This window comes from Pinus tabuliformis, chromosome 2_1, assembly GCF_031772625.1.
Source record: "Pinus tabuliformis cultivar Carrire ecotype Pingquan chromosome 2_1, CPIR1, whole genome shotgun sequence".
Classification (NCBI taxonomy): domain Eukaryota; kingdom Viridiplantae; phylum Streptophyta; class Pinopsida; order Pinales; family Pinaceae; genus Pinus; species Pinus tabuliformis.
In genome coordinates, this window is record NC_142299.1 from 474,660,329 (window position 1) to 474,732,417 (window position 72,089).

General features: G+C 40.3%; 2 pseudogenes; both read right to left on the reverse strand.

Moving 5' to 3' along the window:
- Positions 1 to 42,257: 42,257 nt before the first annotated feature.
- On the reverse strand, positions 42,258 to 42,818 carry LOC149200973 (pre-mRNA splicing factor SR-like 1 pseudogene; annotated as a pseudogene).
- A 5,591-nt stretch (positions 42,819 to 48,409) lies between these two features.
- Positions 48,410 to 48,970, reverse strand: LOC149200974 (pre-mRNA splicing factor SR-like 1 pseudogene; annotated as a pseudogene).
- Positions 48,971 to 72,089: the final 23,119 nt, after the last annotated feature.

Here is a 72,089-nt window from a genome sequence, read left to right on the forward strand (position 1 = left end):
ATAGATAATATTTTTGAGTTTTATCTCAAAGTTTCCATTTCATTCAGTTGTTTGGCATGGAATGCCTGTACAGGCTCCTAGATGCATACAGTAATTACAAGATTTGTGTAATCATTATTATTCCAATCCTGTTATGACCAAAATGTGAATGTAATTTTGCTATTGTTTACTTGGGTTACGTTATGTGCTTGTAATTTTGATATTGCAAAGATTACGTGTTCCCTTTTCCTTGATACCATGGAATTTGGAGGTTGGAACTTACAGTTTTTCGTTTATTGACTATATTTTCCACTGTTACTATTTAATTTCCTATGTTATGTTATGGCAGTTATTTGAGTTGGCAATACTACTTTATTTGAAGTTCATCATTTCATTTTTAATTGTTGCCTCGGGTCATAGATTGGGGTTCTTCCCAAACCTCTTCTTGGCCCACGAGGATAAATGCAATAAGTTTAGCCCAATATCATTTAACCCTTACAAATTTAAAGGTTCAAGGGTGGCTATGATCCTCCCATTGGTTTTTTGTGATCCATGGCCCCAATAGCGTTATCCCACATCTTATCCTATTATGTTCCTCAACCTGAGATCACATATGCTTATTTTTCCTCTACTTAGCCTCTGTCTTCTTCCCCTTCTCCTTGTCTCCTTTGCATGATTTTGTTGAAAAGAAGAGCTATGCTCTCTGTCCCTGCATAAAATTTAACAAAGTTCTTCCACTGAGTGGAGGATTGGCAATGGATTCTCCTTGTTAATTCGATAGGGCATAAATCTAACCTCGATAAAGCACAATAAAAGGTGATGCTAGAGATTAAGCATGGAAAACAAGCCTACATTTCTTGGGCCCTTGGATCTAGCAATTCTCTCTCCAGTGGTTACCATGATATTTCTCTCTTTTAATGTAAGAGGGTTAGGGGGTGCTTGCAAAAAACTAACCTTGAACAAGCTCATTATGAGTCACAAACATGATCTAATTTTAATTCAAGAGTCTATGGTTCTGGAGATAAGACTAGGTAGGTGTTCAAGCCTCACATTAAGAATTAACCCCTTTTCCATGTAGATGTGGATGGTATTTTGGTTGGATTGATTATAAGGTGGATCCCTTCCTACAAGGCTATTTGACCTTCTACATATCCTTCTGCAATTTTGTTGAAATTGGAAGGAAAAGATTATGACTCTCCTTTTTCTATGTTGAATGTTTATGGGCCTTATGTTGATTGTATTCCTTTTTGGGAAGATCCAGATTCCATAGGTGCAATGGTGGATCCTTTTATCATTATAGGAGGTGACCTCAAATTTACTTTATCCTTACAAGAAGTTTGGTGTCCCATGCCTCATTGGATCCACAAAGTTCATTCTTCTTAGATTCTATGATCAACCACTGTCTAATTGACATCAATTCGATTAAATTATTTCCTTCTTGGAGGAATGGGCGTTCTAACAAACATGAAGTCTCTAAGTATATAAATCAATTTCTTGTCTTGGAAGATCTTTTGAACTTAGGGTGAATTATAAATTACTATGTGGATGTGGGTGGTCTCTCTCACTGTAGGCCTATTTTACTAAATTTCTCTCATCTTGGAGCTTCAAAATCCATTCCTTTCATATTTAATCCCTCATGGTTGGAAGAAGAGGTTTATTGGGCTTTGGTATGAAATTATTGGAGACCCATGGTACAATCAACCTCCTCCTCTTGTATGAGTCTATTTCCTAACAAATTTATTAGCTTTCAAGAAAGCCTCACAAGTCTGGGCAAAGAATTTATATGCCAAGGCTTTATCTAGTGTATTTGAAGTGGAAAGAAAATAAAAGAATTACATAGGGAACATGACTCTGGAAATGTGTCTTCTGAGTTGTTATCGAAGTTGAAATCCCTCAAGGAGAAGCACCATTCTCTTCTTCTCAAGGAGGAGGATAATTGGAGACTAAAGAGTGTTGGGTTGTGTTATATTCTTTCCATGACTAGCCCCGGCATTATATTTTGTTTTTTTGCACCCTATATTAGGTGGGCGAACCTACCTATGGTTTTATGCATGGATTTCGCACATGGTTTTGGGCGCGATGGTTTTTTGTCCATGGTATTTTGTAGATCTAGTCAAGGGAACTATGGTTATGTTCTAATCTAGGATTAATGGATTGGGGTTTATGGATGCTTCGACATGTATATATATGTATTGTAACATTTAAAGGAATATAATGAAAAATCAATCTGGTAGTCCCAGTTTTGGGATCTAGGGGCAAATCTCTATATACATTTTTTTTATGTGTTATTCTCTCACCATTGTTTATTTTTTGTTTTTAGAATTCGTATGCAGGTAATTTATGTACAGGGTTAAAACCTATATTTGCTATCAGAGTTGTTTTGGCTTCAAGGGGATGTCTTTGCTACTGATGGGTTTTTCTCAGGCTTGTGGTACACCCTGTTCAAGGGGATATCTACAGGATCGATTCCTGTGGTGAAATAAGATGGCGAGCAACGAAAAGATAGAGATCGAGAAATTTAATGGTTAGAGTTTTGAGTTGTGGAAACTCAAGATGGAGGATCTGTTGGTGGATAAAGATTAGTGGATCGCAGTAGATCTGGGTACTAAACCAACAACAATGTCCGATGAAGACTGGAAGAAGTTGGATCGGAAGGAAAAAAGCACAATATGATTGTGTGTCTCAGATTTAGTATTGTTGAATGTATCAGGAGAAGCTACGACGAAGGCTTTGTGGGACAAGTTAGGGACTTTGTACCAATCTAAGTCTCTAGTGAATAAACTATTCCTACGGAAAAATTTGTATAACCCGAGGATGAAAGATGGAGACTCGGTGATAGAGCATCTGAACGCATTTAATACTATGGTAATCCAGTTATTATCTGTTGTTATTAAAATTTTAGATGAAGATAAGTGCATTATTTTTTTGTGTTCTCTACCAGATTCGTGGGATAATCTGGTTGTTACAATAAGTAGCAACTGCCTTGCAGTTTGATGAAATAGTCTCATCCTTGCTGACGGAGGAGATGAGATGGAAAAATATGGAGAGCCATAATTGTGATGCCTTATCTATACAAGGACGGTCCCAAAACAGAAACAAAAATAAGTCCTCAAGTGGGAGATCTAAATCTTTAGGAAAACCTCTAAAGGTGTGTTGGAAATGCAGAAAGGAATGGCACTACAAAAGGGAATGTAAATCTAGAGTTCCTGAGAAAGGAAAGGGATTTGGTGATGGTCCTTCTGCAGAGGAAAAAACCACTTGAGATGAAGGTGGGGATGTGTACTTGGCTTCTTCTTCAAGTACACATGTAGATCATGAGGCATGGTTGATTGACTCAGGTGCATCCTTTCACTTCACTCCCCATAGAGAGTGGTTTTGCGAGTATGAGAAATATGATGGTGGTGATGTCTTCTTAGGGGATGACAGAAGGCTAGAATCATTGGTCGCAGAAAATTCAAATTGAAGTTTCAAGGTGGAAGGATTAGAACACTTCCAGGTGTTCTGCATATTCCTGCATTAGCCAGAAATCTAAATTCTGTAAGCAAGCTGGATGATGCAGGTGTAAAAATAGTGTTAAAGCAAGATACCTGCAAGATGGTTCATGGAGCACTGGTATTGATGTGGAAAGTTCATATTGGAACCCTGTAAAAGTTGCAAGGTAGCACTGTTATTGATGGGTGCAACAATTCTGTCGTTCTTGAAAGTGGAGCAGAAAATCTAGTGGTCTCTGGAGAAAAGACCATGCTATGGAATCAAAGGCTTGGACATATTGGAGAGAAGGGCCTTCAAATACTTCATGGTAAAGGTATGGTAGAAGGTATGTATAATAGCTCTCTGAATTTTGATTTCTATGAAAATTGTGTATATGGGAAGCAGAATCAGGTGAGTTTCCCCTCTAGTGGTAAGAGGGCGAAACATATATTAGAGCTTGTGCATAGTAATGTGTTTGGACTTGTGTTGGTTCCATCACTGAGTAAGTCTGTGTACTATGTATCATTTATAGATGACTTCTCAAGGAATACATGGATATATTTCCTTAAGAAGAAATCTAAAGTATTTGACAGGTTTAAAGAATTTAAGGCTCTGGTGGAAAACCAAACAGAGAAGAAGATAAAGGTGTCGCGGACAGATAATAGTGGAGAGTTTTGCAAGAAGGAATTTGAAGAGTTTTGTAAGAAGTGTGGTATAGCACGACAAAAGACTACTCCATACACACCTGAGAAAAATGGAGTTGCAGAAAGAATGAACAAGAGGTTGATGGAAAGGGCAAGATGCATGCTTAGTGGTGTCAGGTTAGGATAAGGATTCTGGGTAGAGGCGGTGGAGACTGCATGTTACCTGGTCAACAGATCACCTTCATTGGCGTTGGAGGATAAGTCTCCACAAGAGGTATGGACTAGTAAGAAACCTTCTCTTTCACATCTGAGGGTATTTGGATGTGATGCATATGTGCATGTTCCAAAGGAGAAAATAACAAAGCTGGATAGTAAATCTGAAAAGTGCATCTTTATTGGGTATAAGGATGGTGTAAAAGGTTACAAGCTTTGGAACCCAGAAATAAGGAACATTGTGTACAGCCGAGGTGTGGTGTTTAGAGAGGTGAAAGATGTTATTAAACATGAAGTCCTACCAAAGGAACCTGAGAAGATAGAGTTTGAGATAAAGGAGGAAGAATCGAACTCTACAGTAGAAGAGGAATCAGAAGATGAAGAGCCACAAACTCCGGTTGTGAGAAGATCAGTTCAAGAAAGAAGGCAGCCAAAAAGGTATAGTCCATTTGCTTTCTGTTCAAATTTTGCTTTATCTATTACTGATGATGATCCCAAAACTGTGAAGGAAGCAATAGATTCAGAGGATGGCAAATTCTGGAAAGAGGCCATGGTTGATGAAATGGCATCTTTGCACAAAAATGAGGCTTGGGATCTGGTGGAGTTTCCAGTAGGAAGGAAATCCATTGGCAGCAAATGGGTGTTCAAGAAGAAGATGAATGCAGAAGGAAAGGTGGAGAAATACAAAGCTTGGTTGGTAGAAAAAGGTTATTCCCAGGTGTCGGGAATTGATTTTGGTGATATTTTTGTTGAGCTTCATCATTGGGTAACTATATGGACCTTAATACACCTCCTAGCTTATTCAAATCAACTCTTCTCATAATTTCTTACATATTTTTATTATATGTTTCTTAATGAGATGAGTAAAAATGAGATATTATGCCTAGTGGACTAATGTGCATTGAGTGCAGGTTTTTGAGAGAAAATAATGGAAATTTTGGCTAATTAAGGGTTTAAACTCGAATGATACAAGGAGGAGAGATTGTAGGAGATAGATACTCCTCATTTACTCCTCACTCATTCAAATATTCCTCCATCAAATCACACTAGCTTGGAGTTACAAGAAGCCAAGTCATGAAGATCAAAAGGCAGTCGATCCAGTGACAGTTAAAGAGCCAGTTCATCTTGAGTTTGGGAGCCGAGCCTCTCTAGATTTAAGGAAGTGGTTGGAGACTTTAGTTGTATAAATAAGAAGGCCTGGAGCCTCATTAGGATTCGAATACTAGCCATTTTTGAGTTCAAGCCTTGTGGAATACATTGTTATGTAATTTTTGGATTTGATAATGAGAATGAGAATTTCCTTGATCTAGCACTAAGTTGACTCAGAGGGTTGAAGCTCTTGGGTTAGGGCCCAAACCTAGCAGCAAATGCTCCTCTTCTTGTATTTGTGTGCTTAGCTGATTTCATAGATTAATGGTTGAGTTGTCTTCAACATTATTTCATTGCAGGTAGTTGTGGATTCGATTAGTTTGCTTCCATTTGTGCATTGCTTCAAAATTAGCTTAGGAATATAAAGGAATATCAAAAAGTTGTTAGTAGGTGGATTTGGTCTCACTCCTCCCTTTAGGGGTCATGCTTTGAGGAAAGAACTCCTATGTGCCCCCAAAAAGACAAAACTCTGATTTCTCATGGAATTTAGGGTTTTTTGTTACTTAGGCTAGCATTTTACTAGTTTTCAAGGATAGGATTTAATTTCCATTTTTGCTATCTTCAGTCTTACATTAGATCTCATCAAGGTTTCACATTATTCTGCAAGTTTTACCATGCATGAAATAGGTAGCTAGCTCATGAAATTATGTTTTCCTTAGTTAATTGAAAATCTTCTTGTTTACATGGTTTATGGATAAATGTCAATGATTGATGCAGTGCAAGAGTTTCAACAGTACAGAGAGATTTCATGATCAAAAACCCCATCCTAACCTCATCCATCCATGGTTATCACTTTCTTTCACTAAATCCCTCACCAAATTCATCATTCCACAAGAATAATCCTCCAAGCATGTTGAGCAAATCCAACCATCTCACAACTTTGTTTTGAGCTCTAAAGAAGTCCTAGGCACTCCCTTGCCTCATTTCACCCACCATTCACCTTCCCTAAGCCTTACATCACCTTCCAAATCACTCCTCTTGCTCTCAGCTGTATCCTATAGGAATAAAGGGGATCATGTAGGAGCATTAGGACATCCTGTAGGATGCATTAGGACATCCAGTAGGTTGACCTGCAGTGGCCTGGTTTGAGGCTGAATTGTGGAAAAAGCCCTTAGGAAGATAGGAGAAGACCCCTAATTGCCTCCCAAGCCTTTTGACCATTCACCATCATCCCTAATCCACCTTCCACATCACCGAAAGAAGTTAGAATTCACATTTTCACAAAAAAAAGGACAAAAAGGAAAAAGAGTTATTTTGTTCATTTACATGCACAACAGTAGAATGTTTGATGTTTCAATTTGCATGCCTAGGACATTAGGATTGCACATGTGTTAACTTAGCATTCTTTTGAAGAAAAGCCTCTTAGCAGCTAGTTAGATGGATGGTGTGTTTAATCATTTGATTTCAGTCTTTTCCTTAGTACAGTAGGCAAGATTTCCTTTAGTGAAAATTTCCCTTCTCCTCATTGGTAATCAAGCTTCTTCTAAATCAATAGAAGTCTGGTTTGAAAAACCATAGTGGTCTATCGCCAGCTTAGCAGTGACAAAGAGCGGACCCATCACATTTACTCGTGTATACAACACTGTCACCTCCAAGTTTGTACGAACCCCAGGTTGATAAAGTAAAGTTGGTAGCTTTTCATTCAAGTGAGATTTCATTCAAGCAGGTAGTTTTTCATTTAGTTAGTTAGTTTCCATTCATTTTCTGATTTCAATTATGCAATTATTCTCAAAGCTTAAAAAAAAAAAAAAACACTTCTTTCATGCCTCGTAGGAATAGGGATAACTTAGGAAAAATTCTACCAAATACCCCCACTACTTCAAATATCCAACCTTCCCTCTTCTTCTGTGCCTGTGAATTGGAGGACCCCTTAGGTGAACAACCAAAGATATTTGAAGAACCTACAGGGGGAGAAGAAGAAGGAGAACCCATTCCAACTGACCTAATGGCTGAAAATAAAAATGACAGAGGAGATAGAGAAATAATTGAGGGTGCCTTTCCCATCAAAGAAACTAATGGGGATACCAAGATGAAGAACATAAGCCCCTCTGCTCTTCCTCATTTCCATGGCCTGACCTCAGAAGATCTAGACACTTTCTTGTTTGAGTTTAATGTCATATGCAGAACTTATGATTACACCAATGATGAGCAGAAGTTGAAACTATTCCCATCCACTCCCAACGATGTAGCTTTGTGCTGGTTCATGGGTTTACCTAGGGATAGCATCACAACCTAGGCTTAGTTGCAGCAAGCCTTCAACAACAAGTATCGAGACTATTGTAGGTCCAAAGACACTAAAGAGGAAATTTTTAGGATGACCTTAGGGCATGATGAATCCCTAGAGGACTATGAAGAAAGATTCCAGCTTAGCTACAAAAGGGCCAGGTGCACCCTTGATCCTGAGTCACTGAAGCTAGTCTTGCTCAGAGGGGTAAGGGAAGATCTTCTAGATACCCTAAACCTACTAGCAGGAGGGGACATCTACCAGCTACCCTATGAAGATATCAATATTGTCTTTAGGAACCATTCTAGGGAAGCTAGGAAAAAGGGTAGGGGTAGTCAACCAATGGCCAATCCATCCTCTTCTAATACATCCATCAAAGGTGAAATTGGAAATATGCTGGAAGATTTCAAGAGTGAAATGTTGCAAACCCTTTCCCTACATATGGATACTATGCACATCAAGAGAAAGCAGGAGGAAGCAGTGAGGGCCTTAGCCATTTTCTACCCTATATGCACAAGGAGGCACCCTAGGAATGAATTTCCATTGAATCTGATTGAATTTTGCTCAGTCTATGAAGAAAACCACTCCACAAACAAGTGTCCTTCTCTACCTGGACTCAAAGTTGTGTATAAGGGAACTGAAGGGGTGACTGAACAACTTTGCTACATAAATCAAAGGAGACCTCATGGGCCTCAGCCATACCAGCAGAGCATGCAAGGGTCATCCCATGCCTATTACAACCCTAACCAGACCACATCCATTCCCTCTTGGGGGGGCCCTGCTCATCCTTCCTGTTTTACACCTCCTCCTTGGTATTTTGCACTTCAATACCTTTCCCAGCCGACCAACCAGTCATTTCATCCATATGCTCAACCATAGCCTCAGTCGAATGTACCGCCTCAGGGGTGGAGGCCCCCATACAACAATGCTCCAGATTTATCACCTTCACCACCTACTCAACCAAAGCTTTTACACCCTACTCCACCTAAACAACCTCAAATGCTTTCCCAGCCAAATCTGAACCCGAACAACAGATAGGCACAACAAGTGTACAGTGGAGAGACATCCTATCCTACTTATGCTATGGAGATTCAAGAAATCAACCTGAGATCTGGGAGAGTACTCCCAGACAACCAACCTCCACCTCCACCTAGGGAGAGTGAGGAGTAAAGAGAGGAAAGCATGCCTAGAGTAAATCCACCACCCTTTCCTGAGAGATTAACTCATCCAGTCCAGCCTACCCCAGAAGAGAATGAACTTCTGGGTGAATTGAAAAATCTATGTGTCAAAATTCCACTTCTCCAAGCCATCAAGGATGTACCTATTTACAACTAGTTGATTAAAGAGAAGTGCTTCAAACATCCAAGGTGGCAAAAAAGAGACACCCCTACCATTAATGTCATTGGACAACTGTCCGACTTAATGTTGGGGTAGGTAATTTTCCCAAAGTATTTGGACCCTGGAAGCCCTATAATAGATGTGCACATCAATGGCACCATTTTCCCACACACTGTGATTGATCTTGGGGTTGCCATTAATGTAATGACATAGGACACCATGCTCAAGCTCAATCTCCAGGGTTCATTAAGAAAGACCACAACAGTCTTGCAACTTGCAGACTGTTCCACAGTGACCCCTGAGGGGATTATGGAGGATGTGATGGTCTCCATTGACTCTTGGGAGTACCCTGCACACTTCCTAGTTCTCCAGATTAAGGCCAAGCTTACTGGTTATCCTCTCATCCTTGGGAGACCCTGGTTAGCCACTACCGATGCCTACATCAGCTATAGGGCTGGAAATATGACTATAAAAAATGGGCATATGTCCAAGCAATTAGTCTTGTACCCTCTTGCTCAGCCATCTCTAGAACATGACTTACCTTTATGGCTAGAAGAGGAGGAAGAAGATGAAGTCTACTCAACCCAACTCTATACCTTAGAAACAACCATGGGAGGAGGACAACCAAATGAAGATGATTTTATTGAACACATACTCCAAAGTCCAACTCCCAACACCTTGTCCTTAGAGGAAGTAGTAAAAGAAACCCAGAACAACCATCAAATTGATCTATGCTTAGCTGATTCAAACCCTACCCATGTCAAAACCATAGAATTTGACCTTGAGAGAACTTTGAAAATCAACCCATCTCTTTCTGTACACCAAGAAGAAAAGTTGTGCAACATGCTAAAGGAACATCTAGATTCCTTTGCTTGGAGTTACAAGGAAATGAAGGGAGTGCACCCCTCGGTGTGTACTCACCACATTTATATCAAAGAAGGTTGCAAACTAGTCCGAAAACCCCAAAGGAGAATGAATCCAACTCTCAAGGATAGTCAAAGAAGAATTGCAAAAGCTTCTAGATGCAGGATTCATTTACCCTATCTCAGACAGTGAGTGGGTCTCTCCTTTGGTGTTGGTTCCAAAGAAAAATGGGAAGTGGAGGATTTTTGTCGATTATAGAGAGTTAAACAAAGCAACAAAGAAGGACCATTTCCCTCTACCTTTCATTGACCAAGTGTTATATGGCCTGGCAGGGAAAATGTTTTTCTCTTTCCTAGATGGGTTCAGCGGGTACAATCAAACCCAAATCAGCCCAGAAGACCAAGATAAAACCACCTTCACTTTTCCTTGGGGTAATTTCACCTATAGGGTCCTTCCTTTTGGCCTATGTAATGCCCCTGCCACTTTCCAGAGAGCAGTCCTGAGTATCTTTGCCAAGCTAGTCCATGATGCAGTAGAAATTTATATGGATGATTTTACACCCTATGGGTGTGATTTCCAAGAGGCTTTGTCCAACTTAGGTAAGGTGTTGAACAAATGCATTGAAATGAACCTGTCCCTTAGTCCCGAAAAATGTAAGTTCTTGGTGACTGCAGGAACTATTCTAGGTCATTTAATATACCAGAAAGGACTACAGGTGGACCCAAATAAGATAGCCATCATCCAAAGGGTCCCACCTCCGCAAAAACAGAGAGATGTCAGGAGTTTTCTAGGTTTAGATGGATACTATCAGAGATTCATAAAAGAATTCAGCAAGTTAGCTTCTTCTTTACTTGGGTTATTGGCCAAAGACTCTGAATTTTTATGGTCAAAAAGTTGTCAAGAGGCCTTGGACACCCTAAAGGACAAGTTGACCACTGCACCTATTCTCCAAGGCCCAAATTGGGCCCTTCCTTTCCATATACATGTTGATGCCTCTCACAAAGCCATAGGAGCAACTCTAGGCCAGATAGATGACAAATTACCTTATGCCATTTACTTCATCAGTGTCAAAGGTCGAACAGAACTATATAGGAACTGAGAAGGAGCTCCTAGTTGTTGTGCATTCATTGAACAAATTTAGGCATTACATTATAGGTTACCAAACTTTTTTACATATTGACTATGCTGGAATTAAATACTTGATGAATAAACCCAATGTGAATGCCCAGATTATTAGGTTAATTTTAGTACAACAATTTGATCTAACTATTATTGATAAGCCTGGCAAGGAGAATGTTGTTGCAGATTTTATATCCAGATTAACTTTTCCTGCAGGGGAGGAAGGAATGGTTGATGATCAGTTACTGAATGAACACTTATTCACCATTTAAGTTCTCTCTCCATGGTTTGCTGACATAGAAACCTACTTGGTGTCTACAAAGTTTCCACCGAATTTTTCCTCCAAAGAAAAAAGCAATATTGTGAGGAAGAGCACCCCATTCACTTGGATTGGGGGCAACTTGTTCAAACTAAGCCCGGATCAAAGTTTGAGAAGATGTGTCAGGGAGGAGGAAGTATTTGACATCCTTCCAACCTATCATGATGGGCCTTGTGGAGGTCACTTTGCAGCCAAGAGGACAACATTCAAGGCGTTACATGTTGGTTATTATTGACCCACTCTTCACTAGGATGTGAGGAGGTATACTAGTCAGTGTGATCGGTGCCAAAGGATGGGGAAACCTACTCCAAGGGATGAAATGCCTCTGCAACCTCAAGTGACTTTTGATCCATTTGACAAGTGGTTCATGGATTTCATTGGACCCATTGGCCCTCCATCCAAGAAAATCAGTACATCATTGTGTGCATTGACTATTTGACCAAGTGGGCTAAAACCAAGGCCATCAAGGCAGTAACAGAGGAGAAAGTGGCTGAATTCTTAAGGGAAAATGTATTTTATAAGTTTGGGTACCCTAGAGAACTGGTCACTGATCAAGGTAGCCAGTTTACATCTCACATTATTGAAAACTTGTTAAGCCAGCACAAGATCAAGCATAGAACATCCACTCCTTATCACCCACAAGCTAATGGGAAAGTGGAGGTGACCAACAGAGCACTAGAGGGCATTTTGAACAAAGTGATTAGCAGCAGTAGAAAAGATTGGGCAGATAGATTAGTTGAGGCCACTTGGGCCTACAATACCACTTGGAAGACCACCACTGGATTCACTCCCTATGAGTTGGTCTATGGGAAGAAGGCCCTGTTGTCCATTGAATTTGAGTACAATACATTAATAATGGCAGCACAACTAGATCTAGATCTTACCAATGCACAACAAGAGAGATTTCTCCAGCTAAATGGGTTAGATGAGTTTAGAATGCAGGCCCTCCTGCACACAGAGGTGACTCAAGTTCAAAGGAAGATCTGGCATGACAAGAACATAAAGGACAAACAATTTCAAGAAGGTGATTGGGCTTTGTTGTATGATTCCAGATACAAATATTTTAAAGGCAAGTTAAGGACTAGATGGTTAGGGCCTTATGTCATAGAGAAATGTCATGATAATGGTTCAATGCAGATAAGAACCATTGATGCAAAGGCTATTCCTTTACTTGTCAATGGGCATAGATTGAAGGTCTACAAGAAGCCCTTGTCAAAGCAAGAATTCATTGATGGCATTAGCAAGACAGTGATGGTAGTGGAGCAAGTCTCAACTTCCACCCCATCAAGTCACTAAGAAGAAAAAAAAGAAAAAAAAAGAGAAAAAAATAAGGAGATTCGGGTGAAAACCTCCATGAGGCACCTGAGTCCCACTGTTGGGTTGAAAACCTCTTTTGAGGCACCCAGGGCAAGCAGCTAGGATGAAAACCTCTTGGAGGGAGACTAGTTGTTTTCAAAAAAAAAATGGAGAAAAAAGAGAGAAAATAAAACTTTGAAAATGTTGTTTGCAGGTCAGCAGGAGGAGGATCAGAGAAATAAGAGAGGATCCATTCCTCTTGACAGCTTTTTGATCATTCCTCCATTCCATATCCTTCATCATCCCATCATCCCCTCCATTTATGGACTCATCTAGCTCAGTTTGCAAGGGTTCCATGTTTTCTACAGGATTCCCTGTAAACCTATAGGATTCCCTGAAAACCTATAGGATGATACTATAGGAATACAGTGGCTTGGGAATCCAAAAGGAAGTAACCTTGGAGCAAGGGGATGACTTGCTTATGTAAAAAAAAAATACATGTCTACTTCACCATCTCATCACCATTCCTCTCTCCACCATGATTATCCCTGCATTCATCCAATAAAGTCAGTTTCAAGAAATTACATCTTTTAGAAAAAAACAAAGAGAGGATAGAGACCAAGAACAAAGGGGACAACACCTGAAGGCTATACCTCTCATTCACCAATCCGTATACCCCTTATCTATCCATGAAAACCATCCTCATGCTCCAAAAGCGAAGGAATGAATAAAAATTTGGGGAGAGGCAGCTGCAGGACATCCTGTAGGAAATCCTATAGCAGCCTATCCCACAAAACAAAAAATCATAGGTTGCAGACAGCTTCAGCATGGAGATCCAAATGTCAAAGAAGTTCCTCCAGAGCTTAGAAACAACAATAGGATCATCAACATCACCATCCAGTGCCTACACATCAAAGAAAACATCAAAGGAGGACAATAAAAAAAGAAAGATAAAAACACATGCAGAAAATACACAGCAAGGACTTCACTCTCCAACAAGCAACATCAAGGCATCTTACCAGATGTATGTTATCTCGCTTAAACTCTCTCATTAGCATAATATGATCAAACATGTAGATTTGTGAAAGAGTTTGTTTTATAAGCAAAAGGTGGCTAGTTAACTCAGCCACCTTTGGTCGGTCAATGAGGAGAATACAATTAGTTCATTTACACACGTGGCAGCAGTCAAATCAGGAGAAAGAAGAGATGAGGTCGAAAGTGGTTAAGTTACGAATGCCCGAAGTGGTATTTGATTACGAGGTGAGGAGAATGATGAGGTGGTAGTGGGACCAATGGTCCAAAAATGGGTACTCGTACTTTGGTTGCTAGCACACCATCCCACTCAAATCATCCATATGAGGAAATAAAACGTCAATTCCCATGCATAGGAGGCATTCACAAGCTCGAGGCTACATCAAAGAAAAGTTTCTCTCAGCCCCTGAAGCAGTCTATAGGAAAGACAGTCAACAATTTTTCCAGTGCAAGAGCACCTACACGATCCTATAGGATACAGAACAATCATCTACAGGATTGGAAGAGTGCATTTTAGAATGGAAAAACTAAAGGTTGGCTTCATCAAGCAGTGACAAGTAGCTAGGAGCTATACCATCCCACATTTTCCAAGTAAACAAATATAGATAAGCCTTCTATTATGTCAAAGAGATTGCAGTCTAGGGGAGTTGTACACAAAATTTTCATTTGAAATCTCTCACCCATTAGAATTTGGAGCTAGACATATACAACCCTCCAAATCTATCAGAGGAAAATGACAGGGGGATTTAATAAGAGGAAACTCACCAACACAGTGAGAATTCATCAGCACCCTCCAGTAGTAGAGATATTCACAAGGCACAATTGGATGGATTTCTTTGAAAAAATGAGGGGATATGATGATGAAGTGGCCAGAGACTTTGCTCTCTCCCTGACAAAATCGAGAATGATTTTTCAAATATGTTTTCACCTGAGATAGTAAATAGTCTAGAATCACCCATTTCAATATTTCAATATGAATCCAAAAGAAAATTTTGGAATATATTTGTGACCATTTCCATTGACATATTAGTTAAGACAGTGATTTTTGAAAATATTCACATAGGCGCCTCATGCTCAATTGAAGAAATTCGAACATATAATGTCCTATTCCAATAATTTCGCAAAATTTTTGCCTGGTCCTATGAGGAAATTCCAAGAATTTATCCAAGCATTTTAATACATGAAACCAAGACTTACCTGGATGTCAAGCCTGTCAGACAATGATTAAGTCTAGTGTATCCAAGAAAAGCTATTGCAATTAAAGTTGAGGTCAAGAAAATACTCAAATCAGGTTTCATCTACCCAGTTCCCTTAACTGATTGGGTATCCAATATCGTGCATGTTAACAAGAAACAGGGAACCATTATAGTATGTGTCAACTATAGGGATATCAATAAGGCTTGTCCGAAAGACAATTATCCTACTCCCTATACCGATCAAATCATTCATTTTCCCATGAGGGACTTTTGCCTATCGAAAAATCCCACTCGGGCTAAAGAATGCAGGTGCAAATTTTCAATGGGCTATGTCTTATGCTATTCACAATATGAAGCATATTGTGCAACTTGTCACCTCATTCATTGAGTCGGGAAGACCATCCAATGCATTTGAGAGCAATTTTCATCAGATGTCGTTATTACAATATTCACTTGAATCCACATAAGTGTGTTTTCTGTGTGCAATCTATTTGATTGCTAGGGTTTCTTATTTCAAAGAAAGGAATTCATGTTGATCCATTAAAGATTGAGGTTATCTTTAATTTACCTCTTCCTTCCAATCTATGCCCACTCCAAAGTTTGTAAGGGAAAGCAAACTTTCGACGTCGACTGATCCAGAATTATATAGAGTTGACTAACGGTTTTACTCGACTTTTGAAAAAAGGCATCCCATTTTTCAGGGATGAAGTGGCTCAAAAAGCCTTTGATGCACTTAAATATGCGTTGACCCATACACAGTTGTTTCATCCTCCCAATTATCACCAAGATTACTTTTTATACTTAGCAGCGTTCGATGCCACCATTGGTATGGTCTTAGTTCAGGAAGACGAGTTGAACAAAGAGAATGTGATGTATTACTTAATTCATAATTTGACAAAAACTGAACCAAAATATGCACATGTGGAGAAATTGGCCCTGACAGTTGTTCAAGCTGTCCAACGTTTCCGTCACTACATTTTATTGTGCAAAACTATTGTAATTTATTATTGCAACCCCATGATTTAAATTCTTACTAGACAATTGTTGGGGAGAAAGTATTCCAAATGGATAGTCATCCGATAGGAATTCGATTTGGAATTCATTAAATCCAAATCTAAGAAATCATTAGTATTTTTTGAGTTATTGTGTGACTTTCCCCATACTGAAACTAAAAACGTGGCAGAACATTCTCTTCTAGATGAATCTCTCTTTCTAATTAGTATTTATGATCCCTACTATGGAGATATAATCATTTATCTCCAGACCTAGACATTTCAGCTAGAACTGAGTCGAATTGATCATCATCGAATCTAGTACCAATCCCAACAATACAATATTGTTAGCGACACGCTTTATCATGGTGGTGCCAATTATATTTTTTGACGATGTTTAACTCATGCAGAAGTAGAAAAGGCATTGAATGAATTCCATTCTCGAGCTTGTGGTGGTCATATGTCAAGGTTTGTCACTACTCAAAAGATCTTGTGCTTAGGGTATTTCTGGCCTTCTATGTTTAAATATTATATAACCGCAGTCTAGAAATGCCATAATTGTAAATTTATGATCAAAAAATGCATGCAAATCCATCTCCTCTTCACCCAATCGTTGTTGTCATTCCTTTCGCTAAATGGGGCATTGCCTTTCTTACATGTAAAACTCACCCAGCCGCGGTGCGTGGGTATATTATCCTTTCGGTGGATTATTTTACAAAATGGGCCAAGGTGATACCTACATACAAGGATCACATCCATTTTAATGTTTAATCATGTAATTTCTTGGTTCAAAGTACCACAAGCTATCGCCACGGACCACGGTAGCCATTTTCAAAACCATATGATGACCAATCTCATTGTTGGGTAGCGCAAGCCCCTTGGAACGAGTATGGGGTGCGAAGCCTGGAATTTTAGGTAATAATAGGGTAAAAGACTCCATCTAAAGTGCAGAGCGCGAACTATAGTAGGTTGAGTCAAAGGGTAGTCCGCCCAAAAATAATGTAAAGAAATAGTAATAGAGTCGGCCCGCAGAGGGATCGCGGGCCAAGGGAAAGTATAAATAGAGCGGGGCTCTATGAGGGAAAGTAGTTCTTTGGGAAGATGAAATGTAATGGGTCCTTGAAGGCAATAGATTGAAAGCGTCTGTAAGTCCGAGTCGAGGGAGTAGGGTAGAAGGTAGAGGCTTTGCAGCTGTGTTCACAGAGGCTTGAAAAGTCCGCAGCTGTGTGCACGGATCCCTGTAGCTGAGTGCACAGGGTGGATCTGGATGTATTGTGGAAGATTGATAATAAAGATAAGTTTATTCTAAATTCTGGGTTGGTTGTGACTTTATTCTTTTATGATAAATGAATTGTTATGATTTCTGCATTTGCTACGGTTGAATACATGTGAACTGGATTAATCTTGATGCGTGAAGTAACCAAAAGTAATAAATGTTTGCTTAAAGATCGTTTTAACTAGATCAAACCAGTAATAAGTGATTCAATCTGTAATAAACGTGATAAGGGTATTCTGATCTGCGCAGATCTAGCATAGCGCGAGGCTGCAGAATAGCACGCGAGCCCCAAACCACATCCAAGACATCCCCAGGGTGCGGAAACCTAGTTCCAGCACCCTCCCCTGCTACCTCGGGTGAGACCTCAGTCCACGCTTCGCGGGCTGTTGTCGAAAGGGCCGGTAGCTGCGGGATTTGTTTGGCTAAATAATTCTTTCGAACTTGGGTCAAGCCCATATAAGCCAACAAATGGTTCCGTTGCCGAGATCGGGATCTGCCTAAGGGGTGTCTGGTGTGAAAGGCAGGGACGCTAGAGGAAAGAACGATGAAGGATCAGGACGGTAGTAATGGCGAGCGCCATCCAGTTACCAATATTCAAGGGAGCAAGCAGTGAAGATCCGGAAAAGTTTTGTTTTGTACTGAATTCAGTATGGAACGTGCAATAGATCATGAATGATGATATCAAGAAAGCTATCTTAGTCAGCACACTACAGGACCAAGCGCTAACATGGTATATGAAGTATTCGGGCAACAACCCAACGGCGGGGATAGCGGACATCTACACGGAGTTAAAAAGGAGTTCAGTCGGCCAAAATCGGAGTCAAAGTCAGTTGTAGGATTCAAAAAAATCACGATGATGCCTGGTGAGACCCTGTGGGATCTGGATCAGAGGTTAAAAAGCACTATTCGTGAAGCCAACATGACCCTGACAGATGCACAGCATTGTGCTTGGTTCATTGCATCACTAATGCCATATTTGAAAGCGGCTTTGTCACAGCTGAAGATCTCAACCCAAGCAGAGGCATTGGAGGCAGCAATGCAGCTGCACAAAACCCCATTACAGGACCCAGGGTTGGGAGTTCAGCAAATCCAAGCGCAGGTCCAAAATTTGTGTTTGGAAATACAAAAGTTAAAACAAGACCAGCCGCCAGAAGTTCAGGAAGAAGTTTGGTGCATCAAGTGTAGGGGCCAGGGACATGATAAAGACCATTGTTCGGTCGCGGTAAATCTGGTGGTCACGGGAGGACCAGCACCTTTACGACCAGAGGCACAGGTGGGACCAAGTGTGATCACCCCGCTCTGGTGTGCAATCTGTCAAGTAGGAGGAAAACACAACATGGATAATTGCCATCTGTTGCCGAAATACAATCAGAGCCCCCAACAGCTCTTTTACAACTTTTGTGGATCAATGGGTCACGAGGACAGAGATTGCCGAATGTTGCTGGTTCAGGCATCTGCCTACCGAATACAGACTGCGGGACAAGGTCAAAATCCAGTTGCGACATTTGCGCGCAGTGGATTCCAAGGATGAGTCGAGGACAGCTAATTTGTTACAATTGTGGAGGACCAGGACACTAAGCGCAAGATTTCACAAATCCAACTTGAGTATCATGTCCCTATTGTGAACAATTTGACCATGAAATGCTAGATTGCCCTATGCTGCTAGCACAGATTCACGAAAAAAGGACAGCACCTCCTACGACGACACAAAATGTCCAGATGATAAGGGCTGAACCACGCGATGAAGAACCTAAAGTAAATATGGTACTAAGGAGCGGTGCAATCTTAGAAGGAGATTAGTCTGAGCCGTATAAAGGTCCCTCGATGTTAACAACTTTCATAGAAACTTGCATGAAGTTACTTCGCGATAATTGATGAGCCCCCAAATTGGGTAACCTATTGGGCTCATTTTGCCTAATTATCCTTGTTCAGTCCTTGTTCAATCCTCCATTTTTCATAGCTTATGCATTATTTTTTAGTATGTTTATGTCATTTGTACGAATAAGGGTGGTCACTCTTCCTAGGTGGCTAACACGTGCTTATTTCAGGTTTTTTGACACATGTTGGAGTAAAACCGAGCAATCATGGGCTAGAAGACAGCCAAGTTTGAGGTGAGGATTCGTAGGGGGGTTTTCTATGACATTAAATAGCCCTTCCTTGGGATCTTCACCCCCAAACTCCGAGCTCACAGGCCACCAAAACCGGATCTTGAAGGCAGCCAAGCAGATTTTGGAAAAGGGACTGTCTACTAACAGTTGGACAGCCAAGTCCCCCAGATTTAGGAGGCCTGCTAGGGCCCTTGTGGTGTATAAATGATAAGGCCTCAGCCTTCGTAAGGGACTTTTTGAAACCATTGCATATTTTTGCACTACAGTGCTGTCAGCTTTAGCTCGTTTTCTTGTAGCCATTTTGGCATAACTCTTGACTGATGACTATTTTTTGATAATGATAAGCAGTCCTATTTCATATCAACTCTGAGTTTTCTATAGGAGCCGTAGCTCTCAGGGTTGGGCCCAACCTGAGAGCCTAGGGCCTCCTTTATGTACTGTTATCTTTCCTTTAAGGATCGTTGTTTTCCTTTTGTGCATTTTCAAACATATTTCTGTTAGGCAGATTAAGTTGTGTGGATTAACTAGGTCACTGTTTATGAATAAAGTGCTTCAGATTTTTAGAATAGATTGGTAGGATAATAACAGGAAAAAGGCCCTAAAAAAGGGTCAACAAACACTTTTGGTTTCACCTCTTCCTTATTGGATCAGGGGCTGGAATTGAAGTAACCGTGCTGTCCCAAACAAAAACACTAGTTTGCTTTACCATGCAATCCTTAGTGTATTGTTTTCATTTGCAGAAGTTGGTTATGTGTTCAGATCTCTGAAATGTTTCATTGCATAGTTGATATACATGGTTCTCTTTCAAATAAAGCTGTTGTTCATTCACTTTATTGTTAGTTAGATTAGATTAGCTAGGACTTTGATTACTTGCGAGACTTTGTTGATTCAGTTGAATGTATACGATGCAGAGCATCTCTACCACTCTTTCATCCACCTAAGCTTCATCAGAGCCATCTGCTCCATCTCCTAGCTAGGTTCCTCATCTCACATTTGTCCTCTTGCCCACGTAACCCTACCTTTTTGTGCAATCATTGTTTCAGCCTTCTTTGAGCCAATTTAGCCATCTACACCTTCTCACCACTCCATCCACCAGTCCCTGGGCCACTTCAAACCCCTATCCTACCTCCATATCCATTCATGCGTCTTCCCTCACTCACCCATCCTGCAAAAATCCAATTTTTAAACATCCTGTAGGAATTTCTGAACATCCTGTAGAAATTCCTGAACATCCTGTAGAACCCCTGCAGACTTCCTGTAGAAGCTCACAAATGACGTTTCTTGATAGCCAAACTTTGTGAAACTCTCTGGAAGGGTGTTAGGGACTCCTTAGACCCTCTCTAAACCTTCCCGACCTCTTCCAAGCATTTCTCCTCCTTGATCCACCCCTGCACAGTCAAAGAACAGTGAAAGCATATGCATGATGAAACTGACGACTTAATCAAAAATACAAAAAGATGTTTTCTTCAGATAGAGGTAGTCTAGACACATGTATTTTACCTTCATAGAAGTAATGACATCTCTTTTAGTAGTTTGCATTCTCTCCTTTGCATCAGTAGGACTAGCTGGTAGAATTAGGGTTTGCTAGGGTTTGCGTTTTCCTTCAGTTTTTCAATCTCTTTTCGCAAATAGATTAGCTTCCTTCGAGTTATCTTTCATCCATCAATTAAAAAGCTTCTTCTAAGAGCTCATAGAAGTTGGCTTAAGCTCCTAGTGGACTTGTGCCAGCTGACCAAGTCAAAGCTGCGGCAAGAGCTAGTACTTGTGCATACAGCACCGTCGCTTCCAAGTTTGTTACGAACTACCAGGCTGATAAAAGTAAAGACGGGAGTCCTAGGAGTTGCAGCATTATTGCTGCAATACTGGAGCCCACCACTCTTTTTGGCGCCGTTGCCGGGGAAGCGTCAGAGTATTTGTGATTGCTAGTTTTCTTCTATTTTCCTACTCTCGCCTTCCGCTAAGTAGTTTCTTTCATTTCCATTCTGCAATTTCATTTCTGCAAAAGTAAACTAGACATTTACTGCTTTCGTAGATTAACCTTTCAATTCTGCAAGCGTAAAATAGAATTTCAATTTTGCAAGCATAGTCTAGTATTTACTTCTCGCAATTTGATTTCAGCAAAATAGATTAGTCTTTTCCTGCTTCCATTTCAATTCCGCATTTTCATTTCTGCAAGATAGATTTTAGTTAGTTGCAATTCCATCTATTTCAGTTTTGCAGGTCTAAGCAGAAAAAAGAAAAAACAACCAAAAGTCCTTTCATGCCTCGTAGGAACAGAGATAATACCGGAAAATTCCTACCCAACACCCCCACCACTTCACTAAGTCACCCTTCTCTCTTCTTTGGTGGAAGTGATCCAGAAGAACCTATAGGCGAACCTCCTGAGATATACAAAGATCCTATAACATAAGAAGAGCAATAAAACATTCCTTTTGAGACCATGGCTGACAACAGAAATGGTAGAAACGATGACGATAGAATAGAAGGTACCTTCCCTATCCAAGAGACTAACGGGGACATGAAAATGAAGAACATAAGTCCCTCAGCCTTACCTCATTTCCATGGATTGACCACTGAAGACCCTGATACCTTCTTGTTTGAGTTTGTTGTCCTTTGTCAAACTTATGACTATGCAGAAGACGAGAAAAAGTTGAAACTCTTTCCCTCTACCCTCAAGGATGCAGCATTACGATGGTTCATGGGGTTACCTGGAAATAGTATCACTACTTGGGCTCAAATGCAGCAAGCCTTTAACAACAAATACCGGGATTACTGTAGGTCAAAGGAAACCAAGGGGGAAATATTTCGGATGACCATGGGAAATGATGAGTCTCTAGAGGACTATGAGGAAAGGTTCCAACTTAGCTATAAACGGGCCAGGTGCACACTTGACCCTGAATCTCTAAAGCTGGTTCTGCTCCGAGGAGTCCCTGAAGACCTTCTAGATACCCTTCACATGCTAGCTAGAGGAGATATTTACCAACTACCTTATGAGGATATAAAGACTGTGTTTAGAAACCACTCTAGGGCAGCCCGGAAAAGAGGTAGGGGGAATCCACTTTCAGCTAGTACTACCTTCTCCAAGCATGAGTTTGCTAATCAGCTGGAAGACCTCAAACGTGAGGTGAGACAGACCATTTCCATGCAACTTGATACATTCCAAATCCAACAAAAGAAAGAGGAAGCTGAGAGGGCTTTGGCCATTTTCTGTCCCAGATGTACGAGGAAGCACCCTAAGAACAAGTGTCCATTACACTCAGTGGAGGTATGTTTCGTTTGTGAGGAGAACCACCCTACAAACCAATGCCCAACCTTGCCCGAATTCAAAGCCATGTACCAAGGGACTGAGGCACCCATTGAACCTCTCTACTTCCTCAACCAAAGGAGGCCGGATGGACCCAGACCTTACCAGCAGGGGATGCAAGGGACATCCCAAGCTTATTATAGCCCCAACCAATCTGCTCCCATACCTTCTTGGGGTCTCCCCACTCATCCTTCATGGTCTGCACCTCCTCTGTGGTCTTACCCACCTCAATACCATACTCAACCCACTGCTCATTCGTTTCACTCACATGTCCAGCCACAACCTCAGTGGAATGCACCTCAACCGAGGTGGAGGCCCCAATACAACTCTCCTCCCGCCATTCTACCTCCACCGCCGGATCAACCACAACCATTACCTCCTGCTCCTCCAAGACAACCCCAGATGCCTGCCCAACCGAACCCAAACCCCAACAACCGACAAGCCCAGCAGGTATACACTGGGGAGACAACATGTCCCACCTATGCTATGGAGATCCAGGAGATCAACCTGCGATCCGGGAAGACCCTTCCAGATCGCCAACCTCCTCCCCCAGAGGACGAGGAAGAGAAACAGGAAAGTGAACCCAAAGCCATTCCACCCTTTCCTGAGCGACTAACAGTAACCACACAACCAAACCCAAAGGAGACTGAACTTCTAGGGGAACTGAAACAGTTGTGTGTGAAAATAACCCTTCTCCAGGCCATCAAAGATGTACCGATATACAACAAATTGATTAAGGAGAAGTGTTTCAGGCACCCAGGCAGGAGAAAGAGAGATGCCTTGACTATCAATGTCATAGGACAACTGTCTGATCTAATGTTGGGGCAAGTAATATGTCCAAAGTATTTGGACCCTGGGAGCCCTGTAGTTGATGTCCACATCAATGGCACCATTATCCCCCATACCTTGATTGATCTAGGGGCTGCCATTAATGTGATAACCAGGGACACCATGCTTAAACTCAACCTTCAGAGTTCCTTAAGGAAGACTTCGACAGTCCTGCAATTGGTAGATCGCTCCACCGTGACTCCCGAAGGGATTGTGGAGGATGTCTTGGTCTTGGTTGACTCTTGGGAGTATCCTGTGAACTTCTTAGTCCTTCAATCAAAGGCAAAGCTTACTGGATACCCCCTCATCTTGGGAAGGCCTTGGTTAGCGACTGCAGATGCTTACATCAGTTGCCGAGCGGGAAACATGACCATCAAAAATGGTCCTATGGCCAAGCAACTAGTCCTATACCCTCCTGCCCAGCCTCTGCTAGAACATGAATTACCACTCTGGTTGGAAGAAGGAGATGAGGATGAGGTATACTCTGCACCCTTGTGCACCATAGAAACCACTAGGGGAGGTCCTTAAACCGAGGATGATTTGATTGAGACCTTGATTCGGAATCCACCTCCCAGTGCACTGTCCTTAGAGGAATTGGTGGAGGATACCCAAGCCAACACCTTAGTGGACCTCTGTGTGACTGATCCAACCACTCCCAGAGTTAAGAATGTGGAGTTTGGCCCTGAAAGAACTTTAAAGATCAGCTCCTCTCTCTCTCCCTCTCAGGAAAAGGAGCTATGTAGCCTCTTGACCCGCCATTTGGAGGCTTTTGCCTGGAACTACAAGGAAATGAAAGGAATCCATCCCTCGGTCTGTACCCATCATATTTACATTAAGGAGGACTGTAAACCAGTCAGGCAACCTCAGAGGAGAATGAATCCAGCCCTTAAGGACATTGTTAAAGACGAAGTGCAAAAATTGTTGGATGCAGGATTCATCTACCCCATCTCGGACAGCGAATGGGTTTCCCCTCTGGTGTTGGTACCCAAGAAGAACGGGAAGTGGAGAATCTATGTAGATTACCGGGAACTTAACAAAGCCACTAAGAAAGACCATTTCTCTTTGCCTTTCATAGATCAGGTGTTGGATGGATTGGTAGGGAAGAAGTTCTTCTCTTTCCTAGATGGGTTCAGCGGGTATAACCAGATCCAAATAAGCCCGGAAGACCAAGATAAAACCACCTTCACTTGTCCTTGGGGTACCTTTGCCTACCAAGTCCTTCCCTTTGGGCTATGCAATGCTCCTGCCACTTTCTAGAGAACAGTATTGAGCATCTTCTCTAAGTTGGTCCATGATTCGGTAGAAATCTACATGGATGACTTCACTCCTTATGGGTCCAACTTCCGAGAAGCATTGACCAATCTGGGAAAAGTTCTAACCAAGTGCATTGAGATGAACCTGTCCCTCAGTCCTGAAAAATGTGAATTCCTGATGACTGAAGGGACCGTGCTAGGACATACCATTTCTCGCCAAGGATTACAGGTGGATCCTAATAAAATTGCTATCATCCAAAGGGTCCCACCTCCTCAAAAGGTAAGGGATGTTCGGAGTTTCCTAGGCTTAGCAGGATATTATCGAAGATTCATTAAAGACTTCAGCAAGCTAGCCTCACCTTTGTTTGGACTCTTAGGGAAAGATGTTGAGTTTAAATGGACTGACAACTGTCAAGGGGCACTAGATGAGTTGAAAGAAAAGCTGGTGTCCGCCCCGATCTTGAGAGGTCCAAACTGGGCCCTACTGTTCCACATCCACACTGATGCCTCAAACAAAGCCATAGGGGCAGCCTTAGGACAAATTGAGGAGAAACTTCCATATGCCATATACTTCGTCAGCAAAAACCTGTCCAAGGCATAAATGAACTATACTGTAACCGAGAAAGAGTTCCTAGCCGTAGTCCATTCCCTAAACAAGTTCAGACACTACATCACCGGTTATCAAACATTTGTGCACACTGATCATGCTGCGATTAGATATTTAATGAATAAGCCTAATGTGAATGCTCGTATTATTAGATGGTTACTTTTGTTGTAGCAGTTTGATTTGACTATTGTTGACAAACCAGGTAAAGAAAATGTTGTTGTTGACTTCTTGTCTAGATTGGATTTGCCTACAGGTGAAGAAGGAACAGTGGATGACCAGATGCCAGATGAACATCTATTTGCTATCTCAGTACTCTCTCCATGGTTTTCTGATATAGCAAATTACTTGGTCTCAGCACAGTTCCCTCCGCATCTGTCCTCAAAAGAGAAGAGTAGAATTGTAAGGAAGAGTGCCCCGTTCACATGGATCGGGGGCAACTTGTTTAAGCTTGGTCCAGATCAGATCTTGAGACGTTGTGTTAGGGAGGAGGAAGTCTTTGAAATCCTCCTAACCTGTCACGATGGACCTTGTGGAGGCCACTTTGCAGCAAAAAGGACTTCCTTCAAAATTCTACAGGCAGGCTACTATTGGCCTACTCTCCATCAAGATGTCAGAAGATATGTCAGCCAGTGTGACCGATGTCAGAGGATGGGGAAACTGACTCCAAGAGATGAAATGCCTCTCCAACCTCAAGTGACCTTTGAGCCATTTGAGAAGTGGGGCATGGATTTTGTGGGTCCTATCAACCCTCATTCAAAGCAACGGTCTTACATCATTGTGTGCATCGACTATCTGACCAAGTGGGCAGAAACAAAGGCAATCAAAGCAGCAATAGAAGAAAAGGTGGCTGAGTTTCTGAGGGAAAATATCTTCTACAAGTTTGGCTACCCAAGAGAGTTAGTCACAGATCAAGGAAGCCAGTTCACCTCCAACCTGATTGAAGATTTGCTCGCTCATCACAAGATCAAGCACAAGACTTCCACCCCCTATCATCCTCAAGCAAATGGGCAGGTGGAAGTCACTAATCGAGCATTGGAAGGGATTTTGACCAAGATTGTGAGCAGCAGCAGAAAGGATTGGGCAGATCGCCTGGTTGAGGCCACCTGGGCCTACAACACCACTTGGAAGACCACAACCGGTTTCACACCTTATGAGCTGGTCTACGGGAAGAAAGCTTTGCTGTCCATAGAGTTCGAGTACAATACATTGAGGGTGGCAGCTCAGCTGGACCTAGATCTCAACCATGCTCAATGTGAGAGATTATTGCAGCTGAATGGGTTAGACGAACAAAGAATGTAGGCCCTCCTCCACTCAGAAGTAGTTCAACTCCAGAGGAAGATATGGCATGACCGACACCTTAATGAGAAGCAATTCCAGCCGGGAGATTGGGCACTGCTGTATGACTCAAGATACAAGGATTTCAAAGGGAAGCTGAGGACAAGATGGTTAGGACCATATACAGTGGAGAAATGTAACGACAATGGTTCCGTCCTTATCCAGACCATTGATGAAGAAGCCATCCCCATGCTCGTCAATGGGCATCGACTAAAGATCTACAGGAAACCTCTTTCGAGGCAAGAGTTCATCGAAACTGTGGAAAAATCAGTGCTGGTAATAGAGAAGGGTTCTGCCTCTGTTTTGGCCACACCCTAAGCATCATCATAAAAAATAAAATAAAAAATACAATAAAAAAGATCCTTGGGTGAAAACCTCTCTGAGGCGCCCAAGGCAGATGGTAGGGGTGAAAACCTCATTGAGGCGCACCTACTGTCTCTCTGAAAAAGAATTTGAATAAAAAGATCCTTGGGTGAAAACCTCTCCAAGGCGCCCAAGGCAGATGGTAGGGGTGAAAACCTCATTGAGGCGCCCCTGCTGTCTCTTTAAAAAAAAAAAAAAGGAGAAAAAGAAAAAGAGAAAGAAAAAGAAGGAAGAAACAGAGAGAAAAAAACAAGTTTAATCCCTGGAAATTGTTGCAGGTTGCAGGAACACAATGCAGAAAGGAGGCCTCCCAACACAAGGACAAGGGTCCCTACCAAGTTACCAGGCATCCTCACATCCACTCCCTCCATGAACACTCATTTTTTTCAGGGTTCGGACACAATCTAGTCATGGTTCAACCTTCTACAGGAAGCTACAGGACTTTCTATAGGAAGTTCTGTATTTCTACCAGAAACATCCTGTAGAGCCTTTGGGCAGGCCAGAATCGATTATGGAGAGGGATTTGAAGCTTGAAGTCTATTGAGGAGGCATGCAACCACTCTTTTCTTCCATCCTCCACTTGTTTCATCTCCTTTCACCACCATTGCCACCATCTGGTTGAATATACCTGCACAGTCATACCAGAACCCTGTTTTCTCAGATAAAATTTTGTTTTTTTCAAGTGAAAAATAAAGCATGCAGAGGCCCGCACACTTTACCTGTCAAGGCACCCTCAGGACCCTTCATCCATGAATGCAACTTTGTTTGTTTAAGCATGCACCCCAGGAGGAGAAACGGCTACAAGATGTCCTACAGGAATCCTGTAGCAGCTGATCCGGCTGGAGCACATACCATGGAGACACCAGCAACTCACATCAAACGAAGCCGGTGCATGCAGCATTCACCACCAGAGAGTCGGGTCTCAAGGTCTTGGAACCAGCATCAGCCAATGGAAGAGGAGCTCTAGCACCCGTGCGTGAAGCAGCAGCAAGCAAATCCAGCATTCCTCGTCCTGAAGCCTGAAGAAAAACGTCCACGACCGCCCAGGTAAGTGCCTAACCTTATTCGTCGAATTACATGAACTATACTCTAAAATTTGCATGACTGTGAGAATGGGCGGATTGAACAAGGTTGGTGGCCATTCAACTGGCCACCCACAGCCAGTCAGATGGCCTTGTAGGATCCGAATGGGCTTGGTTATGCCAAAAAGACGGGCAGTTGACACGTGGGAAGTGTCCAGTCGGGGAGAATCGGCAGTATGACAGAAATGGTGGCGGTGAATGCAGAGGGAAGGATTCGGCGGTCAGAGACACGCCGAGGAATGATGGCTATGACGTCGGCCAACGGATCGGCCTAGACAGCTCACCCCCGCGCCATGAATTCCGCAACATTTCAAATTGGCCGGTCGAATAACTCACGGTAAACTGCTGTCATTCGCACTTGCAACCGTTTTTGCAGCCGAGTACGCATCCTCCTTCTCTGCAAGTTGTTAGCCTGAGCTTCTCGGTCTATTCCAACGTCCTTCCGCAGCTCAAACTCGTCCAGAACCATCGTAATGTCCTCCAGAAGCCGGGAAAGCTTTCTACAGGAAGGTGCGCTACAGGAAGCCCGGCATTACGAAGAAGCTTGGACTGTTCACGTCGAGGGAGGCAATTCTCAGAGAGGTAGGCCCAAACATACCTTTCCCATGAAAAATAGTTCAAAAGGTGGTAAATTCGACGTGCTGGGGTAGAGAAAAATTTAAAGGAAAGTCTGTCTGCGAATCCAAAAGCAGTTTACTTATCGTTGCATGAAATTGTCTTCATGGTTTGCGTCCAAGATTTTCTCCACGAAGTCCTGAGTTAAATTCCTCCTGTAGAGAAGTGAGACACTGTCAAGGCTAACCGGTGGGAAAAACTATGAATTTTATATGAGTGTGTGTATGTTGGAAACATAGCCCTGCACTCTGTTTAGAGAAATCCCGATTCGTCCTTCTGTACACGAGCAGTCAGGTTTCAAAACAGAGGAATTGATACGAAGAGGCCTACAGATACCGTTTTTAACGCTCTGAGAAGGAAGCACACCTAGAATTCCCTTTCTGCTCAAAGCGCAAGCAAAAACAGATTCTTTTTCACCATGCCAGGAGGGTTTATCTGAAAGGAACCCTCGGACTCCAAGAAACTCCGAGAAACCCCTGAGGTGGTAGACTTATTTTCCCGTGCACACTGGATGACATTCTGTGACAAACTTCAAGGTCACGATGATGAAATTACAGAAGAATTCCTAAGGTCCCTGAAGCCGAAATCGAAGACACTAGCCACTGTCAACTTCAGAGGATTGACCCTAAGACTCACCCCACAGCTCATTAGCAGAGTCACTAATCTACCGACGGGGGTACCCTGGGATAAGGAGGAGAAGCCAGAAGGCCATTTCTACAGGAAGTCCAAAAACTGCTTCTACAGGAAGCCAGAAACCAGCCACTACAGGCATTTCTACAGGAAGTCTGAAGAAAGGGTAGCAGAAGGAGAAATCGGCCGAGATTCTAGCTAGGGAGGCAGCAGCTGTGCTGGCCACCCTAAGCACCTCTCCCAAGCAGAAGGAAAAGCGAAAGAGGGAGCCTCCCCTGTACTTTAAGGCAAGAAGAAGTGTAAGAATTAAAACCGGCAGACCCCAACCTCCATCCAAAGAACCAATTACCATTGTAGACACCCCTACCACACCAAAGGAGAGGTCCCCCTCCAAGGCATCCATCACTTATGAGCGGGGAAGCCCGAAGACATCCACTTGGAGGGAGAGAATGGAAAGGTTGGACACAAAAACCTCTCTACAGGATGCTGAAACTATTCTACAGGAAACATTGGCTAGACTGAAGGAGACCGAAGAAATGGAGAGTGGGGCAGCCAAATCACCACAGAAGGAAGAAGTGGTCGAGCACATTATGGAACCTAGCCCCCAGCCCAGTTTGGGCTCCTATTATAACTTCTTGGAGGCTGGAAAGATCATTCCTCAGAAATTCACAGTGCCACTTTTCTTTGCACTAGAGGAAGAAAGAGTGAGGACCCACACATGGATGAAAATCGCCAAGTCTAAAGGAGTAGCAGATATAGGTCCCTTGGAGGACCAACTCAAGGAGGCAAGAAGAGAATTGGCTATGGCAAAACATGTGGGAAACTGCCAGCGACTCAGGCTACAGGAAGAAAATGAGCTGCTTAGACAGCAGCTACAGGAACAAGAATTACAGATACATTCTCTGAAACAGCAGCTGCAAGAAAAGGAGGCCCAATTGGCCTGCATGGCCAGCTGGGCAATGGAGGCCCTGCAATGCAGGTAGCCTGCCAAATCCTATGCCCTTTACCTCAAGGACCAATGGTTACAGTTTCAAATCAATTCCTTGGCTCAAAGGGGCATCACCCCTTTCCAAAATTATCATCAGTTTGTAGCTTTATGTGGCAGCAGTTCATCTGAGGATAGGGCCAAATTGGCAGAGTTCTACTTGCAAAACTTCGCCTTTCCAGACATGAACGCATGGGATCCTAACACGGTGATGGGAGATGTCCAGCTGATGGACATGGCCTTTTGGATGAGCCATGACGAGAAGAGAGCAGCAGAGGTCCACAGTATCATAGGAAGAGAGCTCAGTGAGCCTCTCATGATCAGAGCAGAGCCAGATGACCCATCGGCAGTGATAAGCACCCACCAACACTTGGCCAACAGTCCTCAGGATCTACCGGAATACATTGAGCAACAGGCTCAAGCCATTTCCCATTTTGAGGACATGGAGAGGCTGTTGGGAGAAAACTGTATGCATGCTTGCACATGGCGGTGGAACACACTGCCTCACAGCCTGAAGATAAGGGAATATAACTCTCCCACTAGGATGAGGGAGGCCTTGGCAAGGGTACCTCTCTACAAACAATTGATCTAGAACTTGCAGGCCAATTGGATTGGATTGGCTTGAAATTCAGTCCTCCTTTACTTTTGGGATTGCTAGAAGGAGTGAAGGAAGAGGAGGAAGGTAGACAATGGGAGGAGGTGGAAAGGAAGGCAGGATTCCATGATCATGAAGAGGATATCACAGCAGAGGCTTGGGACGTGAGGGAGGCGATCAAAGCCATGAAGGATGATGAGCTGGACTAGTTGCTCAGAGGATGAGCAACCGATTCAGCAGGGGGGTGATGATGAGCCCCCAAATTGGGTAACCTATTGGGCTCATTTTGCCTAATTATCCTTGTTCAGTCCTTGTTCAATCCTCCATTTTTCATAGCTTATGCATTATTTTTTAGTATGTTTATGTCATTTGTACGAATAAGGGTGGTCACTCTTCCTAGGTGGCTAACACGTGCTTATTTCAGGTTTTTTGACACATGTTGGAGCAAAACCGAGCAATCATGGGCTAGAAGACAGCCAAGCTTGAGGTGAGGATTCGTAGGGGGGTTGTCTATGACATTAAATAGCCCTTCCTCGGGATCTTCACCCCCAAACTCTGAGCTCACAGGCCACCAAAACCGGATCTTGAAGGCAGCCAAGCAGATTTTGGAAAAGGGACTGTCTACTAACAGTTGGATAGCCAAGTCCCCCAGATTTAAGAGGCTTGCTAGGGCCCTCGTGGTGTATAAATGATAAGGCCTCAGCCTTCATAAGGGACTTTTTGAAACCATTGCATATTTTTTCACTACAGTGCTGTCAGCTTTAGCTCGTTTTCTTGTAAGCCATTTTGGCATAACTCTTGACTGATGACTATTTTTTGATAATGATAAGTAGTCCTATTTCATATCAACTCTGAATTTTCTATAGGAGCCGTAGCTCTCAGGGTTGGGCCCAACCTGAGAGCCTAGGGCCTCCTTTATGTACTGTTATCTTTCCTTTAAGGATTGTTGTTTTCCTTTTGTGCATTTGTAAACGTATTTCTGTTAGGCAGATTAAGTTGTGTGGATTAACTAGGTCACTGTTTATGAATAGAATGCTTCAGATTTTTAGAATAGATTGGTAGGATAATAACAGGAAGAAGGCCCCAAAAAAGGGTCAACAAACACTTTTGGTTTCACCTCTTCCTTATTGGATCAGGGGCTGGAATTGAAGTAACCGTGCTGTCCCAAACAAAAACACTAGTTTGCTTTACCATGCAATCCTTAGTGTACTATTTTCATTTGCAGAAGTTGGTCATGTGTTCAGATCTCTGAAATGTTTCATTGCATAGTTGATATACATGGTTCTCTTTCAAATAAAGCTACTGTTCATTCACTTTATTGTTAGTTAGATTAGATTAGCTAGGACTTTGATTACTTGTGAGACTTTGTTGATTCAGTTGAATGTATACGGTGCAGAGCATATCTACCACTCTTTCATCAACCTAAGCTTCATCAGAGCCATCTGCTCCATCTCCTAGCTAGGTTCCTCATCTCACATCTGTCCTCTTGCCCACGTAACCCTACCTTTTTGTGCAATCATTGTTTCAGCCTTCTTTGAGCCAATTTAGCCATCTACACCTTCTCACCACTCCATCCACCAGTCCCTGGGCCACTTCAGACCCCTATCCTACCTCCATATCCATTCATGCGTCTTCCCTCACTCACCCATCCTCCAAAAATCCAATTTTTAAACATCCTGTAGGAATTTCTGAACATCCTGTAGAAATTCCTGAACATCCTGTAGAACCCCTGCAGACTTCCTGTAGAAGCTCACAAATGAGGTTTCTTGATAGCCAAACTTTGTGAAACTCTCTGGAAGGGTGTTAGGGACTCCTTAGACCCTCTCTGAACCTTCCCGACCTCTTCCAAGCATTTCTCGTCCTTGATCCACCCCTGCACAATCAAAGAACAGTGAAAGCATATGCATGATGAAACTGACGACTTAATCAAAAATACATGTGTCTAGACTACCTCTATCTGAAGAAAACATTAGCTGGTAGAATTAGGGTTTGCTAGGGTTTGCGTTTTCCTTCAGTTTTTCAATCTCTTTTCGCAAATAGATTAGCTTCCTTTGAGTTAGCTTTCATCCATCAATTAAAAAGCTTCTTCTAAGAGCTCATAGAAGTTGGCTTAAGCTCCTAGCGGACTTGTGCCAGCTGACCAAGCGACAGCTGCGGCAAGAGCTAGTACTTGTGCATACAGCACCGTCGCTTCCAAGTTTGTTACGAACTACCGGGTTGATAAAAGTAAAGATGGGAGTCCCAGGAGTTGCAGCATTATTGCTGCAATATTGGAGCCCACCAATAATAGGGCAGTAAAAGGATTGCAGGAGGTAATTAACAAATATGCAAGATGGGGAGAACCTCGCATAGTCCAATGAATGGAGAGCCATACGTCACGACCGGATAAGAAATGTGGTTAACAACGTGGATTGGTGACTGTGAGATGGATCAGGTCATTCTGGACCTCGGTTTAGATGAAAACGTCTTGCCCATGCAGACATGGGAGCGTATCAGCAAGCCCCCACTCCAATGGTATCCGATCCAATTACGGATGACAAATTAGCAACAGATCTTGCCCCTGGGTAGGCTGCAAGGAATCACCGTAGACCTGGATGGTGCAAGCACTAGAACGGATTTTAAAGTTATTGAGATAGTGGATGAGAAAATCCCGTACCCCACGTTGTTGGGAATAGGCTGGGCCATCGACATGAATGGGATTATTAATTTCAAGCACAAGGAGATGATATTTGAGAAAAATTTGTGCCGCATAGATTTTTTGCTAGATCCAACCAAGGGACCCCGCTACACGGAACCTATGTGCGACGACGAGCAGGACGAAGCCTTGGATTGTATCTACCAAATTGCTGCAGAAAGGCCAATAAAGGGTACGGTAATGGAGGAACGGAGAATTTCACAAGGTTACGCGGAACCATACACCGATGATTCGGAGGAAGAAGACAAGCAATGGTAGAACAGAATGAACGGGGCAACTACTTCAAGCTACAATATGCTGACAAAATACATGTACTGCGTTAAAGCTCAGGACCGCGAGCTGCTGATATATGATGGGCTCACAGTAGTAAATGAATTCCTGGAGAAGTTTGAGAGCGTAGTCCTAGAGTACCAGCGATTTGATGTGCTCAAATGGGCCTTGCGTTTGACACCGGCGAGACGGTGGGGTACCCATGAAGGCACTTTCGCAGATTGGTGAAGCTGTAAATGCATGATGAAAATATGATTTGGGAAGACAGCGCTCCAACTAATGGAGAAATATGATGGATGATAAAATCCGCATATACATCTGAGAAAATGGACCAAAGCCTATGGCAAAGAGACACAACCAGAATGGGTGCACCTATTTTATCATACCTTAGATGTCATCCCAAGGAATTGGTATCCTGAAACAGAGCTCCAACATGGCACAGGGGAGTTGGATATCTTACGCGAAGGGTTTCTGTCAAAATTTCTTTTTGAGGATCAATGGATGGATACAGTGGATGACGCATTAAATCTAGTCAAGACTACAATATTCACGATGCTGCTAGAACCATAAGAACTCATGCAACCCGACTAGTCGCGACAGCTAAACTGGGCCCTGGAATGTTACAGTGTAAAAGCAGAAGGTGACGAAGATGATCCACGCGACATCAATATACAAGAATCCAAAGGAAGTCGAGAAGTGAGCGGCCTCGAAATAGAAGATCCAGACGTCACAACGCCATTAAAAACGAAGCAAGAACAGAGGAAGAACCGAAGTATGCTACGCTTGGAGATTACTGGGACGACGCTACAATGGAAAAGGTCGTCGAGCTGCTCCAGGAGTATCGAGACCTCTTCCCTACCAAGATTAAGGAGTTGAAAGGGATTCGAGGCAAACTAGGAATGATGAAGATAACTTTGAAGCCTGACGCAAAACCAGTAAAGCAGTGACCTTACTGATTGAATCCAAAATATAAAGAAAAAGTACGAGAAGAACTAGACAAGATGCTAGCAGCCGGGATCATTGAACTAGTCGAGGAGTCCGATTGGGTAAGTCTGATGGTGGTACAAGAGAAGAAACAGAAGGGTGAGATCCACATCTGCATGGATCTACGGAAACTCAATGATGCTTGTGTTAACGATCCATTTCCCACACCTTTTACCGATGAAGTCTTAGAAAATGTGGGCGGGCAAGAAGCGTATTCCTTTACGGATGGGTTCTCTGGATACCATCAGATCAAGATCGCGCTAGAGGATCGAAGCAAGACAACGTTTGCTATGGAATGGGGTTGCTTTCAGTATACGGTGATGCCATTTGGGCTGAAGAACGTGCTGGCAATATTTTCCTGCATTGTGGTAGCTGCATTCAAGGAATTTATACATAAATTCTTGGAAGTCTATCTTGACGATTGGACCATCTTTGGCCTGGTTAAGAAACATACTGAGAGCTTATGATTAATGTTGGATACCTACCGTCAACACCAGATTGTGCTCAATCTAAAGAAGTGTACATTCCTTGTTCCTTTTGGGAACTTGCTGGGTCACGTAGTTTGTAGGCAAGGCCTGATGGTGGATCCGGCAAAGATCACTGTCATATTAGGTCTGCAAGCAGCACGCAGTGTCAAATAGCTCCATGCTACACTGGGACACACAGGGTACTATCGAAAGTTCATAAAAGGTTACGCCCAGATCACGGCTCCAATGGAACAATTGTTAAAAAATGATGCCACGTATTGCTAGAATGAGGAATGTAACAAAAGCTTGGAATTGCTGAAGGAAAAAATGGCATCTGCCCCTATCTTGATCTTTCCGAAATGAGACGTAGAGTTCCACATGCATGTCGACACGTCGTGTATCGCGTTAGGAGCAGAACTTACTCAAGAAAGCGCAAAGGGAGTTGACCACCCGATTGCGTTTGCAAGTCGAAGGTTGTCAAAATCCGAGAAAAATTACTCTACTACTGAGTGAGAGGGATTGGCGATGGTGTACACACTCCAAAAGTATCGTCACTATTTGCTTGGAGGAAATTTTAAGATGTATACTGATCACTCTTCGCTAAAATACCTAGTGAATAAGCTTGTGTTGGGGGGACGCATCAGTCGATGGTTGTTGTTGTTTCAGGAATATGATTTTGAGGTTGTTGTAAAGCTAAGACCTCTGAATGTGGGTCCAGACCACTTATCTCGAATTGATACAGGTGAGGAACTCATGAATCTAGAAGAAGGACTCCTGGATGCCCAGTTGTATGTAGTGCGCATTGCAAATGGCCACTTTGAAGATATAATCTATTTTTTGACTACCGGCACTGCACCGCAGGGGTATTCTGTGCAACAAAAGAAGGAATTGGTGACACGAGTAGCAGATTTCACTGTGATTTCCAGCCATCTCTACAAAATGGGCCATGATGAGATATTACGCAGATATGTACCAGAGTTTGAGCGAGAACAGATCCTTGTCGAAGCACATGGAGGGGTTGCTGGCGGACATTATGTGGGCCGCGCCACAACCCAGAAGGTTCTTCACGCCGGATTATGGTGGCCCACCCTACATCAAGATTCAAAAGCATACTGTTGGGCCTGTGATGTATGCCAATGAATAGGCAAGCCGTCGCGAAGGGATGAAATGCCACTTCACCCACAAGTAACACTACAACCATTTGAGAAATGGGTGATCGACTTCGTCGGGCCTATTGAACCGCAAGGGAAGACGGGCACGCACTATATTATCACTGCGACCGAATACTTGACCCGATGGGCAGAAGCACAACCAGTTAAAGATTACACAGCTGCGACAACGACAAAGTTCTTGTTCGAGAATGTGTTGACTAGGTTTGGGTTGTCCTAAGATTCTCATGAGTGATCGAGGAACGCATTTTTTGAACGAAACAATCTGCGCGCTCACTGAGGAATTCCAAATATATCACTAATAGAGCACGCCATACCATCCGCAAGCAAATCGGGCCATTGAGAAATTCAAAAAAAAATTGGAAACCGTGCTGACTAAGATCTGCAATACGCGACGAAACGATTGGGACTTGCACATCCCTGCTGTGTTATGGGCATACTGAACCACGTGCAAAAATTTGACAGGCCAGACACCGTTTCGACTAGTCTATGGTAAGGAGGTCATGATGCCTATGGAATATATCGTGCCCAGCCTACGGATTGCAACAGCTACAGGAATGGCAGATCATGGGGCTTTGGAGGAAAGGCTCGCACAACTCGATGAACTGGACGAAGAATGATTTCTGGCAGGATTTCATCAGTAGGTACAAAAACAGCGCGAGAAAGCATGGCATGATCGCCATATCAAGGTGTGCACATTCAAGAAGGATGACCTCGTATTATTATATGATAGTAAGTTTGAAAAATTCCCAGGTAAACTCTATATGCATTGGTTGGGGCCTTATGTCGTTAAAGAAGTAACTGATGGGGGTGTAGTTCAATTGGCTAAGCTCAACGGAGACCCCTTCACAGGAAGAGTGAATGGCAGTCGCCTAAAGCTCTATACGGGCAGGCCGACCACCTAACTAATCGTTCCACAGAGAGTCTCACCGCTCCGACCAATTGAAAGAGAGTGAGGGACGATAAAGCAGTCTGGGGAAAAGATGCGTCGGTATCAGGGTACGTGTACAATTGGCCAACAACTAGGAGCGTGGTTCAGCGGACAGAGCCACAGGGGGGCGCTGCTCCAAGGAATGATGACCGTTAATACCACTGTTCATGACAAGATGGTTGCATTATGGCAAAAGGGAGCAGGCGGCGGGCAATTAAGAGCCATAGTATGAGCCAGATATGAAATGATCGACCACAGATTTCACATGGGAAGGTTACACGAGCTGGAATGAGCGACAATCCAGGAATTTGAAGTTTTCATGGCTTATAAATCACCATGGGAAATCCACTGGGCAACCTATGCTTTTAAAATACAGATGGAGCTGTTCATCATCGCTGCACCTGGCATGCGCCTGAAGGTAGTAATCTGGCCGAAGAAGGGGTAGGACTCTCTGAGGAGTCCAGTATTGACAGCTGCGGGTATCCCGTAGGCTGCAGCATCGCTAGTAGGGGATGTACCAAAAAAAAGGGAATGCGAAGTAGAATTGGTCCGGATGTCGTCGCCCCACCTAGGGGCAGGATGGCACGTTACAACAGAACAACAGAAGGATGGAAAGACGGTGACCATGGGTGGAGATGCAGTCAATAAGTTGCCTCTGATGGTTCTCAATGAATGGTATTTAACAGACAGTAGGCAGGGTCTTGCAAAATTGCAACACAGGTTGCAATGGATGGTGCGAAGAGAAGATATGTCAGTCGGAAAGGGCTACAGTGGTACCAAGAGGTCCTGTATGCGGCTCCCCCGCTCGTGCTAAAATCTTCAGAGGGGGAGTTCTGTGTTAACCGAGTAGAGCAGAATGAGCATCATCGGTTACGAAATATGGTAGAAACACTAAAGCCGGAAAAGTGTTGCAGGAGACAACGCAGGAGCAGCCGGATGACGAGCGCCACTCAACGAAAGGTGAACCGCGAAGCCAAGACTAAGTGTCTAGCCATGCCAGTAAGTGACTCAGGACGAGTCACGATGATTGTGTTAGGGGACTGTTGGGTAGCGTAAGCCCCGCGGAACGAGTATGGGGTGCGAAGCCCGGAATTTTGGGTAATAATAGGGTAAAAGACTCCGCGGAAAGCACGGAGCGCAAACTATAGTAGGTTGAGTCAAAGGGTAGTCCGCCCAAAAATAATGTAAAGAAATAGTAATAGAGTTGGCCCGCGGAGGGATCGCAGGCCAAGGGAAAGTATAAATAGAGCGGGGCTCTATGAGGGAAAGTAGTTCTTTGGGAAGATGAAATGTAATGGGTCCGTGAAGGCAATAGCTTGAAAGCGTCTGTTAGTTTGAGTCGAGGGATTGGGGTAGAAGGTAGAGGCTTTGTAGCTGTGTGCGCAGAGGCCTGAAAAGTCCGCAGTTGTGTACGCAGACCCCTATAGCTGAGTGCGCAGGGTGGATCTGGATGTATTTTGGAAGATTGATAATAAAGATAAGTTTCTTCTAAATTCTGGGTTGGTTGCGACTTTATTCTTTTATGATAAATGAATTGTTATGATTTCTGCATTTGCTACAGTTGAATACATGTGAATTGGATTAATCTTGATGTGCGAAGTAACCAAAAGTAATAAATGTTTGCTTAAAGACCGTTTTAACTAGATCAAACCAGTAATAAGTGATTCAATCTGTAATAAACGAGATAAGGGTATTCCGATCTGCGCGGATCTAGCATAGTGCGAGGCTATAGAATAGTGTGCGAACCCCAAACCACATCTAACACATCCCCAGGGTGTGGAAACCTAGTTCCAGCACCCTCCCCCGCTACCTCAGGTGAGACCTCAGTCCGCGCTTCACGGGTTGTTGCCGAAAGGGCTGGTAGCTGCGTGATTTGTTTAGCTAAATAATTCTTCCGAACCTAGGTCAATCCCATATAAGCCAACACTTACCACCAAGCTAGGCCTACGTTATGACAGTTCTACCCCATATTAACTGCAAGAAAATGGCAAAGTGGAAGCTGTTAACAAGGTTTTAACCACCATGATTAAACAGATTAACGGGACTCAGAAATGAGAATGGCATCTAATGCTACATCCATCATTGTTTACATACCGCACTACAACAAAAACTTCAACTAGTTTTACTCCTTTCCAGCTTGTCTAAAACATGGAAGTAGTTCTACTGATTAAATATGAGATACCATCTTTGAAACTGGAAATTGAATTATTACCAGCTACTTCTGCTGAAGAGGAACACTTTTTGTACTTAGCACATCTTGATGACACTCACTATGTTTTTGCATTAGCTAGCGAGGTCCAAAAGAAATGAGTTAATGCATAGTATGATCAGAAGGTAAAACCTTGCTCGTATGTGAAAGGTGATTTAGTCTTGGTCTATGATCAAGAGAACGATAAGTTAGGCATTGGAAAATTCGAGCCTATGTGGCATGGTCCTTATATTGTAAAATGTGCATTGGAAAAAGGCGCCTATGAACTAGTGTATTATGACATAATTCCTTTGGGAAGGCCCAAAAATGGTCTTTACCTAAAGAAATACTATGCTTAGATTGTTTGGTGAAACATTTGTATATTAATGTACCATAAATTTTCATATGATAGCTTTTAGCGGTTTTGCGATTTTTCGCTACTTCTCCTGCTTATCTTGTGTTTCACCTGATTTGTAGATGTTGACATTCCCCCATACTTACATTGGATTCACTAATGGTGCTAGTCATAGTACTCAAAATTTTTCTTCCACAGCTTGGGTCATATATTCACCCACAGATGAGTTAGTTTCTATTCATGGGATATGCCTCGGTTGAACAATGAACAATATTGTAGAATATAGCACAGTGATTGAGCTATTATCTTATGCCATTACATTTGGCATTTGTCAATTGATCATTAGGTTAGATTCACAACTCATGGTATTACATTTGAATGGTGTTTATTCAGTTGGAAGTGCTTCCTTGTTAAGGATGTTTTTGTGAGTCCGTCTCTTGGAATGAGAATTTGATTATATTGAGTATCAACATATTCTGAGAAATTTAAATACATTAACATATGCATTAGCTAATTATGTGTGAAATTGGCACTTGTAAGACATTTGTAAATAAATCAATGCAATATTCATTCATATATTGTACAAGATGATCAAAAATAGACGTAGTAGGATTTTCATTAAATAAAAGGTTGTAAATAAGTGTAGCTTTTACAAAAAAATTCATCCAATGACATGAGGCCCCGTGGCCTTTATTTTTCCGAACATGTCGATAAATCATCAAAAATAAAAAAATGTAGCTCTTAGACTAGTCACTATGCATGATGGTGATCATGGTAGCATACAATAGAACGTGCTACTCATCGTAGCAAACAACTAATAGGACCAGGAACTCCTACAATATGCCTCTGGTGGCGAAGTGGTAGATAATCTATAGCGACATCTAGAATGTTGAGAGTCAACCTCTCAAGATTGTGCTCTATCACTATCAATGTCTCTGCCGCATATGAGTTTTGTACTATGGGGGAAACTAGACACTCATTATGTTAGTCATATCTACGTAATCTAGCTAGTCTCATTGGGGCTGTTATCACAAAACCAGTACTAGGGACTGCAACCAAGCACGGTCTCATGTAACTGTTTCAGACCAAGCTTTTGACTAAGGATTAGCCTCCCTAGCCCGAGAGGGCTCTCTCAAGAAAAAGTTATTGATTTTGAATGTTGATAAGAGGGCTAACTCTTGTATAATAGATTTAATGAACTTGCTGGCTGGACAAATATACAAATACATCCATTGGGCTTATGGAGTCAAACATGCTACAACAAACAATGATATTTCCTCTACATAGAAGTCAGGGCATGTGACATTTAAATGTTCAAAATATAACTCTTATAAAACCACAGTTCATAGAAGAGTACAGGAAGTCAGAGCAACATATGTGAATTCTGAGTGATTACTCCTCTAAGCAACTGAAAAAAGACATGAAGGACAAAGTAAAACAATACATCTTGAACATGGAAATGCTGTATGAATCCTGAGAAGAAAGGCATATATCTTATATTACTGCAAACTGTTCTTTACACAAGCCAAAATAGCACTCTGTTTTCATAAAATATCCAACCCCCTCTACATCTCCTATTGATCCATATATAGGCAAACAAGCTTAACCACCTCGAGCTTCCTCCTCCAGCATGAGGGGAGCCTCGAAGGTGGCTATTGAATATCCCTATCTAGTGCATAACTAATTTATTAATTACAAAATGTCTAAACTGAAATCACAAATGGTTTTCATTTAATCAAAATCCTAAATCTTTGCTCCTTGTCGCATGATGCTTTTCTGGCTTTTGACACATGTCCTTTGCTGCTTGGGTTGAGGTGTCTTGAAGGAAAGTACACTAAATGAGTTGGCCTTGGATTCCAGTCACATAGATGGCTTCATTAATTAACCAAGGAAGGTGCTCTGTTTTCACGGCTTCTGTCTCCCATCACTCTTCATCACTTTAAAAACATGTCCACTGTTCTTTAATTCTTCCTGAACAACGCATATCACCACATCTTTCAAATAAACTGGAAACCTTATGAGCTGAACAGGTGTCTGCAGTTGCTAATTGGCTCTTAATATAATATGTTTTCCATCATCCTAAAATATAGGAAACTTTTCCTGTCTGTCAGTCTTTGCTTTGCCTCATCATATTCGAACCTAAAAGAGCTTACCTTTTATCCTTAATTGACTAAAATAGAGCGGACTGCCAAATATTGGATGTGCTGTAGGTTATACTGATAGACAAGTGTCTTTCTTTCAAGTTTCTCAATCATCTTCACCATCATAGCTGCTCTGTGTTTAAAATCATCACCTACAGCAGTTTCGTAGCGCGCTACGAAACTGCTGTGTGATTTCAAAAACACAGTCTTGTGATATGCATAATAAATTCTACTGTACTTTTAATAATCCCTAACAAGATCCCTGCTCCTCTCTCTGTCGTGATAACGATCACCATTGGTTAATTTTGAAATAGCATCACTGCCATTCCTGTCACGAGGCAGTATTCGACGCACAGGTGAGGCATCTCGGGTAGAAGCACAATGTGGTGCATGCTGGCCAAATTACACAGATAAAGCAGCTTTAACTGATGGTGGCCTTCGGGCAGTGTCATCTGATCCATAGTGATTAGTATCACCAGTCACTCCTGCATGCTGAGTGGGAGGATTCATTCATTCCAAATGAGCAGTAATTTGACACATGATAGGTACCGGTATGTGAGGAAAAAGTGTATCGAAATAGTACTGGCCTAGAAGTAAATCATGAACATAAACACCCATTGTGGTCATCCTTCCATTTGATCCTGGAGAAAATTCCTCCTCGTCCTTAACATAAGGCTCGACCCAAACCCATAACGTCTTAGGATCTGCAACATAACGCAAGTACAGGAAACCACTACATCTCATGTATGGAGAATCCTCGTGCTTAAGAAGCCCATGTATTTGCTTCACTGTCAACTTCATGGTAAAAAATTTGTAGAGAAGACAAAATGCTGTAAACGGGCCCCTACAATTCCCTTCTTGTAATGAGCTATACTCTGATGTATATCTCCTTCACGCTTCACCTTTGTACTAAGGTCTGTAAGGGCTATAGTCATGTTATTCTTAGCGATTTCAAAATTAGGATATACAGTCAAACACCTCTCAAAGAGCAGCAATAAAAACTGGACTTCCCATGTGGAACAGGTGTCCGCTGAACTGGTCTTTGGCACACTTTCAATGGGCGAATATAACGCTGGGTAGTATTATAGAAGACAAAATTTACCAAGAAATCATTTTGCACCTCTGTAAAAAACCTGCAAGGCAAAGCGACCAGAAAAAGAGACAAGGGAGATGTTCTCTGACATCTCATTTAGCATAACATTGTATGTGTCCATTGATAAACGTTCTGCTAGGAACTGATAAGTGAGTCTCAAAACGTCTAACAGTTGTTGCAACTCCACAACGGCACAGAGATCATGAGACTCAAAGAGTTCAAACAAGAAGTCAATATTTTCTCTAAAAATTTTATTCATCCTCTGCGTCCTTGAAATTTCCTTGTTTGGCGAACCAACTCCGTAAAAATCTCACGTATTCCATGGAACCCGCATTTTTCAGGGTGAATGCGCTCATTCCACTAAGCATCAATTTCGCCCTCTGTCCCCACTTGATAAACTCCGACAAAATAGTCCCAACAACGCAAATCAAAGGCGAGAAAGAAAGAGTTTAGATATCTTGTGTCAATGGCTCAATTTGTCTTCCTCCATTTGCGCATGAATAGAATGATCTATAACACCCGGCAATTCCACAAACATGATCCACAATCCGGCGCGCTGTTGTAGAGGCCATGTGTCATATAATCGACACGTATATTATTACTTATCCAAAATCGGTTTTACCCACAGCAGAAGAAATCTCCACCGGCCCATTTTAATAGTCCTCAGCCATAATATGAAAACGGTGCTCCCATATAGACCCGTATGTTGACACGTATCATTTGGGAAAAACTCCTTCATTAACATTGCATTTGCTGAGAGATTTGTATCTATCAGCAACTCCAGAACTTGAAACGGAATGTGTTCCTGGATACCATTCCCAATTTGTAACTTTCTTAATGCGGCATGAACAGGTAACCACAGCTCAAGCTACGTATCTGGTTCTTTAAGTCGATCCAATAATGCTTAAGCAGCCAATAAATGTTCTGAAATAACTGTCAACTTTGTCACCAAAGCAAAAATATCTGGTTGCAAATGTTTTGGAGCCTTATCTAAAACAAGAGCAATTTTCTGAGTTGTGACCTCTGTCTCGGTTCTGGACCACCGTGGGGAACTACACCATCGAATGCCTTGAGAGAATCAACAATCAACCCTAATAGTTCTTCAGATTGCTCTGGCCATTTTGTCTCTTGCTTTTGATTAGAATTGTTCACTCTCGAAGACTCTTGTGCAGTTGATTCCAGAAGTGATGAAACAGGCCAAACTGCAGCCTTTTCCGCATACACTGTTGCCAGTAAGTCAGTGCTTTGCACTGTTTGCTCCATCCATCCCAACATCAAGGCGTTAATCTACAGGATTATTCAGAGATTCCAGTGTTCCATTAAAACCTTTAATTCTCTAAGAAGTGAACACTCCCCTGCGCAAACATTATGGCAAACATTTTTATGACACTGAATGTGATCTTCCCATCTGTAAACACTTGAGCCAATGTTCCAGCTCCTTCAATAGCTTCTGGCAGTATGCTGTGACAACACCCGACTCAGGAAACAATATGACCATTGCATACTTGAGCATAAAATATATCAAAACTTGCATCTTTACATGCTTCATGACTAATTTAAATGTCTCAACAATTGAGCTTGCAGGTTTTCGACTGTCCTCTGAAATACATCATAGACTCACAACCTGTTGGCATGAAGCAACCAGCAATCCTGCATTCTCCTCGAAACTATACTCAATCCAAAGCAGCAGAAAACCTCTGTTATCCTCTGTAATCAAAGATACTCTAACATATTCCTTTGGCTTAAATGGGCCTTTTCATCCGAGCATTAGCTGAGAAATCTTCAAGATTTAGCCAATAAGTAAGACTATCAAGAATACCACCTGTAGTTTACATTACTTTGTTTGGTGATTGTTCATGTGTGTTAATAAAGATATTCCTTGTTGTGCTGACTGCCTTTGTTCCAAGGGTCACAAGCAATCTTGGGTCAAGACCATCTGCAACAGGCTGGGAGAAATAGCCCACTAAAGGAGCCATATGTATCCTGCCTATAGTTCAGAACATCATCGGAATGTCTGAGTTGTTTATTTTCAAGCCTATACTCATGCATAACTCAGTGGATTTTGATAACATGACCGCTGGTGAAAATGGCAATGGTTTCGGGAAAATTCCCAATTTGGTAGCGCAGCCAGTGCAAGGTTAGTGATTTTGCTACGAAATCACTAAAACAGATGGCGCCGCTAAACTGCTAACGAATTTATGCGCTGCGAAACTGCTAAAAGAATTCAGGCACTGCGAACACACCCTGGTCTTTAAACTAGGCTAAAAATTTATAACTACAGCATTTTCAGTGATAACAGTGGCTCCACTAGGGATAGTGTGCCCTTGTGGTGCGCTAAGAACACGCAGCTCCAGTGCCTTACCCATTTGTAACAAACAAAAATTTGCTTGACAAGCATGACTGTAGGAGAAAGAAACTACTGCTACTGAAAAATAAATGCTCAGCCAACCTTGAGCTTATTTGCAATCTACCTACCTACCCTATCAGCTGCAAACTCCACTTGTAGCTCAAGCAACATGATATTTCCAATGTAGCCAATCATTCATCTTATCTGACATTTGAGTCCTTTGACTGTCCTGGAGTTCAGATCCAATATGATAGTGTAATGACCGCTTCCACTGAAATCTTCTCTGACTGTATCGGATTTCAGAGCCAATGTGATAGTGTAAAGACCGCTGCCACTGAAATTGTCTCTGATCTTCTTTGAACAACTGAAATACTGGAGAGTAAAACTCTTCCATATAATCAGCTATAGGATCCCAGAACACATGATCAGCTTGGCTTTTCTCGAAACTTTCCAGCTGTACAAACTGATCTTCAACCACCGTGTTCAGTTCCTCAATCGTGAAAGAGAAAGGAACCAGCATAGTCTCCTTGTGTTCTGTCATAGAAAGCTGCTGAAAATAATGATCATGATAACACTCTTCATTTTCAGGCCCCTGATTCTCAACCACACAAGACTCCTCTGATGTACTATCCACTTTTCTATTTGACAAGCTATCCAGTTGCTTTTCTGAATCACTCCAACAAACAATGGAATTTTCCTCACCATTATGATTATTATTTGGGGTAAGCTGCTGCAAGGAATTACAAAATTGAGCAAGCTTTTCCTCTGCCTGAGGGTCATAGAAAATTTCCTCCAATATTTCTTCTTGCTGAGTGCAATTAATTCCGTCTTCATTATGATCTGAAGCCTGACAAATTTGCTGCATCTCTACATCAATATCAAAGGATAAAACATGATTTTCACAGGTAAACTCTTGTTGCTCTTCATGCGGCGCTTCATGGAGTGTTATACCTTCTTCTTGGTGCTGAAAAACATTGTCATGAAGAGCCTCTAAAATTTCTTCATCTGTAAATTCATCATCACCATAATAATCCTCCAAGCACTGAATAAGATTCAAAGAATGCCTACAGCAATCTTTGAGCAGCAACAAAGAAGGATAACATTCTTTAAACATTTCACAGAACGCATCATGGAAATCAGCAAGAGAAGATAATGAATCATTTTCCAAACCTTTATACCAAGACCATGCCTCTCCTTCTAAAGTAGCCATAAACATCCTCATGAGACAATCTTCAGGGAAATGAACCTTAAGACTGCGTACATGTAAGTGAAACTTAACCAAATGGAGAGCAGCATCATCCTTCTTTTCATCTTTGAATATTGGAAGATCATCCACCCAATCAACCTTTGGCATAGGATTTGGAAAACCAGGAATATGAGACCGATTCATAGGAGCATACCTGGCATTCTTTCTTGCAGTGGAATCCATCTTGAAACTTCATCAAGCTACTGATCTTCTAGCAGTGGAGTCACCTTCTAATTTGTTCTTTGCTGTGTGGAGTCGCCAAGATAGTTTTGCAGCCTTGAAAATCATTTGAACTCCTGCTACCTTCAGGAATTCAATCTTAAGCTCCCGGCAGACGCACCAAAATGTTATCACAAAACCAGTACTAGGGACTGCAACCAAGCACGGTCTCATGTAACTGTTTCAGACCAAGCTTTTGACTAAGGATTAGCCTCCCTAGCCCGAGAGGGCTCTCTCAAGAAAAAGTTATTGATTTTGAATGTTGATAAGAGGGCTAACTCTTGTATAATAGATTTAATGAACTTGTTGGCTGGACAAATATACAAATACATCCATTGGGCTTATGGAGTCAAACATGCTACAACAAACAATGATATTTCCTCTACATAGAAGTCAGGGCATGTGACATTTAAATGTTCAAAATATAACTCTTATAAAACCACAGTTCATAGAAGAGTACAGGAAGTCAGAGCAACATATGTGAATTCTGAGTGATTACTCCTCTAAGCAACTGAAAAAAAAAGACATGAAGGACAAAGTAAAACAATACATCTTGAACATGGAAATGCTGTATGAATCCTGAGAAGAAAGGCATATATCTTATATTACTGCAAACTGTTCTTTACACAAGCCAAAATAGCACTCTGTTTTCATAAAATATCCAACCCCCTCTACATCTCCTATTGATCCATATATAGGCAAACAAGCTTAACCACCTCGAGCTTCCTCCTCCAGCATGAGGGGAGCCTCGAAGGTGGCTATTGAATATCCCTATCTAGTGCATAACTAATTTATTAATTACAAAATGTCTAAACTGAAATCACAAATGGTTTTCATTTAATCAAAATCCTAAATCTTTGCTCCTTGTCGCATGATGCTTTTCTGGCTTTTGACACATGTCCTTTGCTGCTTGGGTTGAGGTGTCTTGAAGGAAAGTACACTAAATGAGTTGGCCTTGGATTCCAGTCACATAGATGGCTTCATTAATTAACCAAGGAAGGTGCTCTGTTTTCACGGCTTCTGTCTCCCATCACTCTTCATCACTTTAAAAACATGTCCACTGTTCTTTAATTCTTCCTGAACAACGCATATCACCACATCTTTCAAATAAACTGGAAACCTTATGAGCTGAACAGGTGTCTGCAGTTGCTAATTGGCTCTTAATATAATATGTTTTCCATCATCCTAAAATATAGGAAACTTTTCCTGTCTGTCAGTCTTTGCTTTGCCTCATCATATTCGAACCTAAAAGAGCTTACCTTTTATCCTTAATTGACTAAAATAGAGCGGACTGCCACATATTGGATGTGCTGTAGGTTATACTGATAAACAAGTGTCTTTCTTTCAAGTTTCTCAATCATCTTCACCATCATAGCTGCTCTGTGTTTAAAATCATCACCTACAGCAGTTTCGTAGCGCGCTACGAAACTGCTGTGTGATTTCAAAAACACAGTCTTGTGATATGCATAATAAATTCTACTGTACTTTTAATAATCCCTAACAAGATCCCTGCTCCTCTCTCTGTCGTGATAACGATCACCATTGGTTAATTTTGAAATAGCATCACTGCCATTCCTGTCACGAGGCAGTATTTGACGCACAGGTGAGGCATCTCGGGTAGAAGCACAATGTGGTGCATGCTGGCCAAATTACACAGATAAAGCAGCTTTAACTGATGGTGGCCTTCGGGCAGTGTCATCTGATCCATAGTGATTAGTATCACCAGTCACTCCTGCATGCCGAGTGGGAGGATTCATTCATTCCAAATGAGCAGTAATTTGACACATGATAGGTACCGGTATGTGAGGAAAAAGTGTATCGAAATAGTACTGGCCTAGAAGTAAATCATGAACATAAACACCCATTGTGGTCATCCTTCCATTTGATCCTGGAGAAAATTCCTCCTCGTCCTTAACATAAGGCTCGACCCAAACCCATAACGTCTTAGGATCTGCAACATAACGCAAGTACAGGAAACCACTACATCTCATGTATGGAGAATCCTCGTGCTTAAGAAGCCCATGTATTTGCTTCACTGTCAACTTCATGGTAAAAAATTTGTAGAGAAGATAAAATGCTGTAAACGGGCCCCTACAATTCCCTTCTTGTAATGAGCTATACTCTGATGTATATCTCCTTCACGCTTCACCTTTGTACCAAGGTCTGTAAGGGCTATAGTCATGTTATTCTTAGCGATTTCAAAATTAGGATATACAGTAAAACACCTCTCAAAGAGCAGCAATAAAAACTGGACTTCCCATGTGGAACAGGTGTCCGCTGAACTGGTCTTTGGCACACTTTCAATGGGCGAATATAACGCTGGGTAGTATTACAGAAGACAAAATTTACCAAGAAATCATTTTGCACCTCTGTAAAAAACCTGCAAGGCAAAGCGACCAGAAAAAGAGACAAGGGAGATGTTCTCTGACATCTCATTTAGCATAACATTGTATGTGTCCATTGATAAACGTTCTGCTAGGAACTGATAAGTGAGTCTCAAAACGTCTAACAGTTGTTGCAACTCCACAACGGCACAGAGATCATGAGACTCAAAGAGTTCAAACAAGAAGTCAATATTTTCTCTGAAAATTTTATTCATCCTCTGCGTCCTTGAAATTTCCTTGTTTGGCGAACCAACTCCGTAAAAATCTCACGTATTCCATGGAACCCGCATTTTTCAGGGTGAATGCGCTCATTCCACTAAGCATCAATTTCGCCCTCTGTCCCCACTTGATAAACTCCGGCAAAACAGTCCCAACAACGCAAATCAAAGGCGAGAAAGAAAGAGTTTAGATATCTGGTGTCAATGGCTCAATTTGTCTTCCTCCATTTGCGCATGAACAAAATGATCTATAACACCCGGCAATTCCACAAACATGATCCACAATCCGGCGCGCTGTTGTAGAGGCCATGTGTCATATAATCGACACGTATATTATTACTTATCCAAAATCGGTTTTACCCACAGCAGAAGAAATCTCCACCGGCCCATTTTAATAGTCCTCAGCCATAATATGAAAACGGTACTCCCATATAGACCCGTATGTTGACACGTATCATTTGGGAAAAACTCCTTCATTAACATTGCATTTGCTGAGAGATTTGTATCTATCAGCAACTCCAGAACTTGAAACGGAATGTGTTCCTGGATACCATTCCCAATTTGTAACTTTCTTAATGCGGCATGAACAGGTAACCACAGCTCAAGCTACGTATCTGGTTCTTTAAGTCGATCCAATAATGCTTAAGCAGCCAATAAATGTTCTGAAATAACTGTCAACTTTGTCACCAAAGCAAAAATATCTGGTTGCAAATGTTTTGGAGCCTTATCTAAAACAAGAGCAATTTTCTGAGTTGTGACCTCTGTCTCGGTTCTGGACCACCGTGGGGAACTACACCATCGAATGCCTTGAGAGAATCAACAATCAACCCTAATAGTTCTTCAGATTGCTCTGGCCATTTTGTCTCTTGCTTTTGATTAGAATTGTTCACTCTCGAAGACTCTTGTGCAGTTGATTCCAGAAGTGATGAAACAGGCCAAACTGCAGCCTTTTCCGCATACACTGTTGCCAGTAAGTCAGTGCTTTGCACTGTTTGCTCCATCCATCCCAACATCAAGGCGTTAATCTACAGGATTATTCAGAGATTCCAGTGTTCCATTAAAACCTTTAATTCTCTAAGAAGTGAACACTCCCCTGCGCAAACATTATGGCAAACATTTTTATGACACTGAATGTGATCTTCCCATCTGTAAACACTTGAGCCAATGTTCCAGCTCCTTCAATAGCTTCTGGCAGTATGTTGTGACAACACCCGACTCAGGAAACAATATGACCATTGCATACTTGAGCATAAAATATATCAAAACTTGCATCTTTACATGCTTCATGACTAATTTAAATGTCTCAACAATTGAGCTTGCAGGTTTTCGACTGTCCTCTGAAATACATCATAGACTCACAACCTGTTGGCATGAAGCAACCAGCAATCCTGCATTCTCCTTGAAACTATACTCAATCCAAAGCAGCAGAAAACCTCTGTTATCCTCTGTAATCAAAGATACTCTAACATATTCCTTTGGCTTAAATGGGCCTTTTCATCCGAGCATTAGCTGAGAAATCTTCAAGATTTAGCCAATAAGTAAGACTATCAAGAATACCACCTGTAGTTTACATTACTTTGTTTGGTGATTGTTCATGTGTGTTAATAAAGATATTCCTTGTTGTGCTGACTGCCTTTGTTCCAAGGGTCACAAGCAATCTTGGGTCAAGACCATCTGCAACAGGCTGGGAGAAATAGCCCACTAAAGGAGCCATATGTATCCTGCCTATAGTTCAGAACATCATCGGAATGTCTGAGTTGTTTATTTTCAAGCCTATACTCATGCATAACTCAGTGGATTTTGATAACATGACCGCTGGTGAAAATGGCAATGGTTTCGGGAAAATTCCCAATTTGGTAGCGCAGCCAGTGCAAGGTTAGTGATTTTGCTACGAAATCACTAAAACAGATGGCGCCGCTAAACTGCTAACGAATTTATGCGCTGCGAAACTGCTAAAAGAATTCAGGCACTGCGAACACACCCTGGTCTTTAAACTAGGCTAAAAATTTTTAACTACAGCATTTTCAGTGATAACAGGGGCCACATCTGCATGATCATTTTGGATCATTAGTTGGATGAAAAAAATAACAAAAAAAATGAAAATATTAAAATCAACCAAAATGTGAAGTTTTACCTATAGCACTCCATTGCATCCCAAGAGGTAGTGGCATGTTCGGATCTCCCAATGGCACCCCACTACAACCCAAGAGGTAGTGGCATGTTCAGTTCTCCTACGTAGTCCATCCCTACATACGGAAAGTCTTTGATCATGATGATATGGCTTTCTAGCCACTCGAAGAAGTCAGCATTAAACCTGATAGTTGGTCCTTTGTGACCTCCATGGTGTGCCATAAGGTACCCCATTTTAGCATGCAAGGGTCACGAGGCCCTCCTCTCTCTACAGATACCTATGGAGCTAGAGGAGGAATCCGCTCTAGAGAAAATTAAATAATGAAGCCACCATACTCGAAGTTTTTGAGTTTATTCGTTATGACCCTAGTTAGTTTCCCCTTCAATTTAGCAACTACAATATCACACAAGTTAAATATGGTACCATTAAAACAATCCACATAAGTCTACATCTGAGCCTTAGTGAGAAAATGTAAAGCTTCACTACCACATAACCATGCAACAGTAAAGCCATTGGCTTTCAAAGGAATATGAGATATCGTCTTGATATCAATTCGACCATCTTTGAGAACAACCCCATCAGTGTAATATTGTATCAAATAGGTAGCATTGGTCTCACCACCGCACCTATAGCCCTACAATATGATTTCCTCACCATGACAGAGAAGTCCACTCAAGAATTAAATTTCATCAGCATCGATGAAAAGTCTGTGGTCTCCGACTATAAAACATTCTTCCTTAACATTCCACTTGCCTACCATCCATTCAAGTAAGTCTAGTTGGGCCCTCATGCCCGTAATGATGAAAAACTTGTATAATCCATAATTTGTCAGGGTTTGTATGGTTGTTGAGTCATTGAGAGCAAGTATATCTTGTTCTTCATGCTCACACTCTCTCCATTCCATGTTTATGGTTCAAAAGGCTGCAATTAAACATTAAAGATCATTAGAAACAATCATGGAGAGATTCAGCAAAAATTTGGGGGCGTTTTCATTTGTTTTTTTCTTTCCCTTGACGTTGTGCACAACCGGCTTTAATGGACAGTACACATGTGCACAGTTTCTTTCCTTGAAACTGCACACATAGCATTAAAAAATATGTCGGTGTGCATAGGCCCAATGAAGGGTACCTAAGCACATCAAGGGCAAAAAACATTTTAGAAAACCCTCCCCAAAAATCCAAAATCTATAGTGAAAAGCTAAAAATTTGACTTGAGAATTAAGAGCTTGAATAGACCATTTACTTGGTGAAAGTGGCTCGCGATTTTGTCCAACATTTTGCTCGAAATCATCTTTCGAAGTTTCTGGTAAAACATGGCCTCTATCTCTCTCAAAATGGTAAAATGCAAATGGTGAAAAAAATTTACTTTTTTGGAATTTTTATAATTTTTAGGGCTAATTAAATATTTTTTTAAACCTATTAACTTTTTTAAGTCTGATTTTATAAATGTTTTCATTTTATTGTTGAGCAGAGATAATTATTTTGAATTTAAGTGTGCAGGTTACATGATAATTACATAAATAGATCGTTTTGGTAATGAGTATTGTTTATCACTTTTTCAAACTCATTAAAACTTGTGAAAAAGAAAAACCATGCAGTTCTCTTTACACCCTTTTCAGACTCCTTAAAAACAAAAAGATAGCTAAGTACTTGATTGTTCGGACTCGTAAAAGTAAATGAACAACCGTCCTTCTAGTATAAGTTTACCCCTTTTACGGAATGAACCGTACTATTTACGAAAAAGTTATACATTGACCAATCATGGTCAACAGATTTCTCTCTTGCATTATTTTATCCTTTTTCAGGCTTGAGGGACTAAATTTATGAAAAAGAACATTGTGGATTTTACTTACGCTTTTATTCTGACTCCCTAAACCTGAAAAACATCAAGCTTTACTTTCTCTGGGCTCATTAAAATTTTATGGTAAAATAACTGAATGAGTTTCCTTTTCATGTCTTTTCAAACTCTTTAAACATGAAAATGACATCGAGTTACCCCTTTACTGGACTCGTAAAAATTAAACAGTATAGGACTCGTAAAGCATGACGAAACTAAACCACTCCTTCTTAGGGTTCGTTAAAAGTACTTTGGAGGACTCATACGAAGGATGAGCTTACATGACAAGCATATGTTATCGTCCTCAAGCTTGTAAAAAATAAAGAGGTACTTACCAGTAATGGTGGGGGGAAAAGTGATAAATAATATTTGTTTTGCATTTTTAAAAGGCAATGTCTCTCTTAAACATGACACTCCATCACTTTTGTGTCCAGGTTGGGAAATTCATTTGTTACTCACTTGACCATACCTCATTGAAAGTATTCAGTTGGGTTGGGTTTTTATTTTTGAGTCAAATGTTGCCAAGTCATCATGTCCTATCTCTAATATTTTTAAGAGAAGTTCAACCTTAGTCAAAATTACTTTGCTAGTTTGTGCCTTCAGTTGCATCGACCATCCTTGAGCTAGTCCTAAATTACTCTAAATTGTTGTTCTTTAAAATTTGACATGATTTTTGTGTCATAGGGCCTCCTGCAATAGATCGCTTCCTATCAACTTCAGCTCATTATCTAGGAAGATGATCTAGAAACCTTCAGTATCTTGAGGCCTGCATGCCTTAATGGCAAGTTTCTCACCTTCAATGACGGGTTCTCGTCATTGGCCTTCGATCGAATGATTCTATGAGTGTTCGAAATCAAATCATCTATTCACACTTCATAGATTGTACTGGAAGTACCTTGAGAGCCATTGTCATTATTGGCGGTTTCTCTCGTGCTTGTTAATAATTCGCATCATTGATCGGTAATCAAGTGGTTTCTACCATCTTCAACTTCGAGACATTCACTCACATGGCTAGATTCGTACTACAGATCGAGAGATGGAGATCAAGACCCTAGACCTAGTTTCATCCATCTAGGGTGCGTGGGGTTATTAAATATTCATGATTGTAAACATAAATCCATTTATGGCTGCATCCATATTATGTCATATTTTGACATGGATCTTCAAATGTATTTTCATACTATTCTTTGAGACATTTATGTTCTGAGTATGGGAATGCCTACCTCAGTGATGATATTATATATTGCATTGTAACATTTGTTTGATTGTTTCAGGTCTTCAACTGCAGTCTCTAACCCAAACCTTCGCATGATAAAGCACTTCAGTCATCAAAATATGTCTTCTGACTTTGCACTTTAGGGGGCAATTTGTTACACGTCATTTTGTCACATTAGGCAAATGACCATTGGTTTGGATCTCTCACTATCCACACAAGTGTTTTGGACCATTACCCTGTAGAGTTTGAAACTAAATCATCCCAAAGAAGGTGGAATTTCTATATCCTATGGTACAAAATGTTGATTTTGTATATGTTCGCAGTTTCCTACTCACTTCATGCACATACACAGGGAAGACCATTATTATCTACGCAGAGGTACGCATTGTCTTCCAATATGACCTACGAACATAACTTGAAGTACGCTAAAATAAGAATTAAAGTATAGAATTATTGTCGGTAGCATCTATCCCAACCAACAAGCTTCGAATGAGTGCCTATTTAGTGTTGATCCTTCTCATAATGGAGTAACTCCCCTTCCTTTGTGGAACCTCTATCACACTATTAGTGGATCTCATCCCTTGGAGAATGGATCCATAAATTCTCATCCTTGGCCTATAAAGCCATTACAGGTCTGAGGTTTAAGGGAGTATTGTTGGAAGTAGGTTTATGTTATTGAGATTAGGTTGGAAGGCTTGTCTTGCAACGGAGAGGGTTGGAGATTGTAGAAAGGGATTGCTACATCAAGGCTACATGGTTGTAAGGCTTTTCTCCAGTTTTATGAATATAAGAAATTATTCTTTCTTAGTTACATCTCTATTGATTTGATTTGTAGGATTCCTTGATCACCTACATGATTTTTGGTTGCATAATTGACTAGTTTGCATGTATAATTGGTTAATTAGTTCATTATCTCTTTGATTATATGTTGTATGCTTTGATCTCTTGTTTGTCTTTGTCTTAGCATATCTCTTTTAGAAAATTGCAGAGAAGCTATTAGGAGTGATGAGAGGACATTTGGAGCATCAAATATAGAGTGATCGAAAGCCTTGAGGGACTTCATCAATCAGTTCGATAAACCGGTAAGAGGCCTGTTTCATTCTATTGCTTTCAAACAATCAGAACTTAGAGAAAGGTAGCAATTATTGTGTGTCTATTAGTAGGGTTCTTATAAGTCTAGGGACATCACTCTTGTCCACAAGAGGGAGTTGTCCTCATAACAACGACATTCTTTCCATGATCAGAAAAGTGTGTTTCCTTTTGTTGTGTTTCAGTGCCAATTAGAGTACAAAAAGTATAGCTTTAGCTAAATGGGCTTAATTAGAAACTCCCAAGAACTTTGGTAGTTGGGGTGTTAAAGATATTTTTCCATTTTCCCAAGCTCTTTATGACATAAATATATGGAGACTCACCTAAGAAAACTCTATTTAGGACAAGGTTACTTAGGAAAAGTATTTTCCGAGGATGTTAATTTTTTATTGTTTTAGACAACCTAAAAAATGTAACAATAGTTTTTCATTTCACCCCATTTATGTAAATATAATTGGGTAAGCCTTCAGCGTGAGATCCACAACTAGACAACAAACATTGATTTTGAACACATGAATAATTAATGTGAAATTAATTTGTGGTTGATTGAAGGAATGTGAAACATAGATCCAAAGCTTTAGGGGGAGGGCGTGTTGACGGGGGGGGGGGTCTCAAGGTTCAAGTAGGGTCTTGATCTTGTTCAATGTCTCATTTCAAAGACTCAAGAAGGGACATTCTTTTCCAACTATTGGTTTATTTCTTGTTGTAATGTCATTTATAAAATCATTTCCAAAATACTAGAACCTATATTAAGCTCATTCATTTTAGATTAGCAATTTGGATTTCTATAGAATAGGAACATGCATGATGCAGATGCACTAGCTCATGAAGTATTAAAATCTACCAATAAATTGAATCCAAGTGTTTTTATCCTCAATTTAGATATATATAAATCCTATCATGAAGTTGAATGTACTTTTGTTTGACTTGTTCTCATTTAGATGGGTTTGGGACTTCTAGTTGTAAATTGGATAATGGGTTGTATACAATTCATTTCATTTTTTATCCTTATAAATGGGGATCCATAAAGGCTATCCTCTCTCCCTTTTTTTATTTCTCATTATTATTGAAGTTATAAGAATACTCATTTTAGAATCTAGGTCTTTGGGTCTTCTAAAAGAAATCAAAATTTCTGAGTCAATTCAAGTCCCAGATATTTTATTTGTTGATGATGTTCTATGTTGTGTACAGGGTGGATGAAGAGACCTAGTCTCTCTTAAAATATAAATCAAAATTTTCTTCTTTGTCACTGGAATGGAGATTAATGTCCAAATATATTGTCTAATTTTTTGTGGAACCTATGTAGCCATTAGGATTCAAATGGTAACTATTTTTTCCTTACACTACTAAAAATTAAATCAAATTTCGATGACATTTGGTTTCTCTTTCAACCCCCTGTCATCGTTCTCATGACAAATCAAGGTTCATGTAAATGTCACATGGTGTGCAGTTGAAATTTTTACATTCCAAGTTTTCATCAATTCTGATGTTAACTGTCATAAGAAAATTTCTCATCCAAGGTAGCAACGTTCATCAAAATCCCTCCACATACCCATCATAAATTTGATGACAAATGTGTATGGATAGTGACACATTGCCCAACACAATCGATGAAAAAACCATTATATGTCATTGGAACCGTTGTCACAAGATTGGCACCTATGTCAATATTTTTTTGACAAATTTGTTGTATTGGTGACGTCTTGTACCATCGAAAACGTCGTTGTAAGACCAACACCTACGGTTACATTTTTCAGATAAATTTGTCATACTAGCAACATCATGTGCTATTGGAACCTTCTTCACAAGACTAACACCTATGACTGGATTCGTACGAAAATATTTCTATAGTGGCAACATCCTTTGTCGTCAGATCGTGCATCGAAATATTGATGGTGACACCAATTAGAAAAAAATTGAATACCAACCCTGCGCTCACATTTTCATTTGGAATTCAACAATTGTGATCTAATTGTGCTTTGTTAATTTTCCCAGCCATTGGTATGTGGGGCTTCACCCTTCCCCCACTGACGTCACATGGGGGAAGAACCCACCACATTATTGATCGTCGATTGCTCAAGACATATCCAATGGCCCTTATCCTTGTGGGACCTCCCCTATCCCTTGCTGATGTCACATGGAAGGAGGCTCAACTGATCTCTCACATGTTAATCTCTCGTAAGCCATTTGATGATTGTGATTAAAGTACCCCCACCTCACTGATGTCACCAGGGAGAAGCCCTACTACACTCCCGACCATTGGTCTTGGAAGGAGATCTTTGTCGTGCATTTTGTGCCTAGGTTTCCACCCTCTATTATATGACTTCAGGACTTGACCCTTAGGGCTAAACCTTTAATTCAGCCCATACGAGCCCTGACCCTTGGCCATAATTCCAGTCACTTATGTACTTCGCTTGATACTAAACCCAATGCTCATTAACATTTAATTGTAGTGCATACATACATATACATATACATATACATATATATATCTATATATATATATATATATATATATATATATATATATATATATATATATATATATATATATATATATATATATATATAGATATATGCTTGTGTGTGGGAAGAAACTTCTCGGCATAGGGCTATGGCTATGTAGACATTAATTCCTAGAATTTAAAATTTATTTTGGAGCCTCCTTTGACCATGATTTGTAGTTTGAGTTGGGTTCATGGATATTTTTTCAAGACAGGGAAAATATGTTTCCAATTCTCATGTATGAAAAAAATATTAAAAATATCAAGACATCTATTTTCTTATTATTTTGATGTATTTCTAAATCCTTCCTTATCCATGCCTTGGGTACAAGAACATATGAATATCCCATTGAAGCTTGGATGTAATTTGTTTGTAGTAATGTAGATTTGCACAAGCATTAGGGAGTCTATTTTTTACTTGGAAGTGTAAGGTTTTCGATTCCACCTTCACTTGTCAGCAACAAAATAATGTAAATACCAACATACTTTTGTAGATAACTCACAATATCCTTGGTTTGGTTTATAATAAAATATAAGGGAATATTTTTGTAACTTTAGAATAACCATATGTAGTTTGATGCCATGCAAAAAAATATATGACTTTTGTCAAAATTGTGATTGGAACATTCATTAAAACCCATTGATGGGATCACAATATAACATGCATACTATCAATGGCTACATAGGGTTCCCCTTTGCTACAAAGCTTTTGTGAATGTCGGGTTTGGATGATTTTACTAACATGAAATGTTTATGATTCTTAAGAAAAGTATTCTAAGAATATTTTAGGTTTTCTTGCAATTAATGAGAATATTGCTAATAGAAATAATCATTGGGCTACATCAAGAAATGATAGTTCTTTAGATTGTGAAGTGGATGGCCATAGAGACCAAAGAAGAATTTCACAAAAAAAATGATATTATGATGGAGACCACTCCATCAACACCTAGTGTGCAAGTTCAATGCTAAATGTTATAGATGAACTGTATGGGTCTGCATTAGCGGTTAATGTGGTAGTCTTCACTAGTTTAGTTTATGTAATAGTTGATTTTATAGATCATTATCAACCTATGTTGTGGTGATCAAATATATGTTTGTGAATGTATGAGAAAGCCCCAAATATTTAGCTTCATATTCAAGAAATTTGCAAACATTATGTAGATAGCCTCATAATAGACATTTTTCAAAGTTCATTAGTTTTTTCCAACAGATTGAACATGAGTCAGTGATGAACAACATGGGAGGGTAATTTTTTTATAATTAGACCTCACCTAAATGAGAAGGGAAGAGGAGAGGATAATAATGGCTATGAATTGCATGTAAAACAAATGAGCAGGATGGACCCTTATCAACAACCTTCAAATAGAATTACTTGTGACAATACAATATCTATTGTATGGTCTGAACGCATTAGAAGGGTAGAGAGAAATATTTGATGGTAAAAAAAAGTGACATCTTCTTAGCATGAAAGATAGTGATTTTAGTGACATTGACGAGGAATTCACACCTAGGAGAAGAGAAACAATAATCTCACATACAATCACTCAACCATTAACTAGCTTTTATGATTTAGTAGACTAAACTTGATTGTTGATGAGATCAAATTAAAACATGTTGAAGATAGCAGAGAAGCAGTTAATGACACTACCTGTTTTGATGACTCACCCCATAGAAAACCTTTAGATAGTAAAGGGATTCCACGATACAATGATCATGCTTATATCATGAAGTAAAGTTATTTTGAAGAACATAACTAGTTTTATTCAAAACTTCCACTATCTCTACCTCCCAAGTTCCTACCTCTTGTTGTTTCTATGGCAATCGAAGCCCGATTTGAATCTATCCTTTTGAACGAAAAGGTCCTTCTAGGAAAGGTTTTAACATTAGGAAACACATTGTCTAAATCAAGCACCAATGAGGATGAGCATAGTAGTATAAGGATGACATGGAAACCAAGTTCAATTTCAAATGATTCTAAAAGGAATTTTATTGAAGTCCATATGAAAAAATGAAAATCTCAAAGGAACCTGTATCTGCCTAAGGATAGAAGAAGTAGGAAACAGAGGTCAAGGGTTGATGATATTTCAATTTTTGTTTTGGGGTTTTGGAATTTATTGGAAAGGTAGATTGCATGACAGGGCATTCTATGGAGGAAATTACTACTGTGACAAGGGTTCAAAATTTTATAAATATGACCATTGAGTGTCTGCTACTAGTATTTAGGGCACTTTATTTTCTTATGTTTTTTACACCATCCATAGTAATTGGGACAATTGTAGAAGAAGAAAACTTTATGGATTCACTCTCTTTCATTGAGTCTCCTTTTTTGAACAATTGAGCAACCTTTATTAAGTGGGGATGATGGGTAGGAAATCACCCACATATATTTCTACCAGACATATGTAGTGAACCTACCAAGCTACATTTCAAGGCCATGGTGCATAATTTTTTGGAGACAAGGAATATTGTGAGTAAGGCTTTCAATTTTCCAATTGAACAAATCTTTGAAGGATTTTTAGATAAACCAGTGACATTTGGTAGCATTGTACAAGTTCATTAGGAAGTATTAAATAATAAACTATCTCCATATGAGAAGCATGTCACTGTAGTGGTTAAGATGTGTCATCCTCATGTAAGAGAACTAATCCAAAGGGATTTCATAATAATAAAATATTTTGTAAAGGCTTCAAAATTGATGCCTAGTATGAAGCATTTGCAACTTGACTAGAGTGTGCACCACTTTGCAAGTTTCATAAATAAGCAGGGTAATTTTGTTGGATTATGAAATCATGATAAGAGACATCAATATGCTAAGGCTTTGTGGAGCAGTTGAGATGGGGTGTTGGGAGCCAAATTACACCTATTTATTCTATTGATAGAAATATTGTATAACTAGTCCTATAACTGATTTAAATCATCTTGGGATGGAAACTAGGGCACAACGTAACATAATTAACTACAAAGAAAGTGAATAGTCCATCCTCATGGGGAATATTTTCAAATCTTGTCAAAAGGTTGTCTTTGGAAGTGAAGAATTATTTCTATCTAAAGGAATTATTTCATTTCTTACCATTTACAATGCAAGACAAATATGTCAAGGAGTTCAAGCAAGTTCACCAAAGGGATAAGTACAATGCACTTCTAAATGTAGTTCATCATAGTAATATGGGTAGAAAAACTACAAAACTACATGGGCATCGATGAGCTAGTTGTTAGGGATGTTTGGGAAGGTTTTTGAGCATATCTATAACTACATGGAATGCTTTGGCATAGGACCCACCCACTCATAACAACCCGATGCATCGAATTAAACAAGTTAACAAGGCCGCCAAGGTATCACCTATTGGTGGACCCCACATGGTTGTTTTATTCGAATGTTGAATCGTCCAGTGGTGGATCTCGACTTTGTTATTTAACAAACTTCATTGCAAATAAAAATTGGCTAAGTTTTGAGTGCACTCAATTATATTGTATATCCATGGGGTTAAAACTTTATCTCTCTCCCGACTCTCCTCCTACTCTTGTGTTGCTCCCTTAGTATCTACTCCTTGAGCCTTCTCTCACAACCTTCTTTCGTTCCTCCTATAATTACTCTAACAACTGACGTATATGCATGTAGTGCCTCTCAGCCCACTCTCTCCTCTACCTATGTATTCTGTCTCAACTCAACTCATGTGTTCAATTCTCCTCACCATGATTTCATTATGCCACTTTGTGTTCTTCTACTGCAACACACACTAATCCTTTGAACATATACGCATGGATCTCTCCTTAATTTTGATTAGACAGGATATATACAAACTGTTATAATAACAGAGTTCCATATACAATAGAAAAGGCGCACAAATTACTCAGAACACTCAATAAGGTATTCTTTATTAACAAATAAGCCAAATATATTTACTATAGACCATCTCTGGCCTGATTACAACATTGGACCCTTCCTTGGCCTTGTGACCCTAATGGGCCTTCAACTCCTCTCAATCCTCTATCACACATCTTTCTATATCTTTTTTTTTTCAATATATGAATAAGTACATAAATGAGTTCCTTCCATATCCATGAAAAGTGGATATAAAATCTAATTTTGGCTACAAAATCCAAACTCTCTCAAATTTCTCAAACAAATAAACAAAACTATAAAATTTCTAGATTACTTGCCAAAACAAAAGTTCTCCTAATCTAACCAAATCCACACTTTGAGGAACCAACTCTTCGAGTAAAAAGTATTGGCCTTCTCAGTCAATTGGGTTTTACGATGCTCCTACATCACTTACGTTTGAAATTCTAAAACTATGCACATTTTTATGTATTCAAGTAAAATTAAAGGCTAAGAGCTAAGATGTTGCATTTACATACATGATGGAGCACTACCACAAAGGTCAAGGTGGACAGGTATAGGTGACAAAGCATGTAAACAAGGTTGAGTGAAAAATACCATGTGAAAGTTGTACATTATGGATTGTAATGGTACTCCCGTAGATTCCTCAAAGAATTAAGTTAAAAATGTAAAATTGAACCTTAGGAGGTTGAAAAGAAAAAACCCAAATATTGAGTAATAAAGCTCGTGGTCTATATTTCTTCGCATACACAAAGGAGAATGGGGTTTTGGGTTCAAACAAGTAGACTGAGGGAATGCAAGGGAAGAATATTTGACAAGGTGATAAGTGACACCACATAGAATGGATAGAGAAGTAGCAATAGAGACATTAAACATTGAAGCCCTAGAAAGATAGAGTGGATGGTAGAGACTTTTGGTTTCATCTACCAAGGTTGGTGTAATTCTTCATATCCATGTGAAAGGAGTGAATCTTCATATTTCAGCTATTTACAATTCTTTTGCAAACACACAACCATGAAGGATTGTGCATCCAACAATCTATATCAAAAGGATATTTTCCTACCACTGGGTGGAATAAAAAAGAAATCAACAGCTATGAAAGATGAAGAATGTGAGGCTCTTGAAAAAAGGCACTAGGAACAATACGACTATGCCTAGCAATGTCGATGGATTTCAACATTTCAAAATGAAATACAACTGAGGATATGATGAAGGAAATGGCTAATTGTATGAAGGAGATGTATCTTCCAACAAGGTATTTATTATCAAGCATTAATTTAATATGAAGATGTTAGAAGGTTGGCCTATTGTTGATCATTTAAATGAGTTTAACATAGTCACTTATTAAGTTAAGTTATATGCGAGTAAAATTTGATGTTGATGTTAGGGCTCTTATGGTTTTGTGCTCATTACTAGAAAGATGGAATGGCTTGGCCATGCCTATCAGTAACTCTATCATTAGTTCAAGAATTTTAAAATTGATGATGTTGTTGGTGTTATCCTTAGTATGGAAAAGTTATGCAAAATCACAAGTGAGACAACAAGTAACATGTTGATTGGTAATAGGGGAAAATAAAGGGAAAAAGAAGAACCCAAGGAATCATACGAAGTCCAAGAAGCATAGATATGAATCCAGAGGGAAGTTGGAGTTTTGGCATTGCAAGAAGAAAGCACACTTGTAGAAAGATTTTTAGTCTTAGAAAAGAAAACAAGGAGATGGACAACGAGAGAATAATCAAAAAGCAAATTTAGCAGGTGAGGTGTTTCTAGATGCTTAAATCCTTTCATTAGATAATATTATTGATTCTTGGGTGTTATACTTATGGGATTCATATGATGAAATAACATCAACCCATAGGAATTAATTTTCCTTAGACTCAAGAAATGGCCATGTAAATTCTTAAGGGATAGAATATTTCCCTCATGTAAAATATTAATGTTGAGACAAGTGTCTTGATTCCAAGTTTATGGGTTGTTAGTTGGGTTGATGATTTTGGCAATTGGGCCTTTCCAATTGTAATTAGTCATAGTCGAGTTGTTAGGGAGTTAGAGCAGGGACAAGTGTAAGTATTTTAGTCCAACTTATGTGTCCTTATTGGACAACTACAATTTTTTTATTATGGTGGATTGTAGAATAGGTTAAGTATGTCCATTCAAGAAGCTTGTGTGCATGAAACCTCTCTCAGGTTGTTAGGAAATGTCTCATGTAAATGTAAATGTACATATATGATTTCTATAGAGAGTAGTAGGTGTGGTTGTTGGTCCAGAGGAAATAGGAGGATAGGAAGCTGTTGAAGCCCCGAAAATCGGGTCTACAACAAGGGGGATACCCACCCGGTCTGAACCTTGGTTAGAAGCTCCTTTTCCGTTTGGTATAGTGGGTCCGACTGGGGATATGAGACCAGTTTCCCAATATGTGTGTGTGTGTTGAGAATTGATATTTCTTAACTAATGATTCCTAAGTAAAATGCTTTCTTTATTCTAAGTCTAATCTATCAATATGCAATTGTAATCTAATAAATAGAAATATCTAATTCTAAACTAACTCGGGATGTAATCTTTCCTTTATGCGATCTAAAATGATTTCAAATGACAGTTGGTAATAAAGATCATTCAACTACTATGACAAAATAATTCAATAAAGATAAACCGTTTCATATAAAAAGTTAGATGAAACAGTTGTGAAAAACATATCGCATAGTAAGCTACTCATATACTAAGCATAAATAAATAGCTATCACCGTACAAAAGTGCCAAATGATAACTCAAGCATTTAAGCATTCATATATAAATAACTGAACATGAATATCACCATAACACATAAGCAGAAACAATTAAGAGATAAAAGTACCATTTATAACTAGTTCTACACATGAGCTCCAACAATAATGATCTATTTCTTCTTAATCCAACATCCACTAAGAGTACAAAAGTGCAACATCAGTAGTAGATATTAAACGCAAATATCAATAAATCATGTTCCATTCATTCATCAAAACCTCCTCGGAGGGTGCAAACGTGCATGTTCTGAGGACAAGTTTTTGATAAATTTCTGGACCCTTCTCTAAATGTATGAGAAGGGTTTAAATACTACTAACTAATTCTAAAAATAATTTATTACAAAAATGTAGGATGCGGTTTAAATGACCATCCTCATTTCAGGTAAAAATAAAGCAAAACTAAAACTAAAATTGAATCTAAAACTAAAACTACTAACTAACTACTGATGTATCTGCTCCTTGAAATCACATGCGTTCAACATTTGCTTGAGGAGAGTTGGCTGGCCGACTTCCAACTTTAGCCGTCCTGTGAAAACAGAATCTGTAAGAGTTGGCACCATCTTCTCGGCAGAATTGATGACACATTTCAAAGTCATGCACTAGCTGTGTGGTTTTACCAAGTACGCCCAGTAAGAATCCCAATTCAACTTGGTTAACCTTTGGATTGACTCAGCCTTTTCTTGAGCCTTCTGTCTCCAGCTTGTTTGTAGACGCTGCACATTTGGTAGATATCTACATATCGCTTGGTGATATACCTGATAAATATTACTGGTTTTGAGTTCCAATTTTACTTTCCGTCTTTAGTGCTTTTTCCCTACAAATTTTCGCGCTTACAGGCGACTGAGCAATTTGAGGCTTTCCATCTCGAGGGGTTTTTCCTGGCGATGCGTGATTAGCGCTAGGCGCTAATCGCGCATCGGAAACTACCTTCGTTTCTTGATCTGGGCTTCCTTGGTGCGATTTTTGCCTCTTGCGCGCTTTTTGTTAGAGGATATAAAGCTTAAATTTTGTGGAAAGAACGATTCTATACGTTCTTGGTTCTGAGATTTAAATTCTCTATACGTGATATCAGCATCATTTAGTATTCATTTAACCATGTCTATATATGGGAGAATTTTGGGTCTCGCCTTTATCCTGTGCAAGAATGAACAAGCTAGATCTATAATAGATGCCTCAGAAGACCCGTTTGAGCCTGCAGTGGTTGTTACCTCCATTACCTTGGGATCTTCTTCCTCAAGTAAACTATACATGCCTTCCCAAGTAGTGATATCAGCTTCTTTGCTGCAGGTGGTGTCTGTGTACAAGGGAGTCATCTCTTTATCTTCAGCACTGGGGGCTTTACCCTTCTTTCCCATAATATCCTGTTCTTTGCTCTGTATATTTCTCAGTTCTTCGCTCCTGCAGTTTACAAATGAGGTAAGAACGATGATAAGAAAAGGTGACGGGAAAGCTTTAAATGCAGAAAACATATAAAATATATCACCTTACGTGAACTGGCTCCTTGGTAAGATCAAAACCATATTTCATTAACGATTGCCAACTAACTCATTAATTAACATAAATGCGCATGACCAGGCCTCGGTTTATGGAAAAATCTTTCTTGAACAACGGGCCGTGCAGATCTGCAATAAGGCGATTTTGTGATTTGCTTCGCAATATCGCAGATCACAATATCGCAAGATCGCAATATCGCAATATCGCAAATCCTTTATGTGTGGCAAGCATCCGTTAATGTGTTTTGTGTGAAATGCGATTCGCGAGATGCGCCATCGCATATCGACATTTTAAGGCACTTCAACGTAGGTGAGGTTTAAGGCATGCGATGCGATGAGGGTTTTTCATGCGTGATTTCGCATCGCGATTTCGCATTTTTAGAATTCCGCTTGTGAGAAGGTATCCTTTACCCTTTTTGCGATGCGACGTGCTTTAAGGAGTGATTTCCTTCTAACTTATCATAAAACTTAAGTCTTTTTTGGTTTTTTAAGGTATTCTCCTAAGTTTATGATAGTAAGTTTTATTAAAAAAGGAAATACAAGCATTAATTGATTTTTTTTAATTTTTGAATAAGGGTCCCCACTTATTTAGTATTAGTGATAAAACTAAATAAGAAGGGGGGTTGTTGCTGGCCACAACAGAAGCTCAGATAGAGCTCCATATTTAGCATAGTGCTTGAACAGGGTCGCGAGGGCTCAAGCAATAAGCCATCAAATACCTCCCCTATAAATATGTTTTTTTTGAACTAATAACAATTTGGAGTATTTAGACTTTGTACGATGGTTTATTCTTTTTCCTGTATAACTATATTGAAATCACATATGTGGTGGATATGAAATCTATGATTTTTGAGAGAATTTTTAAATCCTTACATTTATTTAATGATGGAATTATTGCCTTAGTGCGAGTTAGCCATAGGAGGGAGTCACGAGAGTGGATTCCTTTTAAGACTAGAAAGTCTCGACCCTTAGAGTAATACTGTGGTAACAGGTAATTTGGACATTGTCCATTTCTTTGTTTAACACAAAAATTTGGGGTACGAATGGAGGTAGTGTTTTTTATAGCACCATTTACCACCCTTGGTAGATTTTATGCTCTATGATACGGCCTAGGGAAACCCTTCCCTACCAGACTTGTTCCATTTTCTAAAAAACAATGTTTTAAATCCCATGTGAAATTATCCCCTATCTAAATTGCGTGTACATGTGGGTCAGCCTATACCAAACCCATGTATATGTGTTAAAACATTAAAAAATATATAATCTCCCTTAATTCGAGTGTGTTTTATGGGTTTGATCGGATACCCACCTATTATAGTCCGTGGCCCAACTGTTTCCCAACTGAAAAAACTAATTTGGAGAAGTATAAATACACCTCCATGGGAAGGCCTAAGAGGAGGGAGAGGATTATAGATTGATATTATAGTCAATTACATCCCTGATCAAGTCTGATGATATCCCTATGCCTTCTGCACTCCTAGTCATAGGAAACCCTAGTTTCCTTCTTGAGATGTTCATCATCCCTTCATAACATCCTTGTGTATACTTATGGAGGAGGATTGTTGAGGCCTGGACAAGATGGATCCAGAGGATGGTTTCGCTTGGAGTCGACTGATGACTCAAGTTGTAGTTCTTCCATATTTTCTTTAGCTTATGTTAATAAAGAGGTGTTGTCTTGTTCCTGATTATTATGGTCTTTATGCATTAATTTATGTCATGATTTCTTATAAAATCTCATGTTAATGCTTATTTTCTTACATGCTTATATGATCTAACCTTGATATCATGAACATGATTTTAGTTATTGTTGGTGTATAAGCTTTGCCTTGAATGAATTGTAGGTCTTAAAGCACAAGGAAGAAGAAGAGGGTTTGAACCCTATGGGAATGACTTCAAACATAGGACCTACGGGTAAGACCTTCTATTCCAAGTTTAACTATTTAAGTATTAGGACTGCTTGTTTGTGTGTCTCTTTATATTGTATGCCCTCAGCTCTACTGGGGTTCTCAACCCAAGATCCTAGGGTGATTTTACTCGAAACAGAATTGGCAACTCCACTAGGAAAATAATTATTGTTTTTCCTAGATTGGGTTGTTTCTTCTTGATCAAGGCCTGCTTGATTGATTTTTTTCTTTTATAGTGTGTATGACATGTTTGCTTCCTAGGCATCAAGTCTGATCTTTTGGATCAGGCCTGGATTTTTTGTTTTTCTTTATTGGGCTTTATATACGCGCTTTTTAGAGGATACAGTAGCGTATACATGCTAGTTTCTTCAAAGAAACTCGCTTATACGTGAGTTTCCTTTGTTTCATTCGCATATACACGCTTCTTTGTCTTTGCACAGTCGCTTATACCTTATTTCAAATAATTTTTTCAAAATCTTGGACCCAGTTAAGATTGTTTCTTGGTGGTTTTTGCTGTTTTCTGGTCATTCACTGTCAGTAAAGCTTTGCTTTCATGAAATTTTTCAGTTTCTAATCTTCTTCTTGTTGAAAAACCTAGTCAACCTAGGGTTTGCTTTTTGAGTAAAGTTTCAGTTTGGACTTTGGGCTCAAGGCTTCTTGTAGAAGTTCTTGGTTGTTCTGACTTTGCGGAACAAGAAATTGGTTGCAATTTTGTTTATAACCCAACTTTCAGATTACTTTGCTTTGCTTTCCTTTTTCGGTTGACCTATTTTGTTTTTCATGGTTTTTGAGTGCCTCTTTGGCGATCTTGAAAGTCTTTTTTTACGTTCTTTTGGTTTGTTGAAGTCCTTTATACAGCTGTTCAGATCATTCTATGCAAGTATGTAGTCCTTTGTCGTTTCAAGTTTTATTATATTAATGATGTGCATAAATTGTGAATTTTTGGACTCTTTATGCTTGTTTTTGGTCTTGGAATTTTAGTAGTCTTTGTGTTCTCAAAAACTTCTTTGGTTATTTTAAAAAAGAAAGACAAAAACATCGTTCTTGCCTTTCTTTTTCTTTTCAGTGTTTTGTTTTTGGTTTCTTCATTATTTTTTAGCAATTGTGAACTTTTTTCGATTGGTTTTGCTTGGTTTCGAGGGAAGTTTGTCATTGAATTTGTGCCCTCCTTGTAGTCAAGTTGGCCTATTGATCTTGTGAAGGAACACATTTTCTTATTGTATGAGCATCCATAGAATCTTGCACCATCATTATAGTTTTCATTAAGTTAGTTTGCACTGCAAGCATTTTATTCTTTTTGTTAGATTTTGAGTTTGTGGAGCGTGTTTTCTGAAAAAAAATAATAAAAAAAAAAATAAAAATAAAAATAATTTTTCTTTTTTTTCTTTTCTTTTACAAGTTTATTCGTAGAACCTTATAGAAATCTCTTTTCATCGAAGAAAAATAGCTGCATTTTCATATAGCTAAGTTTCTATTGATTTCTTTTGTGTCAAAACACCACAAGTTGCACTCTCATTTTACCCGTGACCTAAAGAACAACCTTTTAAAATCAAGCGCTTAATTAAAAATAACTAGAACATTTTTTTATTTGTCATTAATTACATCAACAAGGCTAGCTCTTTAGAGCCTTGGAATAGGTGAGTGGAGAGTTAACTCTCCAAGGCCACTAAAAATATTAAACATAGATGTTTAATAATGAGTGAAATCTAGTGTCGTTAAAAAGACTGGGAAAGCTCCTTTCTACTGGGAGTCAAGCATGAGGGAGAGTGAAGATAGGGAAAGAAAGATACCCCCTCTCCTACTTGTTGGATCCCACCCCGAGACTATTTTGCCCAGCTTTTGATACAAATTGGTGTCCATAGTTTCTATTCCTAGGGACCACATATGTCGCTGCGAAGGGGAATCTCGTGGCACCTGAGGAAGACATTGCATCACGTTCATTAATACTTCTAGAGGGTACCCTTGCGAAGCTCGGGTACTTGCACCGACAAAGGATTTTTTATGGGGGTCAGTGTAACTATTTCTATTACCTTCGCTGGTAGGCTTGGGCCATAATTATCCCAAAATATCTTCAAAAGGTCCCTTATTGCACTTTCTTGTATTTTGGTGTTTGGTCCTCTTCACCTAGAGTGGAAATACTTGGAAGTTTCTTGATTGGTTGCATCTTTAGGGACTTTATAGTGGAGTGCTCTTTTCTCTTTGTATTTAGTTGGCTTTAGCTGGATTTATCTTGTCACTTTTGGACCTTAGATTCTAAGTGACTGACCAACCACTCCACTAGTCTTGAAAGGCTTTTGATATTTCTTCTGAAAGTTGTGGAGTTGCCTCCTTAAGGGAAAAGGTTTGATTGTGCATCTCTCTTCCTTGGAAAGTCATTTGTGCAATCCCGTAAGGGAAGGATCTACGTATAAGTTGGTTATGGCCAATATTCATTTGGAGGCCAAACAAGGAACCCTTCCAAAAGGGAATCCTTGTGCTTTTCCTTTCTTTAGAAACGTTGGTACCCCCTTGATGGCCACTTTGAATATTCTTGGATTGAATGTTGGACTACCAGTTTGGCTATGGTTCACTCAGAATATTCCAAATGTTCTTGAAGCTTCTCAGATGAATTCTTTATTTCAAGGGCATCAAATGGGTGTTAATTGTTCATCTACTTCAAAAGAGAGCTATAGGATTCCTCTTTCTCCTCCCTCTTCTAATGAGAGATCTAAAAAGAATAGAAAGAGGAAGAAGAAGGATAATAATAGTTCTATCCATGAATCATCACCAACCCCTACAAGTCATGTTGGAGATGATCTTTCATCCACTGCAAGTCAAGCTAGGGGCATAATTCTAGTCACTGCAAGTCATACTAGCAATGCATCACCAACCCCTGGAAGTCATGTTGGCAATGAGCTTTCAGTCGCTGCAAGTCACAATGGGGGCATAAGTCTAGTTACTGCAAGTCATAGTAGCAATGGGTCACCTACCTCTGTGAGTCCTATTTCTATTGACTCACCTGCTTCTATGAGTAGGGTTGGGGACACAAGTCCTATCTCTCTTGGGAAAGAGTCACTAACCTTTGCAAGTCATGTTGGGGATTCTCCATCAACCACTTCTAGTCATGTTGGCAGAATGGATGTTGATCAGAAACCTAGGCGTAGAAGATTTAAACCTAATTTACCTTGTAAGATATGTAAGGGAGACCATCTTACTCATTTGTGCCCTGGTATTCCAATGGTACAAAGGATATGGTCTGAGTCTGAAGGTTCTTCTACTCCTGAATCTGTTATGGTTTCTCAATAGTCTAATCAACCATTGGTTGATGAAGTGGTCAAGCCAGTGCAATCTTTGGCTGATTCCACTCCTCTTTTGGGGGGTGAAGTGCCTAACAACAAAGTCTTCTTGATTTCTAGTACAGAGTCTTTTGGTCTAGGGGGCATTCCAGTCTCTTCGAATGTACCCCCTCCAAGTTCTAGGAGTGTCTCCTTTGATTGGGATAATCTTGTCAAGCCTCGTCTTCCTTCTGTTGCACCTTTCCAAATAAGGGTTAGAGTTAATTCCACAAACGTTTATTGATGTATGGTGGATGAAGGATCCTCTGCAAGTATTATATCCTCCTTGACTTGGAAAGCTTTGGGTTCTCCAAAGTTGTTGGCAGCTGATAATTAGTTGTTAGCCTATGATAGAAGACCTGGTGAATCTATGGGTGTTCTTCCTCAATTTCCTATTACTTTAGGTGGGAAGATTGTCTTAATCAATATGATGGTGGTTGATCACCATTTAGACTTT